This window comes from Panicum virgatum, chromosome 4K (genome assembly GCF_016808335.1).
Source record: "Panicum virgatum strain AP13 chromosome 4K, P.virgatum_v5, whole genome shotgun sequence".
Taxonomy (NCBI): Eukaryota; Viridiplantae; Streptophyta; class Magnoliopsida; order Poales; family Poaceae; genus Panicum; species Panicum virgatum.
The window spans coordinates 47,911,747-47,981,929 of record NC_053139.1 but is presented as its reverse complement, the minus strand read 5'-3'; the positions used below and the strand labels follow the sequence as shown (position 1 = coordinate 47,981,929).

Below are 70,183 nucleotides of genomic sequence, written 5' to 3'. Positions count from 1 at the left end.
GTGCGCCAGAGACGTGAACTCCAACTGAAAAGCCGCATCCTTGATCGGCTTAGCAAGTCCCAGGACAGCCAGATCGGCTGCCTCCTTCTCCGTGATGCACGACGAGTAGCATCGGTTCTTGACCTCCCCCTGAAGCGCTGTATGTATTCTGACACAGTCTCTCCTCGCTTCTGCCTGACTTGAGCGAGGTCGGCAATTCCAGCTTCAGCAGCCTCCGAGTGGTACTGGGTATGGAATTGATCTTCGAGCTGCCTCCAAGTTCGGATCGAATCTGGAGTCAGTGATGCATACCATCCGAAAGCTGGGCCTGTCAGGGATTGGCCGAAGAACCGGACCCTTAACGGATCCGACACTGAAATCATCCCAAGCTGCGTTAAGTATCGGCTCACATGCTCGATGGAGCTGGCTCCCTCTGACCCGTTGAACTTGGTGAACTCAGGAAGCCGATACTTAGGTGGTAGCGGGATCAAGTCATAGTCGCTTGGATACGACTTGGAATAGCCGATTGCTTTCCTCTTGGGCAGGATGCCGAACTGGTCTCTCAGTATTGCACTGACCTGCTCTACACTAAGAACTCCCGGGGCCGATGGCTCAGCACTCGGCCCAGTAGCGTACCTTGCCAGCCATGCTTGTTTCTCTGCGTCTACTCCAGAAACTCCTGGGTTCGCCATCTGCACCGAGCGTGCTGGACTGACGTTGTCAGGGATGTAAGCGCACGTGTAACCATGCGGGATCTCTTTGGGTGGCTCGGTGAGGAACTGGCCTTCTCCTGGATCACAGCCGATCTTGTGGACGATGTAGATCGGCGAGCTCTGTGGTCTGGGAGCTGCAAATGAGAATGGCAGCTGCGGCCTAGAATGTAGTGCAGCTTCCTCTGTGTGACTCCCCAGGGTTGGCCCCGATGGAGAGTACTGGTTCTTGATTATCTCCTGGATGACGCGGTAAGCCATGCGCTCAAGCTCATTCATCAGGCTCTGAGAATGCCGATGAAGCGAATGGGCCACCATGTAGTTCATCTCCTGACGCAGGGCTCTAGTGCGCTCTTCAGATGGTACAGACAGATCTACATTGTCAAGAACGCCTTCTGGTGAGAACCCCTTCCACCTGATGCCATGGTTGCGAGTCTTCTCAAAAGAGCCGATGAGATCGGCTTCCAGCAGAGCTTTGATCTCGTCATACCCCTTCTTGTGTTTAGGAGGAAGTTCTTCATATGTGACTGGCTTGGGAGCAGGTTCTTGATCTTGAGCTCCGGTCATTGTTGCAGTGGACGTTATTGCCGAGAAGAGTGTCCCACTGGGCGTGCCAGAATGTGTTGTCAGCCGAAACCCACCGGCGAGCGGCGACCGGCAACACGGAGAGCCGGGAGGTTGCTGGGGCGCTGGCAGGCACTGCTCCCTCGTCGAAGGCCCGCAATTCCGTCACGCGCCCGGAGGTTTTGTGGAAAACCGGGCGTGCCACCTGACCTATACCCGATCAGGAGGGTGCAGACGTGCTCCGAACAGTTTCCTGCATACAAAGACACGTGTAAACGTAAGTCTGAGCCGTGGTCGGCTCCCCGGGACGACTCTTGCATCGGCTTTAAAGAGCCGATCGAGTCCTGGTGTCAGATTGGATCTGTAACTATCCAGATGTCGATGAAGTAAGCAAATAACTGTAAAGCTGCTTCAATTAAATCTAACTAATCTAATCCACGATGGTAAAAGCTTCACTGCTAGATCGGAACATCCTACACGTGACTAGGCCTAATAAACGTAACAGATAACTGAACCACAACCCAAAACAGAGGCCTAAGAACTAGCAAGAGCCGATTCCCGGAACAATCCCTATTAAGGCTAAGATAAAGCATCTACTACGCCGCCGGATCGTCCAATCCGTTTGCAAGGCCTAACCTAGCAGATATTACGCCAACTCCTAAGATAAGAGCAAACCAGAACAGATCAGATCTATTAAACTTAAAAGAAGCAGGGTGTTGCCTCTGTGCGACTAATTCTATGCAACAAGAACTAGCATAAGATTGAAACGCGACAGCACAGAAACAACGTGATATTCGTAGATGATAAGCAATGAAGCACAACAGATCTACTAAAAGCCATGCTACGAACATCAGGATAACTAGCATTACTCGCCATCAAAAATGCTTCAGTACGAGTAATACCAAGGTAAAAGCAAGAACTACGCTGCCCTGATCGCAAGAAGCGATCAGGGCAGCATGGCACTTACTTGGATGAAACCCTAGAATTAGGGGTGGCGATGCGCCGAGAGTTGTTGTTTGCGAGTCGTGATGACGCTCTCTTTCATGAATAACAAAGGGTACATATTTATAGTCCGGAGACTTGGGAAACAATCTAAACTAATCTTGTCCCGATTGGACTCTATCTCTAACCCTAAACTAAATCTAAGGATACACGGCCAATGTGGCCCATATGCTCACGCAGGAGCCGATTTACAAGCCTTCCTCAATCTTCTGCTTTAAGCCCTGTTAATTTATGGCGATAACAATTTGACAAAAGGTTGAAGAGTTATTTTGAAAACATAAGAAGGATTTTGAATTCAAAGGACTTTTGTCTTTTCCAAGGCAAATTCACTTCAAGTCTAGGCTGAATTGTAAATCTTGCTGCCAAGTAATGATTACACTACATTTTTCAAATAAACCCTCCACAAAAGCTATAATCACACATCCTATTCAAATAAAACTATAAAGTTGACCTTGGAACAATTCATAATTACACAAAGGTCCTTAAAATTTTCAAATAGGCCCTTGCTCAAACAATTTCACACATGAAGCACAGGAAATAAATGTAGTTTTATTTTGCAGACACCTCGGGTGTCACAGCCTTCCCCCCTAAAAGGAATCTCGCCCCGAGATTATAGGAAGAAAAGGAATGGAAAGGTTTGATACCTGAATTTGTTCTAAGAAAGTCGGGAAAGTTTCTTTGGAGATAAATTTCAGTCTCCCAGGTGGCTTCTTTCTCAGTATGATGATTATCTCAAGACTTCTCAAATATAACTTTAAGAAGACTGTAGAAAAATGTGATTCTAATTCAAAAGTTTACAAGGCTCGGGAAGTAAACAAACCACAATTGGTACTGGTTCATCATTTGAGATTCTATGGAATGAAAAGATCATCAAGACATCAAGATGGAACTAAGGATAAAGACATGACCCAATCTCCCTCTCTCAAACCATAGACTTTCTTGGGTTTAATCTAAGTGCTCTAATAACATGCTCCCCAAACCAAGTTTTCATTCAACTCGTTGTTTAACCACACTAAAACATATTCATGAAAACAAACTCTAGAGATTCCTTAAGAAGACTCATGTAACATTTTCCATTTTAGGAATCAAAGCAAACATCAACCAAATATGCATGCACGTCCTGTTCGTTCCTCACAAGATAAATAATTGCCAACTATTGTTGGGCTTACGTGGTTAGCATGGTGGCATAACATAGATACGGCTCTCCCTATATAGCTAGTCGATAAATTCTAACCATTCTTAACTTATCGAATCGCGGTTAGTGTACCAGCAGAAAATTGGCAGAACATATATATATATCCATTGAGCCATTCATGCCAGCACTCATGAAAGCGTTCCCATACATTACCGCTCACTATAAAAGCGGCAGCCATACAATTTCCGTTGTATGGCTAACGTTAACATACACCACTGAGATAGCGTATTCACGAGTTCCTTTACTCCCAATATAGTCGACCAAGGGTCGGTATATTGGTAGCAGCTCAAGTAGGTCACTGCTTGAGCGCAGCGTTTGGTTCGCATCTCCGACGGGAAGGTCAGACTCCCTCAGCCGACTGAGTACACTTTACTTCCAATATAGTCAACTAATAGTTGGTATATTGGGAGCACCTCAAGTAAGCCACTGCTTGGGGGCAGCGTTCGGCTCGCATCACCGATGGGAAGGTCAGACTCCCTCAGCTGACTGAGGATCCTTACCTTCTTACCTTAATGTAGATGCGTCGTTATAAAAATCAAGGGTTGCTTGTGAGTATGGTTTGACAAAAATGTAAAGTGCTGGAAGTCAGATAAAATAAACCATACATAGATAGCCACCTAGTAACTCCCGTAAATTCCCTACGACTTTACGTTCTATGCATAACCCTTAATGAAACTACGTTGGTTTCAGAAATTCTTTGTTGTTCCAATTTTATACGAAAATTGATTTTAAGGTTCCAACACCTCTGGTGTATACTTGCAAGCTCTGATACCAGCTGTGGCAGAACCACCTGAATTATCCCGACTCAAGTGCGCTGGCTGTCACCATAAAGGCAACACTGACACAAATGCACTTCAAACGGAACAATTCTTGGTCTGTCGGGTAATGTCCCGATACAACCATCGGTTCTCGGATCGAACAAGCATACCCCGCACGAAGGCGAGTCCAAAGATATTACAACCACAAATTTTACAACACAAGTATAAAAGTTATTACAAACCAGTTCAAAGTAATATTACAGAACCAAACTTAGTAAAACTGTTATACAAACCATAACTTTAAGTTCAGAGTTTGAAAAGCAGCGGAAAGAGAAAACAACGGCTACAACACGTCGCAAAGGTATACCAAACTAGCCCAAGCAAGGTATCACTCGTCAGGGTCATTGCCGGCCGAAGACGGATCCCACTCTACGGACCAGCCAGGAGGCAAAGAGCAGGGCCAAGACAAACTAGCGACCTGATCCTCAAAACTCATACCTGAAAAAGGGTTTCAACAGCAAGGTTGAGTATTCTAATACTCAGCAAGACTTAACCATCAACGGGTATACATAGCCCACCTAACTAGACTATGCCGGGTTCTGTGAGGCTCTGGTTTTCCTTTTTGCTGAAAAGCAATAAAGAGTAGGTCCTTACTTTCAAATTTTAGCTTCCAAGATTCTAGTTGATTAACCATTCTATGTAAGCAACTACTATTCAACCAGGGTAGAACTTTTATGCAAACATCAAGATTAATCATAATAATGTTGCTCTTATTACTCTGTGTGGCACAAAGATCAAACAGTCCCAAATAGTGAGAAGTAGACGATTCGAATCGAATTTGTTAACCTGGCCAGGCAGACAGGGCATCCATCGATTTATTAAGAGCAGCTGGCTCTATTGCACCCGCCCAACCGACTAGCCTCCGGTGAAACCGAGGGATTTTTTTTCCAAATATATTCCACACGTCTAGAAGGACCATATAGGAAAGATCCATTTGGTGCTCATCCCTGTAGGGCGATAGACAGGGCCAGAGAGCCCCGAATACCGTCCTAGTGCAGTTTAAAGGCTATACCTCATGCTACAGGATCCAAAATCGGGCGTTCTCGGTCCTATTGGAACAGGGGGACAGAACACTACCTGTAGGAATGAAAACTCATATAGAGGACCCTGACATATTTTTAAAAATATATAATAGACCTTGCCACAACGAAATGGGCACCTACGTTCTCATCGATTTATTTTGAGCAGGTGGCTCTGTTGCACCCGCCCAACCGACTAGCCTCCGATGAAACTGAGGTATTTTTACCCAAACATGTTACACACATCTAGAAGGACTGTTTAGGAAAGATCCACTAGGCGCTCATCCCTGTACGGTGATAGACAGGGCCTGAGAGGCCCGAATACCTTCCCCATGAAGTTCAATGGCTATAACTCATGCTACAGGATCCAAAATCGGGCGTTCTCGGTCCGTTGGAATGGGGGCACAGAATACTACCCTGCAGGAATGAAAAATCATATAGAGGACCCCTACATATTTTTTTGAAAATATTGTTGTCCTTACCACACCGAAATGGGCATCCATCGATTTATTATGAGCAGGTGGCTCTGTTGCACCCGCCCAACCGACTAGCCTCTAATGAAACGGAGGGATTTTTGCCCAAACATGTTCCACACATCTAGAAGGACCATATAGAAAAGATCCATCTGGTGCTCATTCCTGTAGGGCGATAGACAGGGCCTCGGAGCCCCGAATACTTTCCCCGTACAGTTCAAAGGCTATAACTCATGCTACAGGATCCAGAATCGGGCGTTCTCAGTCCCCTTAGAATAGGGGCACAAAATACTACCCTGTAGAAATAAAAAATCATATAGAGGACCTCTACATATTTTTTTTGAAAATATTATAGTCCTTACCACAACAAAATGTGCATCTATCGATTTATTATGAGCAGGTGGCTCTGTTGCACCTGCCCAACCGACTAGCCTCCGGTGAAACCGAGGGATTTTTCCCAAATATGTTCAACATGTCTAGAAGGACCATATAGAAAAGATCCACTTGGCGCTCATCCCTGTAGGGCGATAGATAGTGCCTGAGAGCCCCGAATACCTTCCCCGTGCAGTGTAAAGGCTATAACTCATGCTGTAGGATCAAATTAGGCGTTCTCGGTCCCGTTGGAACAGGGGCAAAGAATACTACACCGTAGGAATGAAAACTCATATAGACGACCCTGACATATTTTTTAAAAATATAGTAGTCCTTACCACACCGAAATGGGCACCTACGTTCTTATCGATTTATTATGAGCAGGTTGCTCTGTTGCATCCACCCAACCGACTAGCCTCTGATGTAACTGCCGAATTTTTGGCCAAACATATTCCACACATCTAGAAGGATCATATAGGAGAGATCCATCTGGCGTACATCCCTGTAGGGCGATAGACAGGGCCCGAGAGCCCCGAATACCTTCCCCATGCAGTTTAAAGGCTACAACTCATGCTATAGGATCCAGAATCGGACGTTCACGGTCCCATTGGAATGGGGGCACAGAATAATACCCTGCAGGAATGAAAAATCATATAGAGGACCCCTACATATTTTTTTGAAAATATTGTTGTCCTTACCACACCGAAATGGGCATCCATCGATTTATTATGAGCTGGTGGCTCTGTTGCACCCGCCCAACCAACTAGCCTCCGGTGAAACTGAGGTATTTTTTTCCAAATATATTCCACTCCTCTAGAAGGACCATATAGGAAAGATCTATTTGGCGCTCATCCCTGTAGGGCGATAGACAGGGCCAGGGAGCCCCGAATACCTTCCCCGTCCAGTTTAAAGGCTATAACTCATGCTACAGGATCCAAAATCGGGCGTTCTCGGTCCCGTTGGAATGGGGGGGACAGAATACTACCTGTAGGAATGAAAACTCATATAGAGGACCCTGACATATTTTTTAAAAAAATATAATGGACCTTACCACACCGAAATGGGCACCTACGTTCTCATCGATTTATTATGAGTAGGTGGCTCTGTTGCACCCGCCCAACCGACTAGCCTCTGATGAAACTTAGGGATTTTTGACCAAACATGTTCCACACATCTAGAAGAACCATATAGGAAAGATCCACCAGGCGCTCATCCTTGTACGGCGATAGACAGGGCCTGAGAGGCTCGAATATCTTCCCCGTGCAGTTTAATGGCTATAACTCATGCTACAGGATACAAAATCGGGCATTCTCGGTCCAGTTGGAATAGGGGCACAATATACTACCCTGTAGGATTGAAAACTCATATATAGGACACCTATATATTTTTTTAAAATATTATAGTCTTTTACCACACCGAAATGGGCATCCATCGATTTATTATGAGCAGTTGCACCCACCCAACCAACTAGCCTCCGATGAAACTGAGAGATTTTTGCCCAAACATGTTCCTCACATCTAGAAGGACCATATAGGAAATACCCATGTGGCGCTCATACTTGTAGGGCGATAGACAGGGCCTGAGAGCCCCGAATACCTTACCCGTGCAATTTAAAAGCTATAACTCATGCTACAGGATCCAAAATCGGGCGTTCTCGGTCCCGTTGGAACGGGGGGGACAGAACACTACCTGTAGGAATGAAAACTCATATAGAGGACCCTGACATATTTTTAAAAAATATAATAGATCTTACCACACCGAAATGGGCACCTACGTTCTCATCGATTTATTATGAGCAGGTGGCTCTGTTGCACCCGCCCAACCGACTAGCCTCTGATGAAACTTAGGGATTTTTGACCAAACATGTTCCACACATCTAGAAGAACCATATAGGAAAGATCCACCAGGCGCTCATCCTTGTACGGCGATAGACAGGGCCTGAGAGGCTCGAATATCTTCCCCGTGCAGTTTAATGGCTATAACTCATGCTACAGGATACAAAATCGGGCATTCTCGGTCCAGTTGGAATAGGGGCACAATATACTACCCTGTAGGATTGAAAACTCATATATAGGACACCTATATATTTTTTTAAAATATTATAGTCTTTTACCACACCGAAATGGGCATCCATCGATTTATTATGAGCAGTTGCACCCACCCAACCAACTAGCCTCCGATGAAACTGAGAGATTTTTGCCCAAACATGTTCCTCACATCTAGAAGGACCATATAGGAAATACCCATGTGGCGCTCATACTTGTAGGGCGATAGACAGGGCCTGAGAGCCCCGAATACCTTCCCCGTGCAATTTAAAAGCTATAACTCATGCTACAGGATCCAAAATCGGGCGTTCTCGGTCCCGTTGGAACGGGGGGACAGAATACTACCTGTAGGAATGAAAACTCATATAGAGGACCCTGACATATTTTTTAAAAAATATAATAGATCTTACCACACCGAAATGGGCACATACGTTCTCATCGATTTATTATGAGCAGGTGGCTCTGTTGCACCCGCCCAACCGACTAGCCTCTGATGAAACTTAGGGATTTTTGCCCAAACATGTTCCACACATCTAGAAGAACCATATAGGAAAGATCCACCAGGCACTCATCCCTGTACGGCGATAGACAGGGACTGAGAGGCTCGAATAGCTTCCCCGTGCAGTTTAATGGCTATAACTCATGCTACAGGATACAAAATCGGGCGTTCTCGGTCCAGTTGGAATAGGGGCACAAAATACTACCCTGTAGGATTGAAAACTCATATAGAGGACACCTACATATTTTTTTTAAAATATTATAGTCTTTACCACACCGAAATGGGCATCCATCGATTTATTTTGAGCAGTTGGCTCAGTTGCACCCACCCAACCGACTAGCCTCCGATGAAACTGAGAGATTTTTGCCCAAACATGTTCCTCACATCTACAAGGACCATATAGGAAAGATTCATGTGGCGCTCATACTTGTAGGGTGATAGACAGGGCCTGAGAGCCCCGAATACCTTCCCCGTGCAGTTTGAAGGCTATAACTCTTGCTACAGGATCCAGAATCGGGTGTTCTCGGTCCCCTTGGAACAGGGGCATAGAATACTAGCGTGTAGGAATGAAAAATCATATAGAGGATCCCTACATATTTTTTTGAAAATATTATAGTCCTTACCACACCGAAATGAGCATCCATCGATTTATTATGAGCAGGTGGCTCAATTGCACCCGCACAACCGACTAGCCTCCGGTGAAACTGAGGGATTTTTCCCCCAAATATGTTCCACATGACTAGAAGAACTATATAAGAAAGATCCACCTAGTGTTCATCCCTGTAGGGCGATAGACAGGGCCAGAGAGCCCCGAATGCCTTTCCCGTGCAGTTTAAAGGCTATAGTTCATGCTACAGGATCCAAAATCGGGCGTTCTCGGTCCCGTTGGAACGGGGAGACAGAATACTACCTGTAGGAATGAAAACTCATATAGAGGACCCTGACATATTTTTAAAAAAATATAATAGTCCTTACCACACCAAAATGGGCACCTACGTTCTCATCGATTTATTATGAGCAGGTGGCTCTGTTGCACCCGCTCTACCGACTAGCCCCCAGTGAAACTGAGAGATTTTTGCCCAAATATGTTCCACATGTCTAGAAGGACCATATAGACAAGATCCACCTGGCACTCATCCTTGTACGGCGATAGACAGGGCCTGAGAGGCCCGAATACCTTCCCCGTGCAGTTTAATGGCTATAATTCATGCTACAGGATCCAAAATCGGGCGTTCTCGGTCTAGTTGGAACAGGGGCACAAAATAGTACCCTGTACGAATGAAAACTCATATAGAGGACCCCTACATATTTTTCTGAAAATATTATAGTCCTTACCACACCGAAATGGGCATCCATCGATTTGTTATGAGCAGTTGGCTTAGTTGCACCCACCCAACCTACTAGCCTCCAATGAAACTGAGAGATTTTTGCCCAAACATATTCATCACGTCTAGAAGGACTATATAGAAAAGATCCATGTGGCGCTCATACTTGTAGGACGATAGACAGGGCCTGAGAGCCTCGAATACCTTCTCCGTGCAGTTTGAAGGCTATAACTCATGCTACAGGATCCAGAATCTGGCGTTCTCAGTCCCCTTAGAACAGGGGCATAGAATACTACCCTATTGGAATGAAAAATCATATAGAGGACCCCTACATATTTTTTTGAAAATATTATAGTCCTAACCACACCAAAATGGGCATCCATCGATTTATTATGAGCAGGTGGCTCTGTTGCACCCACCCAACTGACTAGCCTCCGGTGAAACCGAGGGATTTTTTCCCAAATATATTCCACATGTCTAGAAGGACCATATAGGAAAGATCCACCTGGCGCTCATCCCTGTGGGGCGATAGACAGTGCCTGAGAGCCCCGAATACCTTCCCCGTGCAGTGTAAAGGCTATAACTCATGCTGTAGGATCCAAAATTGGGCGTTCTCGGTCCCGTTGGAATAGGGGAACATAATACTACCCTGTAGGAATGAAAACTCATATAGAGGACTCTGACATATTTTTTAAAATATAATAGTCCTTACCACACCAAAATGGGCAGCTACATTCTTATCGATTTATTATGACTAGGTTGCTCTGTTGCATCCACCCAACCGACTAGCCTCCATTGTGACTGCTGGATTTTTGGCCAAACATGTTCCACATGTCTAAAAGGACCACATAGGAGAGATCCATCTGGCGCACATCCTTGTAGGGAGATAGACAGGGCCTGAGAGCACCGAATACCTTTCCCATGCAGTTTAAAGGCTACAACTCATGCTATAGGATCCAGAATCGGACGTTCTCGGTCCCATTGGAACGGGGGCACAGAATACTACCCTGCAGGAATGAAAAATCATATAGAGGACCCCTACATATTTTTTTGAAAATATTGTTGCCCTTACCACACTGAAATGGGCATCCATCGATTTATTATGAGCTGGTGGCTCTGTTGCACCCGCCCAACTGACTAGCCTCCGGTGAAACTGAGCGATTTTTTACAAAATATATTCCACACGTCTAGAAGAACCATATAGGAAAGATCTATTTGGCGCTCATCCCTGTAGGGCGATAGACAAGGCCAGAGAGCCCCGAATACCTTCCCCGTGCAGTTTAAAGGCTATAACTCATGCTACAGGATCCAAAATCGGGCGTTCTCGGTCCCATTGGAATGGGGGGATAGAATACTACCTGTAGGAATGAAAACTCATATAGAGGACCCTGACATATTTTAAAAATATATATATAATAGACCTTACCACACCGAAATGAGCACCTACATTCTCATCGATTTATTATGAGCATGTGGCTCTGTTGCACCCACCCAACCGACTAGCCTCCGATGAAACTGAGGGATTTTTGCCCAAACATGTTCCACACATTTAGAAGGACCATATAGGAAAGATCCACTAGTCGCTCATCCCTGTACGGCGATAGACATCCTTAGAGGCCCGAATACCTTCCCCGTGCAGTTTTATGGCTATAATTCATGCTACAGGATCCAAAATCGGACGTTCTCAGTCCAGTTGGAACATGGGCACAAAATACTACCCGATAGGAATGAAAACTCATATAGAGGACCCCTACATATTTTTTGAAAATATTATAGTCCTTACCACACCGAAATGAGCATCCATCGATTTGTTATGAGCAGTTGGCTCAGTTGCACCCGCCCAACCAACTAGCCTCCGAAGAAACTAAGAGATTTTTGCCCAAACATGTTCCTCACATCTAGAAGGACCATATAGGAAAGATCCATGTGGCGCTCATACCTGTAGGGCGATCGACAGGGCCTAAGAGCTCCGAATACCTTCCACATGCAGTTTGAAGGCTATAACTCATGCTACAGGATCCAGAATCAGGCGTTCTCGGTCCCCTAGGAACAGGGGCACAGAATACTACCCTGTAGGATTAAAAAATCATATCAAGGTCCCCTACAAATTTTTTTTGAAAATATTATAGTCCTTACCACACCAAAATGGGCATCCATCGATTTATTAAGAGCAGGTGGCTCTGTTGCACCCGCTCAACTGACTAGCCCCCAGTGAAAATGAGGGATTTTTTTCAAATATGTTCCACATGTCTAGATGGACCATATAGGGAGGATCCACCTGGCGATCATCCCTGTACGGCCATAGACAGGGCCTGAGAGGCCCGAATATCTTCCCCGTGCAGTTTAATGGCTATAACTCATGCTACCGGATCCAAAATCGGGCGTTCTCGGTCCAGTTAGAACAGGGGCACAAAATACTACCCTGTAGGATTGAAAACTCATATAGAGGACCCCTACATATTTTTTTGAAAATATTATAGTCCTTACCACACCGAAATGGGCATCCATCGATTTATTATGAGCAGTTGGCACAGTTGCACTCACCCAACCGACTAGCCTCAGATGAAACTGAGAGATTTTTGCCCAAACATGTTCCTCACATCTAGAAGGACCATATAGAAAAGATCCATGTGGCGCTCATACTTGTAGGGCGATAGACAGGGCCTGAGAGCCCCGAATACCTTCCCCGTGCAGTTTGAAGGCTATAACTCATGCTACAGGATCCAGAATCAGGCGTTCTCGGTCCCCTTGGAACAGGGGTATAGAATACTACCCTGTAGGAATGAAAAATCATATAGAGGACCCTTACATATTTTTTGAAAATATTATAGTCCATACCACACTGAAATGAGCATCCATCGATTTATTATGAGCAGGTGGCTCAATTGAACCCGCCCAACCGACTAGCCTCTGGTGAAACCGAGGGATTTTTTCCCAAATATGTTCCACAGGACTAGAAGGACCAAGAAAGATTCACCTGGCGCTCATCCCTGTAGGGCGATAGACAGGGTCAGAGAGCCCCGAATGCCTTCCCCGTGCAGTTTAAAGGCTATAAATCATGCTACAGGATCCAAAATCGAGCGTTCTCGGTCCCGTTGGAACGGGGGGACAGAATACTACATGTAGGAATTAAAACTCATATAGAGGACCCTGGCATATTTTTTAAAAAATATAGTAGACCTTACCACTCCGAAATGGGCACCTACATTCTCATCGATTTATTATGAGCAGGTGGCTCTGTTGCACCCGCCCAACCGACTAGCCTACGATGAAACTGAGGGATATTTGCCCAAACATGTTCCACACGTCTAGAAGGACCATATAGGAAATATCCACCTGGCGCTCATCCCTGTACGGCGATAGACAGGGCTGAGAGGCCCGAATACCTTCCCTGTGCAGTTTAAAGGCTATTACTCATGCTACAGGATCCAAAATTGGGCGTTCTCAGTCTCGTTAGAACAGGGGCACAAAATACTACCCTGTAGGAATAAAAACTCATATAGAGGACCCATACGTTTTTTTTTGAAAATATTATAGTCCTTACCACACCGAAATGGGCATCCATCAATTTATGATGAGCAGTGGGCTCAGTTGCACCCACCCAACTGACTAGCCTCCGATGAAACTGAGAGATTTTTGCCCAAACATGTTCCTCACATCTAGAAGGACCATATAGGAAAGATCCATGTGGCACTCATACCTGTAGGGCGATAGACAGGGCCTGAGAGCCCCGAATACCTTCCCTGTGCAGTTTGAAGGCTATAACTCATGCTACAGGATCCAGAATCGGGCGTTCTCGGTCCCCTAGGAACAGGGGCACAAGCATCCTTCATTGCTCTTGCCTTCCTCAATCTTGCAGGTATGCACTTGAAAACATTAGGTGCAAGGTTTTCTATGCTGCAGCCATGTAACCAGCGATCAGACCAGAACAAAGTATTTTCCCCATTACCAACCGAAGTGACTACTGACACAATGAATAGGGCAACAGTGTTGGAGTGAACTGGGACCTCAAGACCAGCCCAAGGACGATCCGGTTTTGTTTTCTCAATCCAAAGCCAACGCATTTGTAGCGCCCAACCCATAATTTCAAGGTTATGAATTCCTAAGCCTCCCAAATCAATAGGTCTCATGACCTTTTCCCAAGCCACTAAGCAGCTGCCCCCATTGATTTCTTTCCTTCCTTTCCACAAAAAACTCCTGATTTTGTCCACTGCTCGGATGAACCATTTGGGCACTCTGATGGCGATCAGCAGATAAATAGGGATGGCAGTGATAACAAAGCGCACCAAGACCGCACGACCAGCCAAACACAATAAAGGGGCCTTCCAACCAGGAAGCTTATTGGCAATCTTCTCGATCCAGATTAATAAATCACATCTTCGCAGCTTTTTGCCTGAGACTGGTAGCCCTAAATAAGTGGTGGGGAAAGAGGTTGTAGTGCACTGTAGGGTATTGTTCACAACCTCCGCAATTTCATCATCGCACTAAATTGGGATCACACAACTTTTCTGTAGGTTTGTCCGCAACCTTGATGCCTTCTCAAAAACTTGCAGGATATGTTTGCTCCTGATGGGCATACTCCAGCAACTGAAGTTTCAGTTAAGTTGATTGCTGCTCCGCCTAATAATGGAATTGAAACAACTAGGCGAAATTGGTCAAATCCATTCCTCCTTGTCCCTGCCAGTGGTTCAACAAATGTTACTATTCCCCAGTCATCTACTTCTGGTGCCTTCTTAGTTGCAGTAGCATCTATACCTGTTTCAACAGAACTTTTTGGGAGGACAAGGGCTATTGCTTTCGGGCCAAGGTAATTGGTTTCCATTTTCATCTACCAACTCTTGTGGCAACAAATTTTTTTAAGCAGACATCCTTATCTGCCACAGACGTATACAGATTGTGGATTTCTCATGTATAAAATGTGCCAGAGCACTTTTATTTAAGGAAACAACTCCAGTCACTAGAAACTAAAGCAACAAAATAACAGTTTGGTTGTGTACCAAGAGAAAAAAAATAACTCGAAAACACAGGAGACCTGCATTTCTTTGTGTTAAGAAGAAAAGGGACGAGAACCCTTCAAACACACACAACACACACAACATTTCAGTTTACTTGCCTTCACAAAAGGCTGCACAGATCGCTGATGACCAACACAATCACGACCCTACCAAGCCTAAGCCGGCTACTGTTCCCCATCCGGCACAATGCCAAGAAGGTGGGTGATTCCTTTAGCCAAAAACATTTCAACAGCTCCTCTTTAGCGAGCAATAAATTCCAGATTTGGAGATGCCCATCAAAGACAAAGCGATTCAGGTGTTCCCAAATTATCCATGCTCCTAGGATTATAATAGACTTGAGTCCTCTTCAGGTTTGATTACCAATCAAGGATTCTGTCACTCCCACCAATCATCGAAACAGACATCATCGATCTGCGGGGTTAGAGCCTGCAGGCCGAGCTTTTGCAGCAGCAGAAACCAAGCATAGAGCAGCTGATTGATCGATTATTCTTCTTGATTACAAAGTGGACAGCGAGGAGCATGTGGTAGACCTCGCTGTGCTAAACTATCGGCAGGTCCAGAACCTGTTATGAGCCACCAACCACATGAAAAACCGACTTTTTCCTAGAGCCCATGACTTCCAAATCCTCTCCCATGGTCTCAAAGGAATAGCACCCACGAACATTCCTTCATAGGCCGACTTGGTGGAGTATTTGCTGGAATTAGAGAGGCACCAAATGTGAGAGTCCTCAGTCCCCTATTTCAGGTTGTAAAACCACCTGACCAAGCATGTCCCAGAGATCAAAATACTCAACAATCACTTCAACACTAGAGCACCTTTGATGTCGGGCACCCAACAATGGGCATGATTTCCTTTGCCACTGTAAACCCAAATTGCTCATACCAGGTTATATGTGAAATGAGTCTTGTTACAATATAGCTCTGCATATTTTGTGATGGTACCATAAAACATATCTCTTGAGCAACATGGTTGTTAGAACTTATTAAAATGGAGAATGAATTTGGGCTTCTGTCAATGATAGAGTCAATGACCAAGTCCTGTGAAGGTTTTAAATTCATTCATCATCCTAGGAGTATGGGCTATCTGGGCTCACCACAATCTGTGTTTTTAAATTCATTCATCATCCTAGGAGTATGGGCTATCTGGACTATCCACAATCTGTGTTTCTGACGGTGTTCCTTGTCCCTGACTGGTGCTGTGTCACTGATTTTAGAGGAATTGAGGTTTTGGAAGTTTTGGCAGGGGCTCAAGGTGTGTCTTATCTCCTTGCCCTTTAGTGCCACTTAATGTTTGGTCAAAGCAAGTTATGTTAGATTAGAGACAAAACCTGACAAAAAGACAGGTAAGAGCATAGAAAAGTACTACTAGAAGCAGTAGCGGACCCACATCTTTCTAGAAGCCTGGACGGTGTAGTGGGCCAAGTAGCAGAGCAGGCCTAATCTTCTCTAGACATGGGCTGCATTATAATTAGGCTTAGTGGAGTTGAACGCTCAGGAATCCGGCGCCTTTTTTATTTTTATATTTTTCGAAAACATTTTTTACACAAATATATTTTCAATATCACAATTTACAGTTTTGTACCCCTGCCGCCCGGCAGGGGGGCGGCAGGGGGCCTGCCGCCTGGCAGGGGGGCGGCAGGGACTTATATGTAAATTTAAAAAAAAAATATTTGCGCGGAAGTCCTTGGCGGGAGCCTGCCGCCCGCCAGGGGGGCGGCAGGCTCCCCAAAACTGTATAAAAGGGTTTCCCTCCCCCTCCCCCCTCATTTGCTTCCCACGACATCCAGAGAGTGGGAGGGAGAGAGGAGGGGTGAGTGAGAGAGTTGTAACGGCGAAGCCCTGCCGGATTTTGGATCCTAACCGCAGGTAATAAATATTTCTCAACTTTCTCGATCTAAATTTATTGTATGTTTAATTCTATAATTAGTGTATGCAGCAGTAATGATATTTTAGCGATTTAGATAATGTTTTTAATATAATTTAGGTAGAATTAAGATTAGTTTTTAGAAAAACCAATTAGGTTTACCAACAACTTTTGTGGTATTAATTAATTGTTTAATACGAGAAAAAATTTCGAGAAATAGTCAGAAATTGTAGAAAATATTAGAAAAGTATATGAAACAGAAAAATTTAGAAAATGTTAGAAAAATATATTTATAAAAATATATTGTAAAAAATTGTAGGAAATGCACGAAAATGTTAGAAAAGTTTATGAAAATTTAAGATAAATTGTAGAAAAATGCAGAAAAATTGTAGAAAATGCAGAAAACTTATATTTTTTTTGTGTTAGGTATGGCCGGAGATGCGCCAGCTCTACTTGACGGAGTCATAGACTCGTCGCACCGGTCCTTTCTTGCTGTAGTTCAGCGCGTGAAACTTAACGTGCTGCTTCCACGTCCACCAGCGGAGTTTATTCCTGTTGAGCCACGATGGGTGCCCAGGTGATATGTCGTCGGATTATGTTTTAAAAATACGTTTGTTTCGTATACGTTTCGTACATAATGTACTTACATTTGATCGTTCTATTTTTCAGGTTGAGTGAGGCTGGTCTTCTTACCATAGGTTGTCTTGCTGAGAGTGGTTTAGTACAGCTGGACAGGTCCCTACTGACGGCTCTAGTTGATAGATGGAGGCCTGAGACAAACACCTTCCACCTCCCTTGTGGGGAGATGACACCGACCCTACAGGACGTTGTGATGCTGCTAGGTCTTCCTATCAGTGGGGATGCCGTAGGGCCTCGTGTCGTCCCGCCTACGTGGTTGGACGATCTAGAAGAGCGTTTTGCAAATATTGACATCGCGATTGATGTAGAAGAGCACCCAAAAGCAACAGGCTCTGCCAAGGCATGGATCCTCCAGTTCCAGGTACATACCTTGTTATGGAACGATTAATGTTAGAGTTATGCTTTTTACTAGTGCAGTTATGGTTTTATTTTATAATTGATCTCGTACTCATAAATGTTCATCTTTTCTATGCAGCCCGACAATTTGGCACATGATGCTGATGATGATAACGTCACTCGATCCCTTGAGGCATACCTGTTGTGGTTGTTTGGATATATAATGTTCAACAACTCACACGGGGCCTATGTGGATAGGGTGCTTGTGCCTTACGCACTAGAGATCGCAGAGGCAGCTGTGGAGGAAATGCCTCAATACAGTTGGGGTGCAGCAGTACTTGCAGCCACGTACCGTGGCCTCCGCAAGGCATCGGTGCAAAATAAGCACAATGCAATTCTTATAGGATGTCCAATTCTGCTACAGCTTTGGTCGTACGAGAGGATAGCAATTGGTCGCCCGCTTGTCGACCACTCACCGTATGAGCTGGATATGTACGGTGACACCGAGGACGATAGGCCCACCATGGGGACTCTCTGGTACGCTCGTCAGGTACGGAAATAACTGCTACTCGTACTATTCTGTTGGCAATTCTGTTGCTTTGTTTTACCCTCTTTGTATTTCTTATTTGTACATATTATTATTAATTTTGTGCAGAAGAGGTGGGCCCACGTACAGTCTCGTCGGGCCTATCCTGATTTTGTGGCTGAGTTTGATCGGTTGACACCTGAAGACGTCGTGTGGGAGCCCTACTCCGAGTTGGCTATAAACACTCGTGCACCGATCGGGATATCTTCGGTTTGCTTTCAGGACCAGGCCTTATGGATGACAACTACAGCGTTGGTGTACGACGTTTACATTGAGGCTCACTGCTCGGACAGAGTCAGGAGACAGTTCGGTCAAAGGCAGTTGTATCCTGTGCCGTCAGCATTGGATCGAGTCGAACGCCATGACCACAGATAACAATTCATATACTATTTCAGTGAATATGCATTGTATAGTTAACTAATCATATTTGACTAAATTGTTTTCAATATTTAGTTTATCGAGGACTGGGCAACCCTTCTCCAACATGTGGGTGACAAGGGTGTAGCCTTGGGTCGATGGCTGGGACCAGGCAGAGGAGAACGTGGCGCTTGCGACCCCTGCACACACGGAGGCTTCGTACAGGGCGTACCTGAGCTGGTACCAGCCTCAGACTCGTTGCCGCTTGATATATGCTGACATGCAACCACAGCCGCATGTTGCGACAGCACAGGATGGGTACGCACGACATAGGGATGAAGCATTAGCTGGGGCGGTGAGTCAAAGTTATCATCGCTTTTCAAATACTTTGGATTACAGTGTTAATGCCTTTTTTTTCTTGCTTGCAGTTTGAAATGTGCAGGTTGATGGACTTAGATGCCAGGGCGAATTTGATGAGGATTCGAGGGGGATCTATGATGGATAGGAATGAGCAAGAGTCGGCCTGGACCCGAGTTTCACAAAGAGCTCATTCCATGCTTGAAGCCTTTGGTAGCCGGACATCGTACGATGACTCGTACTGTTCGTCTCAAGCCTCGACCTCGTTTCCTTGTGGTCCCACACAGCAGTAGTCTTCCCAAGCACCTTATTGGTCTCAGCAGCATTATCCAGGTATGTGAGGATACTTACTAACTTCCTACTTTGAAGCCAACAATTAATTCTCAGTCCATACAGGTGATGCACACCCACCTTACCAACCTCACGGAGGGACTCGGTTTAGTACCATGGCACCAGCTGCAGGGATGTCATTTCAACCAACACAGGCACCACCACGACCTTTCGGTAAACATATAATCAATATCTTAATTTCAATTAATTGTAGTATGAAGTCTAATTCCTTTTGTATTTACATATAGGATCACAACAGGGGTATGATGCTGGACCTTCTTCGTATTACCCTACGGCGACAGCAGAAAGAACGCAAGGTAAATACCTAATCTGTAGCCTGAATTTATCATGTGCTTCTTATCTGGGTCATTCCTCGTATCCACCACCACCAGGTACGTATGATGAATATATACCAAAATATATGACTTATAAGACGATATTAAGATATCTTAATTGCTACTGTATAGGGCCCACACAGGATACCTTTGAGGCGAACTTCGAAGATTGGAGTCGGTTATTTTCTACACCTAACCCGCAGGCCGATATTACCTTCCAGACACCTGTGCCCACCGGACGTCCAGGTAGAGACGTAGGGCCTCCAGAACGACACACCTACTCTACAGACCACGTCCACGCTCAGCGTAAAAGAGGTCGACATGGCCGGGGTGGCCGGGGTGGTTAGGATGTGCTTCTAGCTGTTTCTGTATTTTTGTTATGGACATGTCATCATGTTATACTTATTTCGTTCTCATACATCACCTATTTCGTTCTTATTTGCGTATGTGTGTGAATTGCTAGCTTATAATTTTCATATTCATGTTTTTTACTAATGGTTTTTATTTGTATCCATATCTAAAACACATCTAATGGCCACAGGAAGTTGTCCACGGCAGGGAGCCTGCCGCCCGGCAGGGGGGCGGCAGGCTCCCGCCAAGGGCTTCCGGGCAAATAATTTTTTTTTAAATTTACATATAAGTCCCTGCCGCCCCGCTGCCGGGCGGCAGGCCCCCTGCCGCCCCCCTGCCGGGCGGTAGGGGTACAAAACTGTAAATTGTGATATTGAAAATATATTTGTGTAAAAAATGTTTTCGAAAAATATAAAAATAAAAAAGGCGCCAGGAATCCGAGCAGAGGCCAAGGGTCTCACCAGGCCCTGGGTCCGCCAGTGACTAAAAGTAATCATAATAGTGTTAATGTATATAGACATATATATAGTCTTCTCCTTTTGTGGCCCATGTAGGCCTTATGGCCCATTTGCCCATTTGGCCCATGCTCTGTAATGTTTATACCTGTAACCTAGACTGGGTGGCTGGGTGTGTAGACACAAGTCGTTCTACCCTAACAAGTAGTACGACAATAGTATTTGCTCGGGCACATAAATTGTTGATTCCTAGGAGGTCCTTTCTAAAGATAGTATATCCGTTCTCTCAGGTCTCTACTGCCCTCTTCCCATACCAGGTTTGTTCTATCCCCCTGCCTCTTACATTATATCTATAATTCGGGATCCCTCAGGATATGCTGCTCTGCGCTGGTGCCTGGGAGTCCTCTGTCGGTGTCCCTGGAGGCCTCCATTAGTCTAAATTTTAAATGTAGTATAAAACTGATATAACAAAATTCTTGTTCTTTGTTGTGAGTGTTCTAATGTGTGCAGAATGTATATCTTGGTCTCTTGGATTTATAGTTTCTGCCATTAAGACTTCCTTATGTTTACACTTCTAGGCTTCTAGCTTCTTTTACTTGTACAATTATGGTTCCATTCTTTGTTCGCCTGCCTAATATCTACTTTTGTCCTTTGTCCCTTCTATTTTGCAGATATGTCATATGTAATGCATGCAGCAACGATTTGTTCTTTGAACAAAAAGGAACACGGTTTTCTAAGCACTTACGTTCTGGGCAACACTCTTTCCTACACTGGTCTGATACAGCAAGGCGATTTGCATCATTACTACCCTGTCCATGACAGCCTGCTTTGTTTGAATATATGAAATGCTTAATAACACAAAAAAAAAGAGAGGATTTTTACAGTTTAGGCATGCATACTGCAGAAACCTGGATTGAAACCTTAGACAGCCCTGCAATGACGTGTCCATGCCAAAATCACTTGTTTACTATACTGATGTGACTTGTATTAAAAATATGAAAAGGGAATAAATCTTATTGTTGACTCATATTTAAAATATGAAAGGGAACTAAATCTCTCTTACCAGAGTGCTATTTTCATTTTTATTCTTTGTGCATGCTCCAATTTTTTTACTGTTTGTGCAGAACAACCTTGTTTTTAGAGAGCTGCTGGTCTCCGTTCGGTTTGATGGCCCAGGATGGCAATGGTCAGGAAGTTTTTTCCCTGATCATCTGGGAGATGCTCAATTGAAAATGCGGAATATTGCCTCAGGTTTATCATATATGGTTCGAGTTGAAGTGCAAAATGCCGATCTAGACGTATACAGCAAGAAATTTTCTGGAAAAAGTAATGTCAATACTGGTACAGTACTGATTCTGCTATCTGATGATAAGACTGGTTTTGTACCTTACAGGATCGACAATTTCTCAATGGAGGTAACTAATTGTGCTGCCTGGCTTTGTTTGAAAACTTAATGACTATCATTCTTATGATTACTCTTTCAATAAATTCAGAAACTGAGGATATATCAACAGAGATGTGAATCTATTGAAACAATTGTTTATCCCTACACATCCTGTCAATATGCTTGGGATGAACCTTGCTATCCTCATCGACTTACTGTTGAGGTATATTAGCTATTTATGAATTTTAACTTGTCTTAAACAATTACGCAACATTGTTTTTCCCCCCATACCATACACAGATTCCTGGAGAACGAAGTTTGGGAGAACGAAGTTTGGGTACGTTCAATCTGGACATTCTCAATGATGATGTTCATATGTCACTACCTTCCACATCCGAGGTAAATAATTGCCTTTAAATTTGACTGGCATTTAGTGTATTGAGATTTTATAGGTTGTGTCTTTGCTGAGTCCGGGCAAGTAAAAGTTCTACTCTTCGGTTTTGTTTCCTGTTGCTTTTGTTTTTCCCCTGTATTTTGTTTGGTTTGAGAAAGACAGATTGTGTATGTGCCTACTTAGGTGTATAAACGTCCATAGTACATTGTCAAGATGTTTGTGGTTGCTTGCCCTGTGTGATTAGAGTTTGGAAATCTTTAGTTTCCTGTCCAGATGTTTTTGGAATGACTTGGTCCAATTTTCACATGGAAGCACTAGATAATGACATCAAAGAAAGGGAGAAAGCTTGATTGGTGCTTTTCCTTACATATCGCGGTCTTTAACTGATTTTCATTATCAGCGATTGTTTATATTTTGCATTGTTTTCCTTCCTGTTATGTATGTCATACATATCTTTTGCAGAAAAGTTGAAAGACAATTCTGCATCTCAATACATGCGGAAGGAGCGATTAAGGTCAGTTTCCGGCCCACTATCTGCCCTAAAACTGACTGATTCATTTCTTTTGTCAATATTTGATTTACAATCATAATATGTAGGTGCTAAGTGTTCTTGATTCAAATTGCCACAATACGGAAACAAAAGAAAAGAATATTCTTGGATCAAAGGAACCTAAAGTTGTTGATCATAAACTGGAGCTTGATACGAATTTTGCTGAAGTTATCAAAATACACTTACCATTCATTGGGATATCTTTAATAAGTTCTTCTCCACAGGTGAACTGACTTTGTTTTACTAATGTTTCTTATCACTTACAGCTTAAGCGAAGTTCGTTTACTATACTTATGTTTGTTTGACAGTAATTGTTGTTTGCTTCTGCCAAGGAGATGACAGTTGTTGCCATGCAGAGTTTAGATCAGCAGAGATTTATGGTTCAAATACAATCTATGCAAATTGATAATCAGTTCCCTGATAGCCCACACCCTGTCATGTTGTCATTTGAGGGCAGTCATAAGGGACAATCCATGAACTTTTTTAAGAGTAAAGATACTAAGCTGAAATCAGCAAATGACATTCTTTCCAAATTGATAATCAGTTCCCTGATAGCCCACACCCTGTCATGTTGTCATTTGAGGGCAGTCATAAGGGACAATCCATGAACTTTTTTAAGAGTAAAGATACTAAGCTGAAATCAGCAAATGACATTCTTTCCAATACAACAGAGCCTGTGCTGCAGTTTGCTGCAGCTAAATGGAGAACCAGAGATGTATCATTTGTTTCCTACCAATATATAAACATAAGGTACTGATTACTCTTTTTTTTACAAAAGTGTTACTCTTTGTTGATAATGTGTCATGTGAACTTGTGGTGATATTTTTTGTTTGTTGGTTGGCAGTGTAGCCTTGAATTTGAAGAACGACTTTGTCTTGAGCATGATTGAATTTTTTAGATCTGTTTCCTCTAGAATAAATATTGGACACTTAGAGAAAAGTCTTGAGCTAAGTATTTTAGGTGGTGCTACGGACATGTTAAGAGAATATGACAAAATCTCAAAGAATATATCAGACAAGCTCCTGGTGCAAGACAGTGAATTGTTGCCTTCTGTTGTCCCAGTTGGTGCTCCATGGCAACAGATACACCTTTTAGCCAGAAAGCCGAACAAGGTGTACATTGAATTGTTTCAGTTGACTCCTGTCAAGTTGACTTTCAGGTAATTCTTTCTCTGATGTTTGGTGGTTCTGACTGCAGGAAATGTATATATATTGTTAACTTACCACTGACAACTATGTTTTACATTGTAGTTTTACGAGCACACCTTGGCTCAATAGGAATGAAAGTGGTTCAGACCCCAGCATAGGAAACAACACTACTGCAATCCAGGTGGAGATACATACCCCTTAACAAATAAATTTCTTTTTTATGAACATTTTCTACTTTTATTATAGAGTATCTTTCCATGCATTTGTGTCTTCATGCTGTATTGCAACTTCTTTACGTGAACTAAGAATGGCATCATAATGGTTGCATTCCCAAAAAGTAAAATTTCAATGTCAACTTAAGAAGTATGGTGGCACCCCGCCGCCCTGGGAGAACCCCCACCCAACACACATGGAACGGCCTGAACATCAGCTCAAGTAACTAAGGTTCTTAGCTTGGATAGGCATATGAATGTTTTTGAATGCAATAGGCACATGAATGTTGATTGTATGTTACGATCTGCACTTATAAGGTTGCTTACCTGTTTTTCTGTTGGGATAGAATTGCTTTTTTTTTGTGACTTGTTGGGATAGAATCGCTTTTTTTGGTGACTTGTGTGGGATAGAATTGCTCGGACCCGCTAATTTGTCAGAATTGAGTCACCCAATTCCTCTCTTCACCATCTAAATTTTGAATCACTCAAGAACAATTATGCATACACATATGTTACTCTTGCTCGATCTTCACAATCAAGCACTATATGATCTATATCTCATACATACACCACATGAGGGATACATGTCCTTTTATAGGGCTAACAAACTGTCATACAAACAAGAGCACAGCTCATCTCTAGCTATCACTATTCACTAAGCTAGCATACTCTACAACTCATTGACAACTACATAACCAAGCCAATTTGACTTTGATCTCTTTAAGGCTAACACACCCAAAGATAACCAAAGTACTTCCTAGAAACTTCAAGTAATCAAATCCAACTTTACTACCTAATAAAATGTTAGCTAAGCATTAGCACAAAGAACAAGTCAATTTCCTTTTGACTTGCAGAACTCATGCCATAGATGCATGTAGATGCATCTACACCTTTCATCTAAACATGCACCAACACATGCGGGATTAGCACTAATCCATATATAGGACTAGATTATTTCCAACATTTTCTGCTATAAGTAGAGATGATATTTTTTAACACAGGTATAGATAATTTTCAATGGTTCTTTTTGTTTTCTTCCCGTACACCTGCTTTCAAATGATAAACAGTTCTCCTGCATGTTTGAGAAAACAAAAATGCTTTCAGATATTTGTTTGATCTGTTCGTAGTATGTATATGTTAGATTGTATTGTATCTTTTGCCCCTGAATGTTTCCATTTTTGTTCAGAGAGGTCTTATGGCCCTCTTAGATGTTGAAGGAGTACCAGTTTACCTTGGAGAAATTACTGCAGAAAATCTCATGGCCAGCTGGCAATCTGTTCAGGACATTCTTGTGAGGCATTATAGCAGACAAATCCTCCACGAACTTTATAAGGTAAATGGTAGCATTTCATATGAACTGACTAGAATGCATTTGACAAACCTACCAATATCTTGAGCTATTGAATGTCACTTATATGTGGACCCAACTAACCATGAAAGGGGAATGATCACAAAGTTGTAGTTTTACGAGTGTAATCCAGAATAGTGTTGGTTTGTGAAATGGGCACAAAAGGATATAGATTTGTGACTATTAGCTCAGCATTGTTAGTTTTGTGAAATTTATGTTTGACTGTTTAATGCAGGTTTTGGGTTCTGCTGGCGTTATAGGAAATCCTATGGGTTTTGCTAGGAATGTTGGGTTTGGTCTAAAGGACTTCATATCTGCTTCAGGAAAAGGGAAATTGCAGGTTTGTAATGTGAAATCTTAGCAGGAATGTCCACTCTTTAACCTTCCAGTTTGAACTCAAGATCTATGGGTTGCTCTTTTTACAGAGCCCAGTTGAACAATTAAATGGTATAGCACAAGGTTCAAAAACTCTTATTGGAAGTACAGTTTATGCAGTCAGCAGCGCCACTTCTCACTTCAGTAAAACTGCTTATAAGGTATTTATGCTGATGACCTGTTTGATAATTGAAGAATATGTTTCCTGAGATCACTGCTAGAGGATGAAAGATGATACCTTCTGAAGGTGGAGAGGGGGGATTTGCCAGAGAACCTGCTGTTGCTAAAGATTGGCCTGGGGATTTCTTCTTCTTACGAGTTGTCACCTTTGTGTAGGGCAACTTATGTTTTTTCCCAGTAGCCACATCTGTCAGAGTTGGGGCGTCGTGGCCGATATTTGGTTTATCGGCTGGTAAAGCGTAGTGGATCGGCTGACCACTTTTGCTGATAGTTGGAGGATCAGTGCCGTCATCCTGATCAGATAATTGTTAGAAGGTACAAATGAAGAATGTTGTGACGCAGCATGAAAGGTGAATCTGGCTTCATACCTCATTATCAGCGGCCTGATAATTCTCGTTCAGAGCAATGCAATATAGGTCGACGGCTTTGCAGAATATATGCTCTTGCCATTCAGACCACCATTGAGTGAAGGGGGTCGTAATGAAGGGAACAATTTGCTAATCGGCTAGTAGTGCCATATAGACATTGGGTTCCAAATCTTGCAATCGGTTGTAGGAGAGAGCACTGCTAATGTTTCCCCTGAACTGAACCTTCCCTGCAAAGAAAAGGAGTGGTGGCACTTGACCAAATCCCAGTTGTCTGGCTGCAACTGATGGATTGTAGAATTCGTAGCTGGGAGTTTCTTTGCCGAATGTGATATTGGCTGGCAGAATTCTCGGGGAGATTATTTCCTTCATAATCTTGGTGGCTTCTTCATCGGTTTTCCAGGAATCGAGTTGAAATTTGAAGGGATTCTCATAGTTGTTATTCTCATCATGATATGCAAACCAAATTGTGGAAGTTTCTGGAAAACCATTGTAGAAACACTTGAAGAAGTCAGTAATGCCAAGGATCTTGGGGTCATTGGCAATCATGATGGCTGCTTCACCGAATGATGTGCATCGGCGAGTGACAGTTTCTTCTTCTTCAGAAAAACTCTCTGATGGGAACTCCATCTCTAATAGCTCGACCACCATAGTTTTGTGCATATACATATGCAGCCACAATTGAATGAACCACCAAGGACCTCCCAGGTTGTTGATCGGCTGATTCCTTCTGAGTTTGACTGATACTTGATAAAGCAGATGGTAAACTGATCCCAAAAGGTATTTACCTAGAGGGATAGAATTGCCAGTAGCCAAAGTTTCTGCTAGTTGTTGTTTGTTGGGCCGACAGTTTTGCCGCAGAAGATAAATTTCTCGAGCCACATATTGAGAAATGCGACATGCTCCCTGGCCGATACCGGTCCAGTTTTCATGTTTTTGCCGATATATCTTTTTCATCCACCAATGTTCTTTGTTTCAATCTTGAAAGAGGCTTTTTCTAGTAAATGGAAAGGTTTGTTGGGGGCATGGATGTTCAGGCCGGTAAGCATTACAACATCCATCAGAGTAGGTGTCATTGGTCCTTGGTTAAACATGAATGCGTTGAAGGCATCGGACCAGAAGTAAGAAGCCGATGTGAGCATCGGCTCGTTTCTGACTATCTCGGATAAAGATAAATTCAGGCACTGACTGATGTCATATTGTTCCTAGTTGGTTCTCTGAACATTGGCTATCATACGGAACCAATTCCTCCATCCAGGGGTGACGCTTGGCCAAGATCTGAAAGCCTGGGACCAATCTAGATTCATGTCGGAAGATTTGATAGGGATTCTACTGGTCTCCAAATTGATTATACTAGTTGGATCTGGATTTCCCATGGGGCCTAAACAGATCATGCTAGGTTGATTCTCTAATGGGATAATCATGTTTCCCCTAAGATTCTGAAAATAAAGGCGGAAATGAGGGATGCGACTGAGGAAATTGGAGGGGGAATAGAAGGCAAAAATGCAGATTGGAGGAAAAGTGTACCTCTGGGATCTCGGAGATGGAGCCATTATTGGGGTGGATGGTTCTTGTGCTTGGATTCCCAAACCCTAGGGAGTGCTTTGGTTGCGCAGATGGCGGCGGAGTTGGTTTGTTCTTGAAAGAAAGAAGGCAGGGGAGATGCTACAGGAGAAGTGCCGGCGAGAGAAGAAGTGCAAATATTTATAACCTTCATTCCAAAGGGTAGAATGGGAACATGGTAAATCATTTGTTTGAGGAGCCAAGATTCTTTCATCGTTGGCGGTTGTGATTAGAATTAATTTCGGAGCAAAACAAATTACTCCAAAATTGGGGGGCATGTGTTGACACCGTTTTTTGACACGTGTCAAGGAAGGATATTTCAGTGAAGGGAAGGTGGCCGATTTGGAAGAAACCAAAAGATATACAGTATTGGAATCGGTCGATGGAGTCCGTCCGATGGACCAGAGGAATATACTTCGAAGATGCTGATTTATCTGCTCTGGTGCTCGGCCGTTAGAGAGTTGCGATGAAGTTAAGGAAGGAGAAGAGGACCCGGATTCTACGAAAATCTTGACGATTCGGTTGTAATATTTAAAGTAGTTTATCTTTAGTTAGTCTTTTCTTTGTAGTCAAGTAATGTTTGCCGTGATCGGCTAGAACTTGATAGCGCTAGGCTATAAATATCAGTTGTGAGGGACCGGAAAAACTTGATACACATCCAACAACAACAATTTACAATTCCTCTGCACTTTTTCGGCGACTTCGCCTTTTCTTTTCTTTTTTCGACGAGTTCTTTCAAATCGACCAAGGACGTCTCACATTCGAGCGACTTGGTTTGCTGGTGAGTTTTCGTTTTACCGAGTATATTTGAGCTTTAGCTACCGGGCGCATCGCTGTGGCTTCGTTCAAATCTATTCAAAAGTTATTGAATTTGACTTTGTTTTCTCCCTTATCAATTTCAGGTCAAATTGACTGGCACGCTTGGTTGACTTTCCGGATTCCAGTGTGTTGATTCTTGCGTCAACACTGAATCCATCATTTGCCTCGTGGCACCCATCATTTGTGAGAATGTTGCCAAGATAGTCCTGATAGAGGGCAAGAAGATGGATTTGCGAACCCTCCAATTTTTACGACTGCAAGGACCCGGATGGTCTTCCAGGGTCGCAGTTGGGAGTTTTTCGTTGAGGAGATTCTAGATAAACACCTTTAGCTTTCAGCATTGGTGTGATTTTTTGGATAAAAATTAATCCATGCCTCATATTTCAGCATTTTCGTCCCTATGATGTAGGTTTTTGAGTCCTCTTTCCATCAAGACCGACAGCCATTGATTCTAAGTCTACTTGACGAAGTTATGATCGTTATACGGAACATAGTCAAGTTTTCGAGGTTTTCTGAATCCATCATTTGCCTCGTGGCACCCATCGTTTGTGAGAATATTGTCAAGATAGTCATGATAGAGGGCAAGAAGACGGATTTGGGAATCCTCCAATTTTTACGATATTGAAGACCCGAACGATCTTCCGGGGTCGCAGTCGGGAAATTTTCGTTAAGAAGATTCTAGATAAACACCTCTACCTTTCAGCATGGGTGTGATTTTTTGGATAAAAATTAATCTAGGCCCCATGTTTAACCGTTTTCATCACTAGGATGTTGGTTTTTGAGTCCTCTTTCCATCAAGACCGACAGCCGTTGATTCTAAGTCCGCTTGATGAAGTTATGACCGTTATACGGAACATAGTCAAGTTTTTGAGGTTTTCTGAATCCGTCATTTGCCCGTGGCACCCATCATTTGTGAGAATGTTGCCAAGATAGTCATGATAGAGGGCAAGAATACGAATTTGGGAATCCTCCAATTTTTACGACTTTAATGACCCAGACGATCTTCCGGGGTCGCAGAAGGGAGTTTTTCGTTAAGAAGATTCTAGATAAACACATTTACCTTTCAGCACGGGTGTGATTTTTTTGATAAAAATTAATCCTGGCCTCATATTTAAGCATTTTCATCCCTGGGAAGTTGGTTTTTGAGTCCTCGTTCGATTATGACCGTTATACGGAACATAGTCAAGTTTCCGAGATTTTCTGAATCCGTCATTTGCCCCATGGCACCCATCGTTTGTGCCAAGATAGTCGTGATAGAGGGCAAGAAGGCGGATTTGGGAATCCTCCAATTTTTACGACTTTAATGACCCGGACGATCTTCCGGGGTCGCAGTCGGGAGTTTTTCGTTGAGGAGATTCTATATAAACACCTTTTACTTTCAGCATGGGTGTGAGTTTTTGGATAAAAATTAATCCAGACCCCAATTTTAAGTCCTTTCATCCCTGAGAGGTAGGTTTTTGAGTCCTCGTTCCATCAACACCGACAGCCGTTGATTCGGAGTCCGCTTGACGAAGTTATGACCGTTATACGGAACATAGTCAAGTTTTCGAGATTTTCTGAATCCGTCATTTGCCCCATGACACCCATCGTTTGTGAGAATGTTGCCAAGATAGTCGTGATAGAGGGCAAGAAGACGGATCTGGGAATCCTCCAATTTTTACGACTTTAATGACCCGGACGATCTTTCGAGGTCGCAGTCGGGAATTTTTTGTTAAGAAAATTCTAGATAAACACCTTTAGCTTTCAGCATGGGTGTGATTTTTAGGATAAAAATTAATCCAATCCCCGTAGTGTCCGGTGGCAAAGATCTCAAGGTCTTACTGTCGCCACAAAATCAGCATCGGCAGTCCACGGTGTCAGGGCCCGCAAAGTACCTTAACGGATTGGTTAGGTGCCGTAATTCATTCCAACGTCATCTACACTGTCCACCCAACCTCCCTATGCATCATTCCTCCGACATGAATCTGATCTTGGAACCAGGATGGGGCTCGACATCTTCATCACAAAAAAATTATATATATATAGATTTACTGAAACAAACTATAATTTGGAACGGGGAAGAGTAGCTAGCTTGACGGAGCAAGAAGAATAATGTACGAACAACGTAACAGAGCTCAAAACATAGAAATCTAAGAGGGTATTTGTTGTTGGCTTGTTTTGTTTGCTTGCTTGCTATAAAAAGAGAGGAAGAAATTGGCGTTCCTATTTATTCATTACAGTGCTATATGGAGAGTATGCGTGCATGCAGCAGGGAAGTCGTGTCCGTCCCTACAAACTAGCTAGTCGACCGCCCGCCTCACCCCTCTCTCCTACCTTAATTTGTCACGCACAGATGCTTGAGGAGGAGGATGGGACGGGGCAGCTGCTCATCGTCTCCGGCGGCGGCGGCGGCGGCGGCAGGCTGAAGCACCGCACCAACAAGCGTCCCCGCCATTGGTCATCCTCCTTGCCGTCACCCGCTTCGTCTTCCTCCTCCCGAAGCGGCAGCACCACCACACAGCAAGAGGAAGACGAGGAGGCGGACGTGGCCAAGTGCCTCATCCTCCTAGCCCAGGGCCCCGCCGTGGCCGTGGAGCCACAGCCACCAATAGTAATGCCGGCACCCGAGACGCCCAGGAGCACGAGCCGCATGTACGCCGGCGTGTCGTCATCGTACGAGTGCAAGACGTGCAACAAGTGCTTCCCCTCCTTCCAGGCCCTCGGCGGCCACCGCACCAGCCACAGCAACGACAGGAAGAAGCAGCAGCCGCGGCGGCCGGAGCAGGAGGCCGCCGCCGCTGCTGTCACCACGACGCTTAGCCTGCGCACAGCAGCAACGGGGAGGCCGGTGGCGCACGAGTGCTCGGCATGCGGCACCACGTTCGCGTCCGGGCAGGCGCTTGGCGGGCACATGAGGCGCCACAGGCCGCTCACCATGAGCGCGGCGGCGCCGGAGAGCGTGGTCACCGCCGACGACAGTAGCAATAGTAATGGGCGGCGGCTGCTGCTGCTGCAGGAGAGGAGCGCAGGAGGCAACCACCACGTCAACCTGGAGCTGGACCTCAACCTGCTGCCAGCGCCGTCGACGGAGCAGGAGGTGACATCCCCGGCAAAGCGCATGCACCACCACTTGAATTGATTAGCTAGCTATATATAGCTTCATCATCATAATACTATATATCGATCGGATCGATCGATCGATATGGCTGCTGTTGATTCACACTCCAATGTAATCTTTGGGATTTCTTTTATTTTCATTTGTGTTTGTCCTATTATTACTTATACAATATGTACTACGTTTAGTTTCCACTCCAAAAACTTTTCACCTATTACATTGAATATTTAGACACATGTATGAAATATTAAATATATTAAAAAAAAACTAATTACACATATTGTGATAGCTTTGCGAGACAAACATTTCGAGCCTAATTAGTCCATGATTAGTCATAAGTGCTACAGTACTCCAAATATGCTAATGACGGATTAATTAGGCTCAAAAGATTTATCTCAACATTTTCAGGCTAATTATGAAATTATTTTTTATTAAACTTTTCAACCATAAACTAAACACCCCTGCGCCTTACAGCCATGCATGCATCAATCAGTATAAACTAGGGTTAATTGGATATATGCAATTATAATTATCCCATTTTTTTAAGAACACCATTACTATTCGTAAAACTTCCACAGCGCCATTATAATTCTGCGCTTGTTTGAAGGATACCACTGCGTACGTTTGATAGCAACTCGGGGCCACTTGCAGGCGTATTGGAATGTGGCGTATTTTCGTATGAAGTCCTTTACCCTCCCTTGAAAGGATAAGCCAGTGCCGCATTGTGGAGAAAGAAGTACAGAAAGTGGGCAAGAAAATGAGGTTTCAGAGGATATTTGTAGCTCTCAAACCTTGTGTGGATGGGTATCTAGCTGGTTGTAGGCCATTCATTGGTGTAGATGCCTCTATGCTAAATGGTAAATACACAGGACAGTTAGCATCTGCTACAGGAGTTGATGGACATAACTGGTTGTATTATATTGCTTATGCAATTTTCGACAATGAAAATAAGGACAATTGGAAGTGGTTTATGCATCAGTTGAGAAGGGCTGTTGGCAGCCCCCAAGGACTAGTGATTTGCACAGATGCATGTAAGGGCTTGGAGAATGCAGTTGGTGCTGTTTTTCATGAGGCTGAGTACAGAGAGTGCATGAGATATCTCTATGCCAACTTCATGAAGCATTACACTGGAGATGTTTTCACAAGTCATCTGTATCCGGCTGCTAGGAGCTACACCGAAGAATTGTTCAGGTGGCACATGAAGAAGATATATGACTTCACTCCAGATGCAATTGAATACTTACAAACTCACCACAATCAGATCTGGTATAGGTGTGGGTTCTCAGAGGATACAAATGTGACTATCTAACAAACAATGTATCAGAGAGCTTCAACAGTCAAGTGAAACACATGAAAGGGTTGCTGATACATGAGTTGGTTGATGGGATTAGGGAGATGGTGATGGAGAAGAGGTTTCTTAGGAGAAAGTGCGCAAGAGAAATGGCTGGAGATATTTTACCCAGTGTTATCAAGGAGCTCAACCTTATTAGCAACCACTTGAAAGTAGTGAAAGTTGCAGTAAGTGATGATGATTTTGCCGAGGTAACCTTACTAGATGATTGGAACAATCCAAAAAGGCACACTGTCGACCTTGTCAACAAAAAATGCAACTGTAGGGCATGGCAAATCAGTGGAAAACCATGTAGACACGCACTTGCTTGGATCTTGTCCAACAGAGACTTGCAAATCAAGGTTTTTGTACATCAATACTATTCTGTTGCCATGTTTAGAGCAGCATATGCAGACAGAGTTCTACCCATGCCTAATAGGGCTGACTGGCCTCAGGTGGAACTAGGATTCAAATTGTTTCCACCACTGCAAAGAAGGGCAGCAGGTAGACCAAGAGTTGTCGGGATAAGAGGGAGCATGGAAGAAAGGGCAAATATGAAGAAGGTAAGATGTAGAAGGTGCAAAGGCTTTGGGAACTTTGCAAAGACCTGCAAGTTGGCTGAACCAACAGAAGATGACTTTGGTATTGATGAGGCCGCTACATTTGCATCACTTAAAAGGTGACTCAATAAACCCTAAACTGTTTTGTAGGATATATTTTGTACTATAAATTTGACTGACTTACCTGTTAGAGAAGAAGATGAAGGACCTAGCCAGCCACCAAAACAGAAAAAGACCAGGAACAAGCAGCCGGCAAAGAAGACTGGGAACAAGCAACCGGCGAAGACGAAAAAGACTGGGAACAAGCAGCCAGCAAAGAAGAAAAAGACTCCTATCAAGAAGAAGCTAAAGAAGGCTGCCAGCGCACCTGAAGCAAGAGTGGCCAAAAGCCTGACTAGCTGGCTAGGCATCGAGTAGATGACTCAGAAACTTATCTGGGCTTTTGATGGTCTAAGTTAGATGATGTGTTGTTTGTTTTGTTGCTATGCAACTCATGAATGCTACCTCTTGTGAACTAGCACCTCATGTGTCTTCTGAACATGTTAAGTAGCACAGATATGTTATGCTGTTGTTATGTTACCTAGAGATTGCCAACCTGTTATGACATATGATCTGGTGATTTCAGTTAACATGCATGTTTGCTCATCTGTTAATTCAGTTAATATGGAGCGACTCACAAATATATCGAAAGCATGTCATAACAGCCACATCCATTCATTGATAAACCATTACATGTCAAACCCATTCAGAGATAAGGGTTCAGAATTTAGATAGCAACTACTTAAATTACATGACCAAACCTAAACCCTTGGCCATTGGCCATTACAATGCCAACTAAACTAATAGCTAGCCTAACAAATGTTACAAGTAAACACTGCTGGGGACTTGTTTCCCTTTGCAATCTCTTGCTTGATCTCTTCCTTGCCTTCCATCATCTTGACCATCATTTGACCAAGCTGGGCCTTCAACTCACACATCTACAGCTTCAAGTCACAAATCTGGAGCTTCAGGTCGCCATTGACCTCACCTGCAACCGATTTCACTTCTTCTGTAGGAACCGGATTCATCAATTCAGGGTGATTAGAGCGTAGGTACTCCACATAGGCCACCTCAAACCAGTAGTATGGACACTTGCTGCTATCATTCTGCGACAACAACTGAAAGCTCGCTCAAACCAAGAAACACAGACAACTGAAATCTAACAAGAGCCAGGCAACCAACGTACCGAAAAGTGGTTAGGGCACTTGTAATACACATCATTGGTCTTGCTTCTGCATCTTATCACCATGAGGTTGCCCTTGGGGCAGCAGATCCTAGGGAGGTCACCACACTGGGACCTGCTGGACGATGCGCCGCTGGCCATCTCCCAAGGCGACCAAGGTGCCGGTGATGGAAGGAGAGCGCGGTCGCCGGCGACCAATGGGCAGAGGACGGGGACAGGACGGTCGCCGGTGTTCTAGGGTTAGGGATTGGGAAAGGAGAAGCAAGAGGGGAACGACCGAACGAGGATGGGGGCGAGCGAATGGACTGTTGGCGCTGGCTTATCCTTTCAGGGAAGGGTAAAGGAGTCCATACGAAAATACACCACAGTCCAATACGCCTGCAAGTGGCCCCGAGTTGTGTCAAACGTACGCAGTGGCATCCTTCAAACAAGCGCAGAATTATAATGGCGCTGGGGAAGTTTTGCGAATAGTAATGGTGTTCTTCAAAAATGGGATAATTATAATGGCATATATCCAATTAATTTTATAAACTAAGGGGTTGTTTGGTTTCAGAGGCTAAACTTTAGTCTATATCACATCAAAGAGAATCTTAGTATTTAGAAGTATTAAATAAAAGTTAATTATAAAACTACTAACTGCAAAACTCTGGAACTAAACTACGAGATGAATCTAATGAGGTATACTAATCCGTGTTTAGCGAATGATTACTATAGCATTACTATAGCAAATATGAATTAATTAAGCTAGATTCGTCTCGTGAATTAGCACTCAGCTCTAAAAAAAATTATAAACAAATTTTATTCAATACTCTAAAATAGTAAGATTCTTTTTGATGTGATAGGGATAAAAAAATTCCAGAAAAAAACAGGGTCTACCCCCCCCCCCCCCCCCCCCCCCCCCCCAGCCATGCAGGCATCAGTCAGTCAGTACGCGCACTGCCTGCTAGCTGCAGACTCTTAATGATAAAGCAAGATCGAGGGATCCGAATTGATCCTTTAATTGCTGTAGTAGTAGTAGTAGTAGTTAGTGACACTACACTGATTGATTCTATTCCTAGCTATATATATTTGACATGACAAGATGGAGCAAAGTGATTTTTTGTCCATCACACAGGCATGATGAACTAAAAATTCATAAGGATACATATACATATACGTACATCAGTAAAGTGTCTCGATCAAATACACGCGTCAATATTGCTGGGCAATATATTTAATCACTACTAGTTATTAACCTATTAGCAGGATGTCGACGCAGCGTGCATTCTGGTTCAAGTGCCTACCCCGGCCACGCACTCGTTATTTTGGGCTCGCAGGCAGCAGCGGGATATGCATATGCGTGCACACTCTCTCAGGCTGTCCCCTCATCCACAGGTTCTGCAGCTCTCCTCTCTTCCACCCGAGCGCGATCAACGTTCCTGCACCAACAAGATACACACATCTGCATCATGGCATGCAATAGGCCCTGCTTGGTCATTCATAATCTCCATATATAGATATGCATCCACTGCATAGTCTCAAGCCATCTTCATTACCGAGTGTGAAGGGCACAATGTACAGAAGGGCAGGTTGGCCATGCCCATCCATCAGGTTCAGTGCAACATATGTGATCAGAAGTCCTGACCACATGGCCACAGAAGAAATAGCCAATTAGTCCACGAAAAAAGGAAATCATGGTTCAGCCTTCGGCCCACTGCATGGACACAAACTTACCGGAACCATAGGCCACCATTGACCACAAAAAGTAACCAGACTGAAGGCCCTTCTTTGCAACAAAATCGTATCTGAACAACAAATAAAATTAACCGCTTGAATTCAAAGAAAAGACACATGTGCTTTGCAGGCTAGACTTACCTTAGTGCGAAAGCAACTACCAGCCCAGGAAGAAGGATATCACCAAAGCCAATGATGCTGTACCCACCCCAAGGATCAAACATTCGTGGAATTTTTAGCAACATGGGCACGCCATCCTCGTCAGTCTTATCACCACGTGCAACCTATCAGAAGATCCCGGCATGTGCAACCACAAAGTCAGGACACTATCACTGCTAAACTTAGAACATCCTTTCACAATACTTACCACAATCATCACACTCTCATGAAACCACCTCTTGGAGACGAACACCCAGAAGATGTCATACAGGAAGGCACAACTGAGAAGAACTGAACCCACCTGATCATGGCCAGAAGGAAAACAAAACAGATTCCTCAACAGTTACCAACAAAACCCTTGGCAAAGGTCAACAGCAAGCAGAAAGTAAGAAAAATCGAGAGCTATTTGATTACCTTGAGGTTGGGTACTCTGACAATTTGGATGACTGTAACTATCAGTGTGATACCCTGATAAGTACAGAATTTGGAATCAGTTGATATTACCAACTACATATTTATTTATTTTTTACTCTCTTTTTTTGGGTGGGTGGGTGTGGGGGGGGGGGGTGTTATCAAATGCTACAGGCAGAGATACTCACAAGAATATCTTGCCCAATCCAAGCATACGGAAGTTGGCGGAAAACAGCCCATACAACAGCAAATGCAATGCAAAATGGACAAACTGCCAGAGTAAGATGTGAAACAGCTCCAATGAAAGGTACTTTCACAAAAGATTCTGCAGCAGGCTTGAACCATCTGAAAGGTTCCAGAATTGAGTCAATATAAGTAATTCTTAGGGGGAAAATCAGGTTTCTAGAAGAGGTTCTTGAACATAATGCTTGATTCAAACAGAATCCATTGTACCTTGATAACAGAGCAACCAAGCATGTTTGCAAACCCTGCATAAACAAAGGCTGTAGTTCAAGAAAGGAAAAGCAGCAAAGGACTAACTACAACAACAGTCTGTGTAGCAATCAACTGGAGAACAGCGTAGGATCAGTGAAGTAATAGCGCACTATCATGTTAGGTCATTTCAAGGTACTTGTACCAGCAGCTAATATCATTAAAACTTGCAATTCGTAATTATGTTTCTGAAAGGTGACCGATAGTGAGATAGAATTGCACCTCTACACCGCCGATGCAGAAGATTACCACCAGTAGCTCCACAAACCAGTAAGACATGAGTTTGTAGAGCATAATTAAGAAGCATGACGCAACCACCACAAACATTATCGCTGATACCACATTGATATCTACCATGCCACTAGAACCTCCAGCCTCAACATTCAGTAGGCCTTCATGGCCATCCTTAACAATAACAATAAGTGCATTTGTCAGTACATTTTAAGCTGATGCTACATTGGAGCAAGTGTCATGGCATGGAGATCAGAACCTTCAGGAGCTTCTCTTGTTCAATAACTGCTTCTCTAGCACTCCATGCAGACCAGTATGAAGCACCGAGGACTGTACCGACAGCCATGAGCCATAGAAATACCTCTGCAGTATCAACTACAGGACGGTCTGGAGAGTACAGCTGCACAGAAACTAAGGAAAAGACAAGGACACATCAGTACTCAGTGAGCTACTTCAGATAGAACAGATAACCAAAATGCAAGTCCATATAAAGCTGAAAGAAAGTCTAGATAACAATAGCTAATACTACACCCTTATGTTCCCATATGAAAATTGAAATGTTGACGACCATGCGAGCTAACAGTTTACCTGCGTTACCGTTTGTAAGAAGTGTGTGTAAAGCAGAACCTGCATCTTTTGGTAGAAGAACTGCAGGTATATGTATGTCAAGATCTGTCTCATTCCTTTCACAGACCATCTTGTACAATTCTGCAGGGTAAATGCATGATAGAATAAGTGAAATAAAACATTCGTCGAGTAGTGATACATGGTGTCCATTTTAATATCCTAACAACGTAACAGAATGTGTTGTTTGCTAGGTTCATATGAAAAATATTACAAGTCATAAATAGGGAAACTACACACCGTGGACATGGTTTATGATTACTATGGCAGAAGCACCGGTAGCTTCAGCAAACTTTGCTTTCTTTGTGAATTTGCACTTGCCCCTTTGAACTAAAAGAATATCCCCAGAAACCTAGAACAAGAATGGAGCATTTAATTTAACCACTGGGGTACAGAAGTTGGGTTTGAAATACGGACAAATAGTAAGTGCGACTTGAAGTTTCAGAAGATAAAACCTTGTCTTTTGGAGGAGAGCAGCACTCAATAGGGTCTGCCAGCGTGAGTTTAGTTCGGTTTGCGTGCTTCTCCTTGGAGACAATTTTGGGGCCAAAGCGAGCACCAACTCCAACAAATTCATCACCCTCCTTGCCGTTGACCCAGCTTTGCACTTTTACCTTACAAGATTAGCACAGGAGATATATAATAATATAACAGGTGATGAAAAGGGCAGGCGGTGATCTCTAGTATCTTGTACTATAAGTAATACTACGAACTAACTATAAGCTATGATATTTCAGTATGGTTCCTCCAGTTGGGGGGATTCGATTCGGGGGCTAAATGGAAAGGTAAACTGAGGTGGGCATCTGCTCAGCTTGTTACCAGGATGAAGTCGTTGTTGCATCCGGGGATCTTGGGTGCCTCGTCGTCGTGGTGGACGATGTCACCGCCGGCCGCGGCCCCCGCCAGCGCCGACACCATCAGCAGCGCCAGGACCGCCGCGGCGGCCATCTTGCACCTGAGACCTGAGCGAGCCCACCCCTTCACCTCGGTGGCACCGGAGGGGGGGGGGGGGCGGGGGATGGGGGCCGGACGACGGCGAGCTGGGAGGTGGGTGGCGGAGGGGAATCGCAAGGGTCGGGCGGGGCGGGGATGGTGGGTTGTTGACTGTGCTGACTCGCTTGGGTTGGGTACTTGGGTTTGGGTCGGGTTGCTGCGGCCCACTCGCGATCGCCGTGGCAGACGCTGATTTTATTCTTGTTTTTATTTATTTATTATTATTATTCTTGTCCCCCATCAGGCCATCACTAAAGGGCGACGCCCCTGAAAGATTAGGCTAATAGCTGGACTCCCCCTCTGTTTGTTGCTAATCTAACTAGTTTCTATGCGCTGGCTAGAGATGGCTACTGGTCTAACCCTGCCATCCCAAACTCAAACTCATAGAAAATATCTAAACCCATTAAAAAACTCATACCCGTGAAAAGTTTAGAATTTTGTCCAAACCCATCGGTAATGGACGCCCATGATTCATCCGTGGGTCTACATTTTACTGTACAAAATTTTTATCATGATCAACATGTTTAATATAGTTAATATTATTATAGCGTATAGAAATACATGATGAGCAAGAAATCTATAGTTCATTAAAAGTACAAATAAAAAAATATAAATAACAAGTTCTATATTTAAATGATCATAACACAACACAAAAGTCACAAATTCATCATATGAATGTACAAACACCACAACTGCAAAACATTAAGGGTTCACCAAATTAAGAAGTGAAGGAATGGGACGTTAAATTTGTTATAAATTCACAAAATAAATGACAACTGCATTATGTTGGATCGTGTTGAGCGTAGTTCAGCTAGTAAGATTTCTTGTAGTGGAATCTGTCCACCAAAGTTCAAGTCCTCAACGTAGCACGGGTGCTTGTATTTTTCTGAATTTATTTCAGGATTTAACCGGTGCTACTCTTTTAGTGGTAAGCGATGTGCCCATCGATAGCAAGACGTAAGTGGTGACTTCGTCAGTCTCAAGGATCTGCTGGCTCAGTCTCTCGGAGATGCTCATAGGGGTAGGATTTCGTGCGTGTATTTTGTAATAGGGTGAGTGTGTGTGCATTTGTGAGCGTCTCGTCTGTGTCTGTACTGTGTTTCGCAAAAAAAAAATCTACGAGTTTGCGGGTTCGGGTACTGTAGGAACAAACTCGTGTCCATAAACCCAATGGATAAGACTGTGCCTATTAATAAATCCATAGGAATAAAAGTTGACCTAAATTAATACCCTAATAGAGTAAAAATTCATCAGATTTCAAATTTCGGGTACTCATTGTCATCCCTAACTAAGAGCAAGGATAATGGTTTCGGCGACTGCTTGCATCTCCCGGTGGAAACGTGCACGTGATTGTGGCGGGCCAAGCTGTTGGCTCGCTGCTCAGTCAATAGTCGTAGGCGCAACACTTCTTCGCCGGCCGGAGCGAGCGTCTCGCCAAACATCCATTTTCTTCTCTTTTTTGCTTCTCTCTCCTCCATGTAGGTATGAGCTAGCTAGTCGTCCATCGTAATACTTCTCTAACTTTGGTCCGGAAAAACTTACATGTGTAATGTGTTGGACTACTTGGGCAACCTCACATCACATGCCTTTTTTTTTCTAGGGATCCCTTTTTTCTATCATATCACATGGCTTGGTCCTGGAGATCTGAACGTAAATTCTACTGTGAAGAAGGACCAGAACGTAAAATTCCATGGGCAATGGTAACTGGTGAGCACGAGCAAGCATGTCAATCACTGTAGCAGCCAGCCAGTAGTTATTAGAGATTGCAGTGCAGCAGCTCTTGTCTGTCCCGTCGACCGGAAAATCCCAAATCCCAATTCCAATTCTGACGGCCCCTCCTCCTCCTCCTCCTCAGTCCTGGTCCTCTGCTCCCCATCCCACCCGTTGCAGACTTGCAGTTAGAGAGAGAGAGAGAGGGGGGTAATCATCCATCAATCAATAAGTAAGGGGATCGATCGATCGGAGCAAAAAAAAGATCGGAATCCGCTTCTCCCAGGGGTGAGGGGGGGTGCCATGCTCTCTCGATCCAATCCGGTTCTTGCCGAATGAATTGAGGATGACGACGGCGGAGGGATCCACATCCACCATGGAGGACGAGCCTGACGGCGCCGCCAACTCCTTCGTTCTGCGCTCCGGCGTCCGCGCCGGTCTCAAGCGCGAATTCGCCTTCGCCATCGCCTCCCAGGCCGCCCTCTCCGCGCCCCTCGGCCGCACCCGCCGCTCGTCCCGCACCCTCACCTCATCGCCCGCTTCCGACCCCAACTTCTCCGAGGCCAAGCGCCGGCGCCCTCCAGATCCTCCCCCTCCTCCCCAAGGCCCCGTGCTCGCCTTGATGGCTGCTGACCCCACCAGCCCTCAGCCGCCGCCGCTGTCGACTCCACCCCCACAGCCGCAGCCCGACGCCGAAGCGGATCCCAGCACCATCATCATCATCCCGCCGGAGTCGCCGCCTAGGCGGATCACGCGCTCCATGCTCCACCACAAACCTCCCCCTCCTACCGCCGCTCCTCCTCCTCCTCCTCACAATGCCACTCCACTCAAGCCCAAGCCCGAACCGCCGGAGGAAGACGAGGACGACAGGCCCGGTCCATCGCTTCGGCGCTTCACTAGATCACTCTTACTCAAGGAGAAGGACAGCAACGACGACGACCTCTCAGGTACCACCACCGCCAGCAATGCCTCCTCCTCGCCACCACCCAACGCCACCACAAGTATCAGCAGCAACAAGCGGAATACAAACAAGATCCCCACCAACCTCAGGCAGCTTCTGGCCACCGGCCTGCTCGAAGGCCAGCCCGTCAAGTACATCATGAGGAAAGGCAAGGTACATATGCTCTCCTCTCTCTCTCTCTCTCTGTTTACCCACCCAATGCTGAACCCTTTTGTGGTTATATAGTTTCATGGTTGCTGTAATTTTGACCAGGGATCTGTTTCTGGTCTTATTTCAGCGGGCAGTACTCCGGGGAGTTATCAAGCGCGCCGGCATATTGTGCGCTTGCTCTTCGTGCAAAGGCCGAAAGGTGAGTTTTCTCTCCTCTTCTCAAAATCACCACCTTTCTATCCCAACTTTTGAGGGTTCAGCCAATGTGCCTTTGAATCACAGGTTGTTTCACCTTACTATTTCGAGGTGCATGCTGGCAGTACCAAAAAGCACCCATCCGACTACATTTTCCTGGAAAATGGAAATAATCTGCATCATGTGTTGAGGGCATGCGCAAATGCTACCTTAGACATGTTGGAGTCAGCAATACGGATGGCGATAGGCCCAGCACCTCAGAAGAGAACATTCAGATGCCAAACCTGCAAAAGTGGGTGTGGTTTCTCCTCTCATCCCTACCTATCTCGCCAAGCTCGGTTTTTTAATTTCTCAAATATTGATCCATATCTAATATTTCAGGTTCATTCAGCACACTCTGCAGTGGGAAATTTGCTTTGTTTTGTGATTCATGTCTTGAGTCCAAGGGAGCTAAGAATAGTACCAGGTAATCTTTGTAATAGATGTGCCCATTCCATTTTTTATCACATCAAATATATTTGCATGGGGTTCCAAATCATTGGTTGTTGCCCTACTTTCATTTAGGTCACCAAAAATTGCACGTGGTTTGACTTCATCTGCCAAGGGTTATAAAAGTACATCCCCAGGAGCAAAGTCTGTGAGTGTAGGAAGACTTACAAGAAAGTAGGTATTCTCAATTATGATAAACATCCTTTTCCTTGAGTTATTCACACCTCATAATCCCCAATTTGCTATTTTATGACAAAAAATAGGGATAAGGGATTGCATAAGGTGGTTTTCATGAGTGGTGTTTTACCAGAGGGTACTGATGTCGGCTATTATGTTGGCGGAAAGGTCATTTTCTTATTTTTGTCTCGCAACTTACTGTTTTCGGCCAGTGCAAATGTTATTTTGTTATTAACATTTGTAGTGACAACTTTCTAGAGGTTACTAGATGGATATATAAAGGAACTTGGGATCTACTGTCATTGTTGCAACACAGTGGTAAGTTGTAGCCCCTTTCATTAGATACATGTTGAAATTTAATGGCACGTAACAACTCAACTATAATCAAGCCCAGTCTAAATCTCGAATTCATTTAATTCAATGGACAGGTTAGTCCTTCACAATTTGAAGCCCATGCTGGTCGAGCTGCTCGACGCAAACCGTGAGTATATTCGTGCAGTTTATTTTTGCAAGGGTACAATCCAAACTCTAATCCCTTCCACAAATACACTTATAGGTACCACAACATATATATGTCGAATGGTGTTTCGCTGCATGAGCTGTCAATTTCACTCTCAAAAGGTCAAAAGATATCAAACAGACAAAGTGATGACTTGTGCAGCATTTGTTCAGATGGTGGTCAGCTTCTCCTTTGTGATACCTGTCCAAGAGCTTTTCACAGAGGTAATGACATTATGCATACCCAGAGGTCTCGGCTTTGAATCCTGGTGGACATGATTAAATAAAATAATTGCAGCCGACTCCTATTTCCACGTTTGAGGCCTGAGGGAGCCTGCACGTGGAAGTGTTAAGTATAAGTGAACTGCTCACCTCTTCCCATCAGCTAAGCTTTTGGGTTGAATTGGTTGGTGCATGCAACTCAATAATATTTTTTATAGTGGAAGGCTAAATTTACTGTCTACAGATGTTGTACTGATGCTTGAAAATCCATGTGTCAGACCTTCCAAAATCTACCTAAATTATGTTGTAACACTATGCTCGATTTGTAGTCTATGTTAGAGGATTATGTATGCCCATGTGGGCTGTGCTTGGTTTGGCCTGTCAGGGCCCATGGCGCCTGGCCGCACCATCCATCCTGGATGTGTGTGCCGGCCCTAGGTTAGGTGCATCCGGTGCTTCCTTCATGTACAAGGCAAGGATCCCTTGATTGGTGGTGTTTCTATAAACCATTAGGGTTCCTTGCCTATATATGTAACTGGCTATTGCCCCTTGGAATACATCTACAATTCCTAGCCATATTCTCTTTCATGGTATCACGAGTCCGGGTTTTCTCCCCGATTCACCTTCCGCTGCCCTAGCGTTCCGGCCCTTGCCGTGCAGCGCCCACGCACCGGCGTCCCGCCGTGCCGTGTCCACCCTCCCCTCCTGTGCGCCGGCTCTCTACCGTGCCGTGTCGCGCCACCACCCTATACCCATGGCCGGATCTCCTAACCCCTCTGCCACCGCCGCCGCTGAAGCAGAGGCCGCCAAGGCCGACGCCGCCAAGGCTGCTGCCGCCGCTGCCGAGGCCAAGGAGCAGCGCCGGGCGGCGCGCGTGGCTGCCCTAGCCCGCGCCGCCGAGGTCGAGGCCGAAGCCGCCGCGGCGGCCAAGGAGCGCGACGCCGCCGTTGCTCGCGCACGCGACGCCCTAGCGCGCGCCGAGCGTGAGCGCGACGCCGCCCTCCCCTCCGCCGATGAGGACGCCGACGGGGACGCCCATGACGCCCCCCCTCCTGATTCGCGCGATCTCCATCAAGCCCTGCTGCTCCACGAAGCCGCGGCCATCGTCAATCTTCACGCGCAGGCGGTGGCAGTCCAGAACATCAGGAGTCTGATCCCCGTCGTCCTCGACGTCTCCGGCAGCTACGCTCGCTGGAGGGACCAGTTCCTCCTCGTCGTCCGCAAGTTCTCTCTTCGCGACCACGTCCTCTCCGACGCTCCCCTTGCTGCTGCCCAACCCGAGTGGGCACGCATGGACTGCGTCGTGAAGTCCTGGATCCTTGGCTCCGTCTCCGACGATCTCCGCAGGCGCCATCTCCGCGCGCGATGCCTGGCTCGCTGTGGAAACACAGTTCCTCGGCAACCGCGAGACGCGCGCCCTCTACCTCGACGCCGAATTCCGCGGCTTATCTCAAGGTGATCTGTCCATTACAGATTACTGCAGGCGGCTCCAGCGGATGGCCTCTGACCTTGGCGCCCTCGGCGAGGTCATTTCAGATCGGACCCTCGTCCTCAACCTCATCCGCAGCCTCAACGAGCGCTTCGTCAACATCGGCCTCCATCTTCGGCGTAGTCAGCCCTTCCCCTCCTTCCTCAAGGCAAAGGAGGCCTTGCGCTTGGAGGAGCTCACCTTCGCGCATCAGGCTGCGACTCCGACAGCCCTCGTCGCCACGCAGACAGCCGCGCCCTTTCCTGCTGGCGGCACCAGCAACTCCAAGGGCGGCGGCGGCTCTGGCTCCAGGGGCGCTCAGGCGAAGCCCTCCAAGAGCCGCCGCAGCAAGCGCGGCGGCGGTGGGAACAAGAAGGACGCCGCCACCTCCCAGCAGCCTGCCGGTGGCGCTAAGGGGGGGCAGCAGCCTGCGCCCTGGCCAACATACTGGAACTCGTGGTCCGGGTCCATCCAGATGTGGCCAGGCCCACGCCCTCCCCAAGCTCGTCCTCCGCAGCAGGCTCAGCAGCAACAGCAGGCCTTGCTCGCCTACCAGCAGGCCCTGCTGACCGCGCAGCAGTCGGCTCCTCCACCGACCCCCACCGCGCCTGCCGGACAGTGGACTGCACCAGCACCGGGTTATTACAACCCGCTCACCGGTCTCCCTTCATGGGACCAGCAATCGCTCGCCTCGACGTTCAGCACCATGACACTCAACCCGCCACAGAACACAGAGTGGTATTTTGATTCAGGTGCCTCCTCTCATATGACCCCTCATGTGACAGCCCTGTCTCACTCCCTACCACCCCAGTCTTCCACTCCCTCTATTGTTGTCGGTAATGGTTCTCTTCTGCCTGTCACTGCAACTGGCTCAACTGACCTACACAGATCCTTACATCTTAATAATGTTATGGTTTCACCTCCACTTATTAAGAATCTTATTTCTGTTCGTCAGTTCACTTCCGATAACTGTTCTGTGGAGTTTGACCCTTCTGGTTGTTCTGTGAAGGATCTCCTGTCCAGGAAAGTGATCGTGTGCAATAGCTCCGGGCCGCTCTACCCGCTGCACCTTCCGGCAGCCGCTCACTCCCTGGTCACCACCTCCACCACCTCCCTCTGGCACCGTTGCCTCGGTCATCCAGGTCGCGACACCTTCAGTAAGCTCGCTTCCATCCTTCTGGCGTGTTCCAGCGATGGCGGGTCTTCCCTTTGTCATGCGTGTCAGCTTGGGCGCCATGTTCGCCTCCCTTTTAGTGCATCGTCGTCTCGTGCGGCTAATAATTTTGATCTAATACACTGTGATTTATGGACCTCTCCAGTTGTCAGTGTCGGGTTTTAAATATTATCTTGTCATTCTCGATGATTGCTCGCACTATCTGTGGACTTTTCCTTTACGTCTCAAGTCTGACACGTATGCCACCCTCACTCACTTTTTCGCTCATGTGCAAACCCAGTTCGGCGTCACCGTCAAGGCAATCCAGTGCGACGACGGCAAAGAGTTTGACAACTCCAGCGCCCGCACGTTCTTCTTGACGCACGGCGTCCACTTGCGCATGTCCTGCCCCTACACCTCCGCCCAGAATGGTAAAGCTGAACGCATTATTCGCTCTACTAATAATGTTGTTCGCTCCCTTCTATTCCAGGCGTCTGCACCTCCGTCCTTCTGGGTGGAAGCTCCCTCCACAGCTACCCACCTCCTCAACCTGCTACCCACCAAAACACTCGACTCTGCAACACCGCACTTCATCCTTTTCGGCAATACGCCGTCCTACGATCATCTGCGTGTTTTCGGATGTACATGTTATCCCAACCTCTCCGCCACCGCCCCTCACAAGCTAGCTCCTCGCTCAGCCTTGTGCGTCTTTCTGGGATATTCCGCTCATCACAAAGGCTATCGCTGTCTTGATCTTGCCACGAACAAGATCATCATCTCTCGCCATGTCATCTTCGATGAGGCCTTCTTCCCATTCGCTGAGCAGCACCCCCAGCCTATCTCCCCGGCGGCCTTTGAGTTCCTGGATAGCACTGACTCTGTGCCGGCTCCTGTTGGACCGTCACAACCCCCTGTGGTTGCAGGTACACCTCCCCGCTGTGCTGGCTCGAGCCCGTTGCACGCCGAGCGCAGTCCTCCCCAGTCATCTACGCCCGCCAGCGCGTCACGCGCGGCATCGTCGCCCAGCGCGCCGCCACGCGCGGCACCCGATGCTGCGTCGCCCCGCGCGGCCTCTGGCGACTCGACTCCGTCCCATACAGCTGGGGGCGCCTGGGTGCCCCCCTTGCGGGACATTCAGCATGTCTACACCAGGCGTGCCCTCCGCGTTCCGCCAGGCTTCGCGTCCCTGCCGAGCGCCTAGTCCTCGCCGCCCTTACCTAAGGGCGCTGCTCCGAGGACACCGGTGGTCAACGACCACGCCATGCGCACTCGCGCGAAGAGTGGCTTCTGGATGCCACCACGGCCGCTTCTTCATGCTGCTCCATTGTCACCAGTTCCGACGACCTACCGCAGCGCCCTTGCCGACCCAAATTGGCGGGCTGCTATGGAGGAGTTCCGTGCTTTGCAGCAGAACTCCACTTGGGAGCTGGTCCCGCGCCCGCCACAAGCCAACATCGTCACTGGTAAATGGATCTTCAAACACAAGTTTCAGGCTGATGGCTCTCTCGAGCGTTACAAGGCCAGATGGGTTCTTCGTGGTTTTTCTCAGCGCCCCGGTGTTGATTTTGATGAGACTTTCAGTCCAGTTGTGAAGCCTGCCACTGTTCGCACTGTTCTGTCGCTAGCTCTCTCTCATCACTGGCCTATCCATCAGCTCGACGTGAAGAATGCTTTTCTTCATGGGACTCTGTCTGAGACTGTGTACTGCGCTCAGCCCGCCGGTTTTGAGGATCCTGCTCATCTAGAGTTTGTCTGCCGCCTGAACAAGTCATTGTATGGACTCAAGCAGGCGCCCCGTGCCTGGTACAGCCGCTTCGCCACACACCTCCTCAGTTTGGGATTTGTTGAAGCTAAGGCCGATACTTCACTGTTCATCTACCGGCGTGGGACAGATACTGTCTACCTACTCCTTTATGTAGATGACATTGTCCTGACAGCGTCTTCTGTTGGGTTACTTCGCCGCACCATTGGAGCCCTTCAGCAAGAGTTTGCAATGAAGGACCTGGGTGAGCTTCATCACTTCTTGGGCATGGAGGTTCAGCGTTGCGGTGATGGTCTGTTTCTCTCTCAGCGCCAGTACATGATTGATATCCTCAATCGGGCGGGCATGGCTGACTGCAAGCCTGTTTCTACTCCAGTCGACTGCAACTCGAAGCTTTCTGCTGATGGTGTTCCTGTTCAGGATGCGACTGATTTTCGGAGTCTTGCTAGAGCATTACAGTATCTGACTTTCACCAGACCGGACATTGCATATGATGTTCAGCAGGTCTGCTTGTACATGCATGATCCCCGAGAGCCTCATCTTGCTGCGCTCAAGCGGATCCTGCGCTACATACGGGGCACTCTTCACCTTGGGCTACTTCTCCGGCCTTCTTCGTCTACTGAGCTGGTTGTCTACTCTGATGCTGATTGGGCTGGTTGTCCTAACACGCGCAAGTCTACCTCGGGCTTTGCTGTGTTCCTCGGTGACAATCTGGTCTCCTGGTCTTTTAAGAGGCAGCAGACTGTTTCTCGCTCCAGTGCAGAAGCCGAGTATCGCGTTGTTGCCAATGCTGTTGCAGAGGCTTCTTGGCTGCGCCAGCTTCTCCAGGAACTTCACGCTCCTCTCCGTCGAGCCGTCCTGGTCTATTGTGACAACATCAGCTCCGTGTACATGTCCTCCAACCCCATCCAACATCAGCGCACCAAGCACATTGAGATCGACCTCCACTTCGTTCGCGAGCGGGTTGCCACTGGTGATGTTCGTGTTCTTCATGTGCCAACCACGTCACAATATGCCGACATCTTCACCAAGGGCCTCCCTTCGTCGATCTTCGCTGAGTTCAGGTCCAGTCTGAACGTTTGCGGTGCTGCCGATCAGACTGCGGAGGCGTGTTAGAGGATTATGTATGCCCATGTGGGCTGTGCTTGGTTTGGCCTGTCAGGGCCCATGGCGCCTGGCCGCACCATCCATCCTGGATGTGTGTGCCGGCCCTAGGTTAGGTGCATCCGGTGCTTCCTTCATGTACAAGGCAAGGATCCCTTGATTGGTGGTGTTTCTATAAACCATTAGGGTTCCTTGCCTATATACGTAACTGGCTATTGCCCCTTGGAATACATCTACAATTCCCAGCCATATTCTCTTTCAGTCTACATGGGGATTCCTGTTGTATAATCTTTTTCTTTGAATTGCAATGCTGCTTTTTTTTCACTCATGTTCAACTGTTTTTTATTGCCATCTTGCAGTTCTTATTTCTAACATCTAGTGAAATCAAGAATTATGTTTCATATATTCCTTTTAGTGAACCCCTTTGAACAGAGCTGCACTGGTGGATTCTCATTACTGTTATGCTGTATTTCCTCCCTATCCATCTATTGCAGAATGTGTTGGCTTGTTTGCTACCCCAAAGGGAACTTGGTGTTGCCGATATTGTGAGAATAGACAACAGAGGGAAAGTTGTTTGGCATTTAACAACAATGCAATAGCTGCTGGGAGGATTGAGGGAGCTGACCCCTTGGAAGAAATATTCACACGGTCAATACGCATCGCTACATCACTCGAAACTGGATTTGGTGGTTGTGCACTATGCAAGTAAGTGTTCGTCCATAGTCATGGACTCATGGTGCTTGTATATTCACTCTGGCTTGCTTTTCTTTTATGCTTTCATAAACTCTGTGCTTTCAGACTTCCCTTCCTAGGCCAACAGAGGAAATTTGCCTCTTACCAAGTACTGGTATTTGCTTTATATACTGGTTGAGCTAAGGGAGATCAATATCTGAATGCTTAATATCTTTAACCCTTACCAACTCGCTGATTACTTTTGCACATATGTTAATTTTGTTATTTTTATTTAAGCTTTATCTACCCTAGTTAATTCTGTGTTAGCATTACTTCATAATTTCTAGTTGTTGTGCTTGTTATGGATTCTGCATGAAGTATATTGGTTTGTAAAAAAAATAAGTAAATAAAAAAAAGAGGACTCGACCACAGGGGGAGACTCCCAACAACTCCCAAAGTTCAATGCTCTAACCAGTTTGACTGCGAGAAGTACCTTTTACAAAAAAAAATGCTTAATGGCAACTTTGCCGAGTGCAGTAGCATTTCTTCAGAACCATAAGTGCCATAACATCTGCTCCCGGATTTAGTATGCAGTTTTGTTATTTATATATGCTTAATGACATTGTCTGTTTGAATTATTTTGGCAGGCTCCATGATTTCAGCAAAAAGAAATTCAGTACCCGGACTGTGCTGCTTTGTGACCAAGTACGTTTACCAATCATATAGAATTATAGACCATGGTTTACCTCTGTGAATGCTGATACTAGTGTCCTTCCATGATCTATATAGAGTGTTAACCTGCTGTTTCTGTCTTGTGCTTTTTATAAGGTAGCAGTGGTAAATTTGTAACAGTAAGTCCTTCATGTCTTTTTTGACCAGTGCGGTAGAGAATATCACGTTGGTTGCCTCAAGGAACATAACATGGCCGATCTGACAGTGAGTTTTCTAACCTGAGACATCTGGAAGAGTTTGTAGCAGAAACTTAGCACCATATTAATAATTAACTAATGCAGGCATTGCCTGAGGGGGCATGGTATTGTTCCACCGACTGTGTGAGGATTAACCGGACACTGCAAGACAGACTTAATCGTGGAGGTGAACCTGTCCATACGATGGATCTAGATGTTATTAAGAAGAAGCGAGAAGCAAAAGGTTTAGATGTGGATGTTGACCTTGATGTTAGATGGAGAATTTTGAAGGATAAGAGTTCAGAAGACAGCAAATTGGTGCTTTCCAAAGCAGTTGCAATTTTTCATGTGAGTTTCTGTCACTTCATACTGGATATTAATTTTTTTATGACAGGTGCCTGTTGATTGTTAACACTTGGTAGAACTTGCAATAACTTATGACCAGGATGTTGCAAATATATAGTGTATTAAGAAAAACAAAGTATCCTTACGCAGGGTTGTGCGGAGTGCACTTTTTGATAATGGAGGTGAATATAGTGGATATCTTGTTTTACATGCTCTCCCCATTTCATGTATAACCTTGCAAACCTGACGTTTAAGCTATAAATCAACAAGAAAAAAAAACTGACAGAATAAAAGCATCTTCACTTCACTAACTGATATTATTCAAGTTCAGGCTCAACTTACAGTACGGGAAATGATTACAGATTCTGCTTAGCAGACATAAAGAAATTTTTGTTTATTTACAAAACCTGGGATGCACCCTTTGATCGATTCAGTATACTATTTCCATTTCTGCAGGAAACATTTGATCCCATTATCCAGATAACAACTGGACGGGACCTCATTCCAGCCATGGTTTATGGGTACGGTCTAGCGTCTACCTCGTTTACTTGTATCACACGCAAATCAAAATTGTGAAAATAATATATGCTTGTTTCCAGGAGGAGCGCAAGGGATCAGGATTACACAGGAATGTATTGTGCTGTGTTGACTATGCGGTAATTTTTTTTTTCTTAGATTGGTTCTGGCAGAAAATGAAATGATATTGCCAATCAATTGTCTCTAGTTGAGCTACTCTAATTAATTTTGTTGATGCAGCAACACTGTAGTTTCTGCCGGTCTTTTCCGCGTCATGGGTAGTGAAATTGCTGAGCTGCCGTTGGTTGCTACAAGTCGGGATAGCCAAGGCTTGGTAAGTTTGTAAAGCATCGGATGGTATTATAATTCAAGATTTAATTGGAACATAAAGAATGAATATTTTGAGCGTGTGGAGTCTGAAATAAACCAGCTCCATAGATCATGTATTTGATGCAAGCCTGCAATGCATAGTTGCACCAATGCCCCCTGTGGATAAGGGACAGCAAGAATGGTCTAACTGCAGTAGGTGTGCTAGCCTTTGAAAGATGGTTTTGATGATACAGGATGTTTTAGATCTTCGGAACAAGTTTTAGTAGTTGGATTATTAAATTTGAGTGTAAATGCAGAATTGGGGCTTTCCTTGTTACAAATTGTTTGTCGTTGTTGAGACAAGACTTGACATATTCTAGCATTGATCTTTCTTTTCTTCTGTGAACTGAGCAGGGATATTTCCAAGTGCTTTTTGCCTGCATTGAACGACTTTTGGCATCTTTGGAGGTGAAACATTTTGTGCTACCAGCTGCAGAGGAAGCTGAGTCTATCTGGACAGAGCGGTTTGGGTTCACAAAGATAAGCCAGGATGAGGTTTGTATATGTTCCTAGGTCCAACTTGCAAGCATGTATGTGAGACCGAAGGATTAGCTTGAGGTTGTACTTATGTAAATTTTATTGTGTTCTGCAGCTGCGTGAATACCTCAAGGGTGGGCGAACAACTGTGTTTCAGGGGACATCAAACCTGCACAAGCTGGTCCCCCTCCCAGAACAGGAATGCTAGTTCTGCTAAGAAACACATCTCTTTGTGTGCGTGCTTCTGAGGTTGATAGGAAGGGAACCCTGAACCCTTTTTACGTGAAAAGTTTTTGAGCATGGTGATTATCTGTTGTCAAGGCAAAGACGGAGATTGTGTAAGATACCTAAACCAGGGACGAGCAGCAAAGGCAAAGCCAAAGCTGAGTGAATTTCAGGCAACTTATTGGGTGGCAAAGTTATGCGTATTTGTGGGTCGTTGTGCTAGTGTTGAGGTGGTGTTTGCTTGAGATGGCAACTGTGGAGGTGACTGTTGTATCCTGTTGAGGTGGTGTTTGTTTGAGATGGCAACTGTGGAGGTGACTGTTGTATCAGCTGATGTCTTTTTGAGTCGTGATAGGAGTTAGCTGTGTGATAGTAGCTGTTAGGAGTGGGGTGGATTGGGGAGGTCTCAAATTCAATGTACAGCATGAACATGTGATTCCTCTTTGTTTGTCTGCCTCTGTTGTTATAGATCGTCTTTGTGGATGCAATGTAGTGCAGTCAGTCCGTGTCCAAGAATGTAAAGTGTATTTGTTTCATTATGATAAGTTATTGATCATTAGTATTTAACTTTTGTGATATAAAGTTGGTGTCATTAGATTTGTTTTCAAAATTATGTACTTATGAGTGAAATTTGCATCACAAAAATGACATTAATAGGGTGATTTGGAGTTTAGGTATTGTAACAAAAGATGGAGTATTGTTTTTTTTCTATTTTCCAACAGATTCATCCATCTTTTGCGGTCTTTAATTTGTACGAATTCCTTGAGGTCGTGCAGGTTATTGTTTAAAGAGTCGTCAGCATAATTGTGAGTTGTGACCGATACCAAACCAGTTGTGTGGCTTGTATCTTGTGCTTTTGAGATCCGCTGAAATGCACATCAGTTGAAATTAATGCCATATTCTCGTATGTGGTCGTTAACAGATCCCATGGCAGTAGCTACTTCCAACAAAAAGTTCATCAAAATTCCACAAAAGAGCATGCTGCCATCTACCATCGCCATGCAAAACTTAGGCTCAGATTAAAAGAAAAAAAGGAGAACAATTGCACAAGGAAACTCTATGACAGTTTATCGTGTTTACAGGAATCAACTGTAATATTATTTCCAAATCTTCAAGCTAAATTTACCAAGAGGGAGAATACTTTACGGATTCCTTAGCCCTTCGCGTCATTCATATGCTTTATACAATTTGTGCAAAATATTTCCACCGTACATATAGTATTGTGACGAGTGGAATTTAAGGCACGTTTTCCACTAATAATCCAAGAAATCGCTGAGGTCCATCAGTGTTGAATGAGAAATCTGGCTGCTTCCTGCAGTCGGGAATCGAGGCAATTCAATAAATGTCTATCCTTGTCTCATAAATATCTGAAGATGGATATAGCAGCCAATTCTAGAACATGCTTTGAAACTTGCCTTGATCAGATACCCCGATGCCAATGCTGAGAACCAATCCCAGGGTGAATGCTTGAGTCAAGGAAGAGAAGAAAGTGAAGAGGGATGTAGCAAAAAAAAAAAGGCAGATAGCCACAGTAAGTGCTAAATGAAGCTGCTTGCATTTTGCTCGTGAAGACTAGAAATTAATGGATCTTATGAGCTCTCAGGAAATATCGTCCGAATAAAATTCAGGAAGCGCTCCGAGTAGATATTGGGTTCCACGACAGATATTGACAATGAGTTATATTGGATGGACTTGTAAGTATGCTCAATCTTCTTCCTTAAGTTGTACTCCTGCAAGATATCAATTATTCCCAGGTAGAGCACCACATCATACACCTGACCAAATGAGTCGCTGTCATCTTCTTTAGTGGTCTGTTCTGCTCTTGCAGGCATGTTAATCCCTAGCTGGATCTGGAGCCTAATGAAGTGAATAGTTTCTTGTCAGCCTTACACTGTGATGGTATATAACATACAACAATCCTTATGAACCAGCACATAATGATACGAGAACTCACCTTGCGGTGCCAGGAAGCAAGAGATCCACTTCTTCAAAACTTGAACTTGATCGAAGACGGGCTCCCCTTATATGAGGACCAATAACGACATCATTTTGGTTACTAGCTCGCTGAACCAAAACCAATCCTTCAGAACAGTTCATAGCGTCTTCCTCCAGAGCACCTACATTGCCTCAGAATGTCAAAAAAAAAAAAGAACTGTGAGGGGAGACCTCCCCCACGGCATTGCACTAAGAAGACCTTCTCGCACAGATCAAGAAAACCCCCGAACCTCTGCCCCACCCATACATAGTGGCCCGTTGCCTGTGAGAATGGTCGGACCACTAAAGAACAGACCACTAAAGAACAACGTAGCCCTGCCCCTGTGTATATGTACAAGATAGACAAGCCAAAGACCTAAATGCTACTACCTACGCAGATAATTAAAATAGCAAAGCACACAGATAAGGTATGTTCACTCATAGATTAAGCATCTCAATGAGAAAAATATTAAGTTACCTTCTTCCGAAAGAACAGTGAGCCTATCTGGTACGATTGTCGGATTAAAGGATGCCTGTGTCCGCAGGTTCTGAGGAGCTCGATAATGGACACCAAGAAGTAAGCTATAATCCATTATTGCATGATTCCTTAAAAATGTGCTATCAGTCTCAATTTGCCTACAAATAAAAAGATGATTACATCAAAGGTGCACGAACTCCAAAGAATACTGAAGAAATAGCATAATATTCTCAAGGTAAAATGCAAAGAAATAGGCCTTTTGTTTAACAAAGTACTAATACAGAAATGAAATATGACTTCTCCAAAACAATCAGAGATTTGGTTTCTTTTCCTTTCAACTAGTAGGATTCTTTTCTTTGAAACAATTTATAACCATGCAGCTTTATAATAGAATATATGCAATAGTGGAGAAACTTACTGTACATCAAATGACATTTTGGGTCAACCAGTGTCAAATTCATTACATAAGCATTTGGTAGTCGTAAATGATAAAGAATGGCAGGACTGACACTTTCCAGCTAACATATATGGAATAACTTTGCAAAATACTGCACTGAGATGTTGAAATTTCTAGCTACAAAGGATATAATGTACCTACTGGTAGAATAGTAACTAATTTGAGGTATATTTTTTCAATGAATTATGAATTATGACACAAAAATATTCATATAACAGGTACAAAGTCGTAATTCAACAAAAGAAATCGTAAGATACCCTTTATGACGCCATCTATGACTAGCTTACAAGTTACTTACTTAAGCAGAGTCTCCCGCCAAGAAGGATCGACATAAAATGAATAATTTAGATCCAAGTCTTTCAGTGTTGTGTTCTCATCGATTTTAATTTTGTCTGTTGAACGGCCTAAGGACGAACCTTTCAAGTCAAACCTCCTGTGAATTCTAAGTTCGGTGCAAAACATGTTTCCCATCACTACAAAATGGAACTGCAAACACAAACAACAACAGCAAGCATTACTTTAGGATAAATGGCTACAATTAAAATCATATGTACAACATTTCCCAATGGAAAAAAATGGAAAAAATATGAAAATTTAGACAACGAATGGTCGTAGATATGACCTTGAGCATCACTTTTCATCAGGAATATTATAGCAACCAAAAGAAAAGAATAATTATTATATCATGAAAACACTTTTCATTAAAATCTCAGACTTTATGTACAGCAATGGTCAAAGTTTTTTTTCTTTTTATAGAAAGTTGTGTGCACAAATCATTAAACTTCTACTCTTATATTTATCACGTGAAGTTGGAAGGAAGCATAAACAATAAGTCAAGCTGTCCGCTCCGCAATGTGATAACCTTTTGACCGCTGGACGGTTTAACCCTGTGGAGGCCAAAAAACTTAGTTATGAGTGTGTTCTCATAGGTACGGACATGGTAATAATACTCTGGAAGCATTCGTAGAAGAACCTGCAAGAAACTTTTGACAATTTAGAACTGTTTTGATCCAAGTATCAACAAGTGAAACACATAAAGGTTTATAATATAACTCCATATGACAATAAACTGAGCAACAAAAAGGCCATATTATATTTTGTCACGCAAGTCGAGCACCAAGCCAGATAAGCTAAAAACTCTGGATCATTGAATATATTGAACTCTTTAAGATTGCTAGAGTTTAAAAGATGGAACCATTGTCTCTATGCCTGGTCCCACTTCTGTTTACCAAAACCACATGATCTATACATTTTACCAACCCACACATCATAATGTAATAGGATATACTTTCAAAAAATTCTTCATAGGATACGGAAGTATATTTTTGGATAAGAAAATTTTGTGGAAAGCATTGCTTCTGAGTAAACTTCTAAAATCATTAAAACGATATGAAACCTGCACTTCAGACTTCCGTAGAGTCTTGATCATAAATCGATCATCCTGTGATAGGAAGAACACACTTCCACTTTTTCCAGGAGATGATAACTCCCTAAGTGCATCGCTTCCACAAATGGAAATCATATAGTCTGCTGCATCAATCTTGAACATCTCCCTCAAATTTCTACACAAACAAGTAGATCTTATTGTGTTCAGAAACACAAAAGTGCAGGTCGAGTCACTTATCAGGTGCCAAATAAGGAAAATCTCTCATTGTTGTGGTCCTAAATAAATAGTTACAGTAGTGGAAGGTTCATAATTTAATAGTGTTTCCAGCAGATTAAAAGGAACAAGATTACAGGATAAGACTTAAAAGAGCATCAAACCCTTCAAACTATTGCATATGCATGACACCCATGACCCCATGTCCAGTTTCCTTTGTCAAGGTTGTGAACCTAAGCAACTTCAGTAAAAGGAACATGAAGGCTCTATAGACTACAATAGAAGAACTTATAGTGATCATAAATATAGTCTTAGTGAATGAAAATTGGGAAACCATGCAACAAACCTGAAAACCATTGGGCAGTAGTCTTTCCATTTAAAATCATCAGCATGATGTGAAGGAGTAAGCCGTGATCCATTTTTAGGGAAGTTCATCCAGAAACTTGCTCTGGCACCATAATCAGAAGCTCGCACTTCGCGCCTCTGAATCGGCGTAATCTTTCCAACTGTATACCTAAGTATAACCACAATCAAACATTCAGTGATGACCAAAATAATTCAGTGGGATATTTCCAACAGGACAATGTCCTGTTGATAGAGTAATAACTAATAAATTAGAGCATACTACCACATTTTCTACACCGTTGAGAAAAAGAACTGCAGAATGTCCATAAAAATGAAATTTTCTAAGACTTGGAGCTTCCATTAGTGTTTTAGTTGCAATTATTATAATCAATTATATGCTTAACCATTATTCCTACTCCCTATTATGAATTCTGTATAAAAAAATCCTTTCTGTATAAAAAAATCCTATTATGAAGATCTTTACACTTCCAGAACAACAAAGAATCTACTGTTCTTCCACTATATTCTGTTGTGCAACATGAACAAGATAATTGACCCTATTATATCATGTAGTACTTTCTTTGTTAAAGCTTGTAATCAAAATGTCTAAAGCTATAAGCCTACTGATCAGCTATCAAGCTGGTATTCCATATGTAAGCCTCCCAGTCCCACTTCACTGCTGCTGATCTTAAGTAAAAAAATATGGGTCTAAGGACTATCAGATGGAAAGACCTAGTTCTCCATCAGTAGATATAGTGAAGAATATGGGTAATCATTATCGAATATTCAACAAAATATAGTGAAGAATATTCAAATTTTCAGTGAAAAAGAACCTTGCATTACCTGATTCCAAGCTGCAGGCTGATCATTAGATCATAGCTCCTATGTCCTTTAATTATTGTTTGACCAGGCTTCTTGATATCCTCCACCATTTTCTTCTGGCAACGTGATACTTTTCTGAATGAATTTGAGAAGGTTCTATCCACCACAACCTCGCTGATAAGAACACCTTGCATGTATTCCCTCTCCAGTATAGGGAAGTTGGAAGCAGCCTTGTTTTCACAGCTCTGAATTGCAGTTTGATGTGTTTCACGACCAATGAATTTTTCAATAGCCGCTCCAAGACTCCACCGTCTTTCCAGTGATACATTTTTTGAGCGAGTTTTCTCAAATGTCAAGCTTCTAATTGATGAAATAACTGCAGAGTCCTGATTTCTGCTAGCCATCACATCTGCCATGTCGAATGAGGAGGAGTGAAGGATACGTGAACCATGATTCTGAATTCCAACACCAGGCAGCGCACCTCTCTTTCTTAAAGCATCCACATATAGCTCATGGGGAACCAGAATTTCACGACATTTCGGATAGAATGTGCCTTTTCCATCCTTCACGCCCCTTGTCCAGGTTCCTTCATAGTAGCCACAGTCCTTCCATGTATAGACTCCATGACCATGCATGACACCATCTAGCCAGTTGCCTTCAAATGAGTCTCCATTCTTCCATGTGAAAATTCCTTTGCCTGACATGACCCCATTTTTCATCGAGCCAACATAAGTGTCCCCATTCGCCCAAGTATACCTGCCATGTCCTTGTATTTCTCCCTGCATCCAAAAACCTTCAAATATGTCTCCGTTGGGATATGTCTGTAAACCACGGCCATGCTTAAGATTCAACTTCCAGCCTCCCTTGTAAGTCGAGTTGTTTAGCCCGATATATGTTCCTTCACCATACATGTAGCCGCCAGAGTAGTCACCCTCATAGCTGGCCCCTGTCGGCCATAGCGTCTTTCCTTGCCCATGCCTAAGGCCTCCCCTCCACTCACCCTCATAAACGCAACCATCGGCCCAGATATAACAGCCTGAGCCATGTGGCGTGTTGCCTAGTAATATGCCACGATAAATATCCCCATTGGGTAGTATAAGCTCTCCAACTCTAGAGGCAGAATTTGTTTTAGAAGCATGTGAATGTTGACAGTTGGGCAGAGCAGGCAAGAACCCCTTGTGAAGATTCGAGGCAGCCTCGGTTGTTTCAGGGTGCGAGATACCAACTCCAACTCGAAGCTCATGCTCATCATCGAGAAGAGACACAGGGGTCGTCATGCATACGGCTTAGCAGGGCCGAGGCAAGAAGAAATATACGAGAACAGTCTGCACACAAGATGATGGAGATTACGCTTGCAAGATGTGGTGTCTCCGTATCATGGATTTGATAATTATAAAATGCGTCAAAATCAGAGAGTATAGTAACGACTGATGTGATCCGATCCCCCAAAGAAGAAAAAGTAAACACAAGAGCATGCAGAGAAGAGCACAGAACTGATTAGCTGGGCATGCCTGGTCTGTTGTCCTGTTGATGTTGAAGCAATGAGGTGAGGTAGATTAATAATGGTTTAATCGCTCCATGCGTATTCGGATCTGAAGAGAACTAGAGGAAGGTGCAGTAATGGAACTAAGAACCAGTCCTCTGTAATGAAGGGCGGGGAAGAGAAGGGGTCGCCTCACCTCCGGCGCCGGCTGCCGCCATCTACGAGGGCATGTCGTGGTTAGCCGCCTTGGTGGTTTCTTCGGCCTAAGACCTTCCATGGCAATATGGCATTGAGAGGTGCGTTGGTGGCTGGGTGAGACGGCCGGCGAATCGTCGGCAACGGAGGGAGACGGGGGGAGCCGGACTCCGGCCGGAGAGAGGTGGTGCCTGCGAGGTTTGGGCTGGGCTGGGCTGGGCTTTTTCTCTCCTGTTCTGCCGTCAATATCTTTCCACAATTTTTTTCCGCCTTCCAATATTTGAGATTGGTGCAAATTTTTATTTTTATCTTTACCTATTTACAAGGAGCGAACCGTTTCTGCGGTACTTTCACTCTGTTCGCTGCAACTAGCCAACAGTGTTTTTCTCTCACATCAAACCAGCATCAGCCAGCCAGCAGTACTTTTCTCTCACAACAAATCAGCACCAGTCATCAGCGACAGCACAGTGAACGGAGTGAAATTGACTTTGATCCGTCATAATAGATCCCACAAACTGTAGAAATAAATAAAAAATACAGAAACAAATAGCTCGTTGTCTCTCTTTTTCCACTTCCATCCGAACATGGACAGGATCAAGCTATCTTCAATCTAACATGGCTTGCGCCCGTCGTACCCAAAAGCACCCGTTTTTACACCACTGGTTGTGTTCGGCTGGCTGGTGTTGGTGGCTAGTGCTGATTTTTTATGAGAGAAAAGTACTGCTGGCTGTCTGATACTGGTGGATGGTACTGGTTTTGTATAAGAGAAAAATACTGTTGGCTGAATGCAACGAAGATGCAGAGCTTACTGTAGATCCACCGTATCCCTAACGCCCGGTTTTTTGTGCCGTCCTGCACTGTCCAGAGCTATAGTGCCAACCGCCGACTGCCGCTTCCGCAGTTCCGCCAGCGGTCTTAATCGGGGTCGTGCCCAGCGTCTCACCGCAGGGCCGAGCCACCAGTCCAGCACACGCTCAAGGCCAGCGAAACCAACGGGCGACAGGCTCCCCTCTTTTTTTTTCTCCAGGGACTTCGTTATAAATTTAAAGAAAAAAAATTACATTTGAGCCCTGTCGCCCCCCATAGGGCGACCGGGGTATATTTTTGAAATTTTCCAAAACCGACATATATTTTTGAAATTTTAATTTTTTTTAAATATAAAAAAGAAAAAAACCGCTGCATGGGGGCAGTGGTGACGCCCGCCCGCCCACCTGCACGCAATGGGTGGCAGTGACACTCGCACCTGACAAGTAGCGGCAGCGCCAGTTATGCACCGGGAGAGGACCCGCGAGGCGCAGTGCTATGACGAACTGGCGGAGAGCCAAACCCATAGCCGCCTGTGGCCGAGAGCATCTGCTCTCGTATCTTGGGTAAAAAAAAAATTAAAAAAATAAAAAACTCACATCCAATAGAAATTCTATCTACCTCGTCTTCTATCTTCATTTTCTATCTAGAGAGTGCCGCTAGGTATCTTTGTCTAGCGTTGAGCGCTAGCCATTCCTTTTAGATTTTGGAGAAGTTATTGGATTTCATCCCTTTTTCGCTAACTATTTCATTACATAATAGCTATATCAAAATTTTAACTACTCATATATACAAGAGCTCTTGGAGATACTCTAAAAGAGATGATTGGGCTGTGCCCCTTGCGTGGAGAGAGAGGAGGTTTGGGAATTGTAAATAGAAAACCCTGGTACTTCGTACTTTGCTGTAAAATGCACTTACGATACTATAATAACTAATAACTGTGCTATGTAATTTTACACACAAAAATTCAATTTTTATGTGAACCGGTGAATAGACTGTAAAAATCTTAGAATCATACAATATGCTTGAGAAAAAGAGATTCTCTGTTATTTCCGGTGTATTCCTCATCAGACTTACTGTAATTAGGGCCTAACCGAGTATCCATAATCATGGATTGACCATACTGCAGCTTGGGGCCTAACCAATTATCCGCAAAAAAAAAGAAAATATTGATGTTTGATTATCCATGCATATTTGGATGAGATACTCCTCTTATTTTTTTTTCCAAAAAAATTAGAACTCTCGCGCCCTGTTGCTAGTAACTATAAAAATAAACAACATTGATCCACCTCAAACCCTACTCTCTCCCCGAGCTTCTCTCCCCGCGCGCCGCGCGCCCGTGGCTCCCGCTGCCTCTACGGCCTACGCCACCAGTACGCTGCGTCCCCCGCCGCTGTGCGCTGCATGCCTACCGCTGCATGCCTGCGCACTGCTTGCCTGCCGCTGCCTGCATGCGCGTTGCGCCAAAGCAGCTCGCCGCCCGTGCGCTCGCGCTGCTAGCTACGCACAGCGCCGCTGCCTGTGGGGTTGCTGTTGCGCCGCCGCGCCGATGACGGCACTCGGCAGAGTGGGTGGCCCTTCAACATTTCGAATTTGACCTTTCAACATTTTATACATCCAATTTCAACATTTCAACTATACAATTTTAATATTTTTATTGTCAAATGTTGAACCGGTTCAATAAAATATATTTTTATGTAAAATAATTGGACCAAATAGATTTTAAAGACCCCTGCTCTGCTCGATCCTTCTTCGCGTCGGTTTGGAGGGTTTGGGCCTGGTCTTGGGCTGGTCTGGGCTTTTTTCTCTCCCCTGTCTTCTTCTTCGGTTGGCAGTGTTTGCGTCTGGGCTTGGGCTGGGCTTTACGAGGAAAGCAGCATTTCTAATTCTACACAAGTCTTACGAAGAAGTGTGACCTCCTCCCTTCCCTCAAAAAGAAAAAAAAACAGTGATCTCCTCTGACTCTCTCTGTCTAAAAAACAAGTGATCTAAATGTAATCTTTTCTCCAATAGAAAGCCTTTTAGAAACTTTTAGACACATTTCTTCAGAAAATTAAAAAGAGAAACTTTTTTAGACACAGATAAAATGCATTCTCTTCTCTATCTATCAATATATATAGGTTGGGCATATATTTGTGCCAAGTGGATTGGATTAACTCTCATTGGAAAATTATATTAATAGTGGCAATGACAGTGATGATGATAAATTGAAGAAGAAAAGGATGGTGTATACCTAGCTTGGACGACGACGATTGATGATAGATGGCCTTGCTGGGTGGTGGGGGGCGCAATCTGTGATCTGTGGTAGCAGGAGCTAGCCTCGCCAATCATATCGTATATATGCAGTGCTGTAGTAGCACTTTTTCAAAAAAAAAAACAATTAGTGATATATCGTCATCCCACATGCATTATACAATACCTGGCACTTTGGCACCGAATGCAGCTTTACTTTATTTTCTTCTTTGCAAAAGATAGATGAAGTAGCTAGTCACCGAATTGAACCAACTATGGAAATTGCTAGCTAGCTGGCTTGTTTTTTCGTCTCAAAAAAAAAAAGCTGCCTTGCTTTTCATCAAAATATTAAATAAATATGGTAATAAAGTAAAACAGTCACAACACATACACATGCATATGTATCCATCCATCCATCGCTGATGTGATCCGATCCGTGGAATATATTATATATATAATAAACTAAAGTTCCTCTCGATCGATCGGATTGAATAATGAATACAATACAACAATCTACTGTACAGATTAAAGAAAGCTAGTACTGTACAGCTAGTGCGAGGCCGGGAATATATTCCCACAAATATAATATATATGCATACATGATACATACATGCATCGAAAAAACAAACGAATCAAACTTTTGCTATATATGTCGTTCGTCAGCCAATAATAATTAGGTTAATAATTAGGTCATATCTGTTGTACGTACTATCAATTTTGATTGTCCGCATGTTGTGAGTATCTGAGTTATATTGTGTAAAAAAAATCTTTATATATTTCAAATTGAGCATGCCTATACATACCAGCATAAAAAAAAAATCACTAGCTAGCTCCATTATATTATGCAAGCAGCAAATGCTTGCAGAATTAATTAGCTATCTAGGTGATATTTCGATGACATTTGGAATTGTGAAGAATTAGACGCTCTTTAATTTATGGCAAGATCGATCAATGGTTATTATTAATGTGTTTTGTACGTTCATAAAACATTAATGGACTCCCTCCGTCCTGAAATATATAGGGCACTCTACAGTTAAAATTTTGCACTCAAATGTAAGACATCCTAGGTTGAAGTAGACCCAATCATCTTAATTACGCATTGTTTTCAGATATTTTCCAACAAAAAAACATGCTTACATCCATATAAGGGAGGTGCATGGGAAAGGGCATGCTACTTTAATTAGCACATATTTAGTTATCCAAATAAAATTCCAGTGTTTAATAATTAAGGCAACACAGTCATAATATGTTAAAAAAACTTCAAAACGTCTTACATTTGGAGATGGAGGGAGTAAGTGTTTATGAACATCTAGAATTGCCTAAGATAGATATTCAATAAATTACAGTGACCAATCAACCTAGCCGCCTATCTCTACCATTAGTTCCTCTGTTACCCGAACCATTACTTATATATGGTTATTAAAGCTAGAAAAGAACCGCATCATGCGTCGTCACTAGCTATATATATTTTTCAAGTATATAGAAAAAGCTGCTAGTGCCAACGTGCATGCTCGACCACGTACTACTTGAACATTCGTTCGTTCATTGCTTAGCTTCGAAGCTATATATCAGTGTTGGTCTTGTTCCACTTCTTTTTGTTTTTAATGAGACACTTTGATTGAGGAAAAAATAAACTACAATCACTTTCAAATAGTCAAACTTCCATAGGAACGATTAAATTACGCTACGGCCACCCAATCCCGCGCCCCCCGCTGAGATGCCCACCACCCACTGCACCAACAAAAACGTACCCCAAAATTCGCCTGTGTTGAAATCAATGGCTCTGGATCATCCAAACACCATCCAACGGACCGAGATCATCCGCTTCAACGCGTTGAAGCGGAGACCCCCATCGCCCGCGCCTCGCCCGTCCCTCTGCCGCGCCTCGCGTTCGAATCCCGCGCCCCCCAACCCCCACCCACCCGCATCCGCATCCACGTCGGCATCCTCATCCGCGCCGGGAGCGGCCCCCTACTGCCGCCGCCGTCATCCGCGCAGGCCGCGGCCTCCTGCCGCCGCCATCCGCGCAGGCCGCGGCCTCCTGCCGCCACCATCCACGCCGGGAGCGGACTCCTGGCGCCGCCGCCGCCGTCCGCGGACGGCCCCTGACAATAGCCACCGCCGGGCCCCACCTCCACGCACCCCGCGTCCCTCCCCCGCCGGCAACCCGCTCGCCCCACGCCCTCCGCTCGCCCTCGCAGGCGCCGTGTCCGACTCCGGCCTCCCCGACGAGCGCGGGTCGCCGGTTCTCCGCTGCTCCGCCATCTCCTACAGCCGACGTCGGACGCACGCCCCGCCATCAGGCTCAGGCGCATTGGAGGCAGCCATCCTACCTCGGCCGGCCTCCCATCGATGCTGCCGTCGCCGCTCCAGGGCCCTCCGACGACCAGATCTGGTCAGCGGAGGGGGCGCCCCCCCTCTCGCATGCCGCTTCACCTCGCCTCGTCTCCTCGCGCAAGCCGCCTCCTCGATGGCATTCTGGAGGCCGGAGAGCGGCCTGAGGACAACGACGTCGGCGTCGAGGTAGACGCCGCCCCAGCCTGGCGACGCCGACGCCACAGGCCCCCCGATCCAGATCCAGGTATCAGGATGGCTTAACTTTCTTGGACGGATTTCTTGGACGCGGATCTTCTTGCTCTGCTGCGTGCTGCTGCTTCCGAGGCTTTTCGTCATTCATTTGCAGCAAGGAGGGAGGGAAGGAGAAGGCCCCGGCCAAGTCCGGAGGTGGAAGAAGAAGAAGAAAGTGGAGCAAGGGCAAGCATAAGGAGAAGGTCAACAACGTCGTGCTCTTCGACCAGGCCACCACCTACGACAAGCTGCTCTCCGAGGTAATCTACCTATCCTCCTGTAGCTTATACTACGTATTGTGTTGGCTTCGATGTTTGTCAATGTCTGGAATTAGTGAGCAGGAGCACTTACGTCTGTCATCTTGTAATGTTGCCGTTATTTGACACTATCATCAAGCAGGAACATGAATTTCTGATATTGATGCAAGAAGAAATTCTTTCGTTCGTTACTGACTTCCCTAATAGCTTATCTGTAGGAAAAGCATATGCTATTTCAGAACTAAAAATGATGCTGATTCTGCTATTTCAAAAATCAATTCAGGCTTGGTTGTTGGTGGAAGGTATGCATTTATACTTGATGCTATTTATTTTGTGTTCAGTGACAACATGTCTTATCCCTAATAGTGTAATTTGATCGTTCCTTTTAGGGAGGGATTCAGTTTATGTGAATAGCCCTTCGGGTTGAGCTTCTTATAGTGGATCAACTTTGTTCATGTGTTAACTATTCAACAAGGTATTCTTTGAGTTAGATAAGGCTGTGCTGCTTTACAGTTTGTTAACTTGTGGTAGCCAATTTCAGTATGCTACACTTAGCATTGCCCTGGAAGAATTTAGTATAGGGTGTTTTGGTGTTCGTTGTTGCCTGATATATCAATGATCTCATGTGTGAATGGCAGATTATAGAATGCATGTGAGTGCTGAAATGGACATATGCTTATGGCTATTATCTAGATGATAAGGACAACAATGAATTTTTTAAGTACTTGCAAGGTTGTTATTTCCATTGCATGTGCAACGTTATTATTGGGGTTTGCTTGCGCAAATTCTTGGAACATCATTAAATTATGATTATTTTACAGGTGACAGCGAGGGTAGTGCTGCACGGCAGCAGAGCAGCGGTGGTGAGGGGAATGCCTCAATGCATGGTAAACGGGCACTTTGTGCAGAATTTATTCTGTAAGACTGAACTTTGTGCAGAATTATGGAAGGAAGAAAAGACAAAAGAATGGCATATCAGAGCAACCAATAAGCAAGCACGATTGGTGAGCCAGATACCATTCTGTATTCTCTTTTACCATATTGATTTTTTTGCTTTTCATTTGCTGTGAAATGCTCTGAATAAAAGCATGAGTGATTTCATGCATTATAGGACAACTTTTGAGATGGTTTTTGGTTGCCAATGTGTATATATATATCATGCTTGGTTGTTTAAAATGATACCCGTAGCATTAGCACGGGCAAGCAAAAGCAGTCGAACTGAATTTTTTCCTGGTTTCTGCTTGATCGAGATAGAAGATGGTAGCAGTAAGCAGTGTGCTACTGGATAAGAACAGAGCCAAGCGAAGGGCCAGGTTGCTTCTTGCTATGTGCTACATGGGTCTCTTAGAAAATATCATAATAATGCTTTGACAGAGTAGAGCAGGTGCATTCTCTTATGGGAGGGTCGATTTTAAATATATTAATAGTTGCATAGAGTTTGCAAACCTATGTTTATCAGTTCTTCCTTTGATTTGTTGAATGGATCTGAAATAGGTGTTCTTGATAATAGCCCTATGACATATGTTATGTTTTGGTTGTTTTCATGTGCATGCTTCAAATGACACACATGTTAGCTTTGTGTTCATTTCAGTAATGCAATGATGGTCCGCATAATGAAAGAATAGATTAGGCTATCCATGTTCTTTTCAGTAATTGTCTTTGCTAAACATTTTTGAGTGGATTAGTTGTGTATTTCCATGTGGAGCTTACCGAGAAGCAATGCGTCTGGGCAGGAAGTCCCCCGATGATGTGGTGCTCAACAACATGCCTTCCAGGAGTCATGCACAGGTATATGCTTTTTTGCCGACCCAAGACCAATCCTGCCTGCCTCTACCTGCCATTCAGATTGGTTATCCCATCCCATATGTTTCATATTTCCTCTTTGATTTGGGTGTAGTACATGTCCACCGTTGTCTGTGGTGATCTACCTAAGGCTCTAAGCACTCAAGGCAAGAGAGGTTGGGCTACCATATTTTCACTTCAGAATAAATCAGGTTAGTGGGTTGTATTTCGATTTTCTCATTGTGCTCTAATTTAATATGCATAATAGGTCTCCAAATTTTCACTTCTGAATTTTTTAGGCGCATTGGCTTTTCCAGGCTTTTATGTGTAATTGGACTGAGATGTAGTAAACTGTTGATTTTGTGCCAGAAACACATGGCAAAGACTGAAGAGGAAATGAGTATAGCAGTAATATTGCTAGAGTTAGTCATGGTATATATTTAAATACTTCACAGGCAGTTCTCTGAATTATTCTTTCCTTGACATCGTATGGTAAAACTTATCACATGTCGTGCTCACTATTTGAACAAATGGTTCCAGTACATGTTTTGTTTCCCGTGGCCCAAACCCTAAAACTACCCACATTTTTGGAGATCATGTTTTTAAGCTTCAAGCTGAGCACCTGATGCCTGGTGAAAATAAGGATAAAGAGAACATGCCTCCTCTTGTGAAAGAGGGTGCCATGAGCTTCTGTAGTTTTTGCAGTGAGAAGCTGAAATAAGGGAGAGATATCTACATCTATCAGTAAGTGATCAAGTGTGGTAAATGAACCACTGTTACGGGTGTTTTTTCCGTTTGCTTAATAGACATGTGATTCTTCTGATTGTTGATTAATGTCAGGTATCCTTTGTTTCATAAATTACAGGGGTGACAAAGCCTTTTGCAGCACAGAGTGCAGGGAGAATTTCATGGAAAATGAGATGGAAGAAGGTGAACCCATGATATATCATCTTGCACCTCCGAGCAGTTCACCTTTGGACAATGGTCCTATTTTCCAACTGATCCGTTGAGTGAAAATTAGCAACTTGATATGGTCGTATCTGAAGTGCTGTCTGAGGTTAATAAGTTGCAGCCATGGATGTGATCATGTTTGCGGAGTTGTTGCCTGAAGATTTTGTTTGTGCGGCTTACCTCACCTATTGATTTCTTTGTTTTGCGTACTAGGATCCTCAAATTTTTTGGAGGACTTCGAAGAATGACTATATCTCTGGTCATATTATTATCTTGATCAGAGAGGGGCGTGTGTGTGTGCGTGTCTGAACTTGAGTTTGGCTGTTTGGACCTCATTTTCAGTGGCTGTCGGATGTTCGACACTTGTGTTACTATCATGTATCTGAACCTATGTTTTCAGTATGTATTTCGGAAAGGAAATGGTAAACTATGATATCAATAAATGTTTATTTTGTAAGTCTGCAATTTATCCGTGGCGTTAGCACGGGCACCTTACTAGTGACATATAGTTCCTCCATTCTGAAATGTAGATCATTTTATATTTTTTTCAACAGATTATGGAGATGGAGAAAAAACTCCCCTATCCCTAATTATTAAGCATTGAGATTCTGTTTGGGTAATTAAGCACCCCTCATTGGGACTCTTTAGAAACTTCTGGTCCGAAGTTCCGACCCCAGCCGAGAAAGCAGGAAAAAAATGCTCAAGTGAGTGCTTTGTGTCTTTTATGGGTTGTTAGCATTTCAATTAGTCACTTTTGCATCTCCCCAGACTATTTTTCGCATCCCTCTTAATAGTATGGTGTTTTCTATACTCAAATTCAAAATAAAAATTTATAAAAGATCTTCAATGAAGCTCAAACACGGTTTCCTTCGCAAATATGGCGTCGTTGATTGCTCTTTATTATTTCAACAATTTTTGAACCTGTTTATTTTTCAATAAACGCATTAGCTACTTAATTGTGCGTATCATTAACACCAAAATCCACTTAGAGGGCCAAATGCACTTTCAAACCAAAACCCGCTTAGAGGGTCAAATGCACTT

At 44.4% G+C, this 70,183-nt stretch overlaps 5 protein-coding genes across 22 annotated transcripts; 3 read left to right on the top strand and 2 right to left on the bottom strand.

Annotated features, from left to right (window-relative positions):
- The first annotated feature begins 31,296 nt into the window (after window positions 1-31,296).
- Window positions 31,297-32,082, top strand: LOC120702298 (zinc finger protein ZAT5-like). Its single transcript, XM_039986016.1, has one exon. The coding sequence runs from the start codon at window positions 31,297-31,299 to the stop codon at window positions 32,080-32,082; it is 786 nt and encodes a 261-aa protein (XP_039841950.1).
- Window positions 32,083-36,150: 4,068 nt separating this feature from the next.
- Window positions 36,151-39,962, bottom strand: LOC120704602 (signal peptide peptidase-like 5). 2 transcript variants are annotated; one of them, XM_039989058.1, is made up of 14 exons: window positions 39,620-39,962; window positions 39,256-39,414; window positions 39,041-39,152; window positions 38,765-38,884; window positions 38,436-38,587; window positions 38,168-38,350; window positions 37,907-37,941; window positions 37,642-37,798; window positions 37,457-37,510; window positions 37,251-37,343; window positions 37,025-37,167; window positions 36,884-36,954; window positions 36,706-36,789; window positions 36,151-36,588 (listed from the first exon to the last, which is right to left on the bottom strand). In XM_039989058.1, the coding sequence occupies exons 1-14, from the start codon at window positions 39,746-39,748 to the stop codon at window positions 36,470-36,472; spliced, it is 1,611 nt and encodes a 536-aa protein (XP_039844992.1). In that variant the 5' UTR covers window positions 39,749-39,962; the 3' UTR covers window positions 36,151-36,469. The 2 variants fall into 2 exon arrangements, with proteins under 2 accessions (XP_039844992.1, XP_039844993.1); XM_039989059.1 differs by having other exon boundaries at window positions 36,213-36,611.
- A 1,592-nt stretch (window positions 39,963-41,554) lies between these two features.
- On the top strand, window positions 41,555-53,776 carry LOC120704599. Its single transcript, XM_039989054.1, has 18 exons — window positions 41,555-42,617; window positions 42,742-42,813; window positions 42,897-43,101; window positions 43,191-43,275; window positions 43,374-43,472; window positions 43,562-43,643; window positions 43,734-43,793; window positions 43,904-43,956; window positions 44,032-44,198; window positions 50,177-50,387; window positions 51,002-51,059; window positions 51,234-51,290; window positions 51,368-51,610; window positions 52,064-52,128; window positions 52,207-52,263; window positions 52,364-52,457; window positions 52,847-52,987; window positions 53,085-53,776. The coding sequence occupies exons 1-18, from the start codon at window positions 41,850-41,852 to the stop codon at window positions 53,175-53,177; spliced, it is 2,610 nt and encodes an 869-aa protein (XP_039844988.1). The 5' UTR covers window positions 41,555-41,849; the 3' UTR covers window positions 53,178-53,776.
- Window positions 53,777-54,194: 418 nt separating this feature from the next.
- LOC120704600 (phosphatidylinositol 4-phosphate 5-kinase 9-like) lies at window positions 54,195-60,757 on the bottom strand. 4 transcript variants are annotated; one of them, XR_005687624.1, is made up of 10 exons: window positions 60,550-60,757; window positions 58,892-60,195; window positions 58,050-58,217; window positions 57,500-57,665; window positions 56,966-57,076; window positions 56,402-56,589; window positions 55,647-55,804; window positions 55,149-55,311; window positions 54,610-55,051; window positions 54,195-54,506 (listed from the first exon to the last, which is right to left on the bottom strand). XR_005687624.1 is itself a non-coding variant. In XM_039989057.1 (10 exons), exons 3-10 carry the CDS (start codon window positions 60,145-60,147, stop codon window positions 54,784-54,786), a joined length of 2,478 nt encoding a protein of 825 aa, XP_039844991.1. In that variant the 5' UTR covers window positions 60,148-60,195; window positions 60,365-60,472; window positions 60,550-60,757; the 3' UTR covers window positions 54,214-54,783. The 4 variants fall into 4 exon arrangements, 3 of the variants coding, with proteins under 3 accessions (XP_039844991.1, XP_039844990.1, XP_039844989.1); XM_039989057.1 differs by adding an exon at window positions 60,365-60,472 and having other exon boundaries at window positions 54,214-55,051; XM_039989056.1 differs by adding an exon at window positions 60,365-60,394 and having other exon boundaries at window positions 54,214-55,051.
- Window positions 60,758-65,627: 4,870 nt separating this feature from the next.
- LOC120704598 lies at window positions 65,628-69,599 on the top strand. Of its 14 annotated transcripts, none has more exons than XR_005687613.1 (8): window positions 65,628-66,165; window positions 66,268-66,412; window positions 66,617-66,711; window positions 66,799-66,884; window positions 67,231-67,413; window positions 68,143-68,197; window positions 68,307-68,935; window positions 69,057-69,599. XR_005687613.1 is itself a non-coding variant. In XM_039989052.1 (4 exons), exons 1-4 carry the CDS (start codon window positions 68,129-68,131, stop codon window positions 69,449-69,451), a joined length of 327 nt encoding a protein of 108 aa, XP_039844986.1. In that variant the 5' UTR covers window positions 67,479-68,128; the 3' UTR covers window positions 69,452-69,599. The 14 variants fall into 14 exon arrangements, 1 of the variants encoding a protein (XP_039844986.1); XR_005687614.1 differs by adding an exon at window positions 67,048-67,141 and having other exon boundaries at window positions 65,630-66,412; XR_005687616.1 differs by having other exon boundaries at window positions 65,645-66,412; window positions 66,628-66,711.
- The last annotated feature ends 584 nt before the right edge of the window (window positions 69,600-70,183 follow it).

What these genes read in the sequence shown, in the direction of transcription:
- LOC120702298 (XM_039986016.1), top strand. Translation starts at nt 31,297, where the DNA reads ATGCTTGAGGAGGAGGATGGGACGGGGCAGCTGCTCATCGTCTCCGGC.
- LOC120704602 (XM_039989058.1), bottom strand. Translation starts at nt 39,748, where the DNA reads ATGGCCGCCGCGGCGGTCCTGGCGCTGCTGATGGTGTCGGCGCTGGCG. An exon ending in TCTGCATCGGCGGTGTAGAG is followed by an intron (nt 37,942 to 38,167) that starts GTGCAATTCTAT and finishes TTGTTTATGCAG; the next exon opens with GGTTTGCAAACATGCTTGGT. An exon ending in ATGAGAGTGTGATGATTGTG is followed by an intron (nt 37,168 to 37,250) that starts GTAAGTATTGTG and finishes ATCTTCTGATAG; the next exon opens with GTTGCACGTGGTGATAAGAC.
- LOC120704599 (XM_039989054.1), top strand. Translation starts at nt 41,850, where the DNA reads ATGACGACGGCGGAGGGATCCACATCCACCATGGAGGACGAGCCTGAC. An exon ending in ACATCATGAGGAAAGGCAAG is followed by an intron (nt 42,618 to 42,741) that starts GTACATATGCTC and finishes GTCTTATTTCAG; the next exon opens with CGGGCAGTACTCCGGGGAGT. An exon ending in CAGATGCCAAACCTGCAAAA is followed by an intron (nt 43,102 to 43,190) that starts GTGGGTGTGGTT and finishes CTAATATTTCAG; the next exon opens with GTTCATTCAGCACACTCTGC.
- LOC120704600 (XM_039989057.1), bottom strand. Translation starts at nt 60,147, where the DNA reads ATGACGACCCCTGTGTCTCTTCTCGATGATGAGCATGAGCTTCGAGTT. An exon ending in AGCCTGCAGCTTGGAATCAG is followed by an intron (nt 58,218 to 58,891) that starts GTAATGCAAGGT and finishes GGTTATACTTAG; the next exon opens with GTATACAGTTGGAAAGATTA. An exon ending in TTGCTTCCTGGCACCGCAAG is followed by an intron (nt 55,052 to 55,148) that starts GTGAGTTCTCGT and finishes TCACTTCATTAG; the next exon opens with GCTCCAGATCCAGCTAGGGA.
- LOC120704598 (XM_039989052.1), top strand. Translation starts at nt 68,129, where the DNA reads ATGCGTCTGGGCAGGAAGTCCCCCGATGATGTGGTGCTCAACAACATG. An exon ending in CTTCCAGGAGTCATGCACAG is followed by an intron (nt 68,198 to 68,306) that starts GTATATGCTTTT and finishes ATTTGGGTGTAG; the next exon opens with TACATGTCCACCGTTGTCTG. An exon ending in TTCACTTCAGAATAAATCAG is followed by an intron (nt 68,404 to 69,056) that starts GTTAGTGGGTTG and finishes CATAAATTACAG; the next exon opens with GGGTGACAAAGCCTTTTGCA.